We start from the raw sequence: 72,089 nt of genomic DNA on the forward strand, positions 1-72,089 counted from the left end.
GGGCAGGACACTTTCAATGGTGCCCTGGTAAAAATTGGTTAGAATGGGAGGGGGTGGGGTGTGGGGAAGACTTGTTCATCTCAGTCTCCTCAGGAGCTGGCCATAAGATGCTTTTTTACTTCCTGGTACAGATATTTTTTAAATGCCAAATGATTGGGTGAGGCTTCATATTGGATTTCCATCACTCTAAATGTAATTTGCAGCTAAAAGAAACAAGTCTGTATAAATTAAGTCTGCTTCTTATCAATCTCTTCTGACATTAGATACAATCACATAGTGGTTAAGTTAGTAGCAAAGGGTTCAATGGTCTGAACTCAAGATCTGGGAACATGAACTGAAATCATAAAATGGAAGCCTGGGAGGTTAACTTGTGTCAAGCTGGGATTCAAGACTAGTTTCACCATAAACACAGGTTCTGCAGATGCTGGAAATCCACAGCAACATACAGAATACTGGAAGAACTCAGCAGATCAGGCAGCATCTATGAATGGACAGCTGATGTTTTGGGCCGAGATCCTTCTTCAGCACTGGAAAGGAAGGGGTAAGATGCCAAAATAGGAAGATAGGGGGAGGGGAAGAAGGCCAAGCTAGAAAGTGATATGTGGAAAAGGTAAAGGGCTGAAGAAGAGGAATCTGCTAAAGGTGAAAGCATGTCTGCTTTATATGCCTTTTCTGGAAGGAAACCTGCTATTCTTGCCAGTTTTGTTTACATGTAACTTCAGGTTCAAAATGTATGTTGACCTGTAACTGCTCTCTGAAACAAGTCACTCATCTTCAGGGCTGTTGGAAAGATGCAATAAATGTTGATTTTGTCCAGTTATGAATAAAATTATATTAATATGAATAAAATTATATTAGAGAGACTCTCCAAAGATCTTTAGAAACCACGTCCCTCTGAAACCAAAGGCTTTTACAACTGTGAACAAGCACAGAGATGTATTAAAATACTAATGTTCTCTCCAAGTTAACACTATATTGTCTTACAACTATATTCCCATTTTTTTCATCATTCTCTGTGGAAACATCATGGCATTCTCTAATCAACAGCACCCTGTAAGTTCCTTTCACCTTCAGCTGTAGGGGTATTTAAGGGCAGACGAGAAATGTTAGCCTTCCCAGTTATAGCCACATCCCAGCAAAAGATTATCTATCAAAGTCCAATGAAATTCTATTTTGTCACTGACCTTCACTGACAATTTCATGGGCTGAACAGTTCAATTTTTTTGTGTTTTTTGGCATTTTTAAAGCATAACTGGACAGATTTTATTAATACTACTGACTGTTCCAAATAAAGTCAGCATTTATTCATTTAAGTAGCAGAAAGTTAAAGATATCCACAGATGTACTGTCAAATGCAAAAGATACATAATTATACACAGGCTCCAAATGACAAACTTGCTAATTATAGTAGGTCCATACTTGGACTTCACATGGAGAAGAGTGAAGGAACGTGGTCTTGCTAGGACTCTCCAGCACTCAAAGCAGACCTGACACAAGACTCAAAATACTATTGATTCCAATAGGGACAATAGAGCTTTCAGCTTCAGGAGACCATGAATCGTTTGGTCAATTGGTCCAAAATGTGGCAAATTTAACTTAAACCAGAGAAGTACGTTTCAGGCATATGAATATATAACTAATGAGGGAGGAGAGGACTTTAGGAAGAGAGGAAGAAAAGAAGGGGCTTGGATTGAAATGTTCTCAGATCCATAAAGATCATCTGACCGATAGTTGAGGTGGTTAAGAAGGCAGATGGGATGCTATATTTTATAAGCCAAGACATAGAAAACTGGGAGGTTATGTAAAAACTCTGTACAACACTTGGCATACCAAATACAGTTCCCATTATCACATTGCAAGAAGAATGTGATTGCACTGGTGAGTGAGCAGAGTAGATTTACAAAGAAGATGCCATGACTGTAAAATTGTAGCAATGAGGAAAGACTGGATAGGTTTGGGGTGCTTTATTTGCAACAGGGGAAGGTGAGGGAGAGACTGAATGGGTTGTAGTATATTACAAAAGGCCTCCAGGTAGGAAGAATCAATTTTACCTAACAGAAGAGACAACATCCAGAAACATGAATTTAACATGATTGGAAGAATAATAGAGGTATCCTGAGGAATAAATTCACAGCCAGAGCATGTGAAGGCATAGACTCACTGCCTGCAAGGCTGAAAAAAGCAGAAACCCTCATCACATTTACGCAGCACGTGGATGTGACCTGCAAAATTACAGACCTAATGCTTGGAGGTGACAGACTGGCTGAATGGTAATCTGATTTCAAGTTCAAGTTTATTGTTATTTAACCATACAAATGTATATCATCAAATGAAACAATGGTTGTCCAGACCAAGGAGCATAACACAGTGCATATAACTCTTGCACAACACATAAGACAATATTAGCACAAATAAACTAACAAATAATAAGGGGCATTTACAACACAAGTTGAAAATTAAACAGTGTAATTCTACTGGTGCTACATACGTGGTGAGACCTCGGTGTGGCAGGGAGTTCAGTAGTCCCATGGCCTTGGGGAAGAAGCTGTTTCCCATTCTAACAGTTCTTGTTCTAATGCTATGGTACCTCCTGCCTGAGGGTAGAGGGGCAAAGAGGTGGTTGGACAGATGGGAGGGACGCTTGGCAATGCTATGGACCCTGTGTACGCAGTGTTCCTGACAAAGATCTCGAATGAATGGAAGAGAGACCTAATGAGCCTCACAGCTGTCAGAGCAATCTTTTGTAAGGACTTGCGGTCAGATGCCTATTAACATACTGTCTATGATTCCATGGATCTCTGAATCAATATCTTGTCCTACAGTCTCCAGTACTTTTTGTTTTCACTACTTCCTTCTGAGCTGTCGGCTATTTCTAATTATTCTCTCACAAACATAAGCAACACAGCAGTAACTTACAAGTGAAGCAATCATCTAATTATTGCCTTCCAAAACATAATGAGATGGAACAAAAGTGGAAGAGAACAAGCTTGAAAACAAAATACGAAATGCTGGAAAGATAGTTTGCAAAAAAATAACCTATATAGATGCAGAAAAATAGATGAATAAATACAATGAGTAATTCCAAGACAAGCAACATGGTCATCATGGGGTGAAGCATATTTTTCTGCAGTAGATTCAAATCAAAAAAGGCATTAGCAAATGCTAATTAAAACTGGAAAACTAAAACAGACACAAAGCAAAATCTATCCTGTGATTTACATTGTGCAATGGCACAAGTCAGCAACCTCATAATCAATTTTAGCAATGTGGATTGAATAACATATATTGGTCTACAGAAATTGGATATGAACACTTAACATTCTATCACCCGGCAGCTTCAGGTTCCTTCCTCTTCCCCCCACCTACTCATTCTACCCTTTGCCCCCTTCCTTTCCAGACCCCATGATAAGTACAGAAGATAAAATATTGACAGTTTATTTCTCTCCATAGATCCTGCCTGACCTGTTGAATTTATTTGTTGTTTTTTGTGTTTTGCCCAAGATTCCAGCATTTGCAATATCTCTTGTGTCTACATAACATTGTTTCAACTAAACACATCTATTTCAAACTGAATTGGGGAAAAGTTGGGTTTTTGACGATGAGAAATACCTCGGCCTAAGCTCACAATTCAAGATTTATAAATTAAGCAAATCCTATGCAAATCCTGACTTTTCATGAGACTGAGGGCAAAATACAGTTTGCAATTAAAACATTGGAAGATTACATATGGGAGAGAAAGGTTAAATATCAACTGCTTTCAGAGCTATAATACTGCGAGAGAGTTCATAAACAATATTGTGACAGACACTTGAAGAAACAAATTCTTCTTTGATGGTGGGAATGTTTTAAGTGTTCTAATTAGTCTTTTTGACAAGCACTCTGAAAGACTAAAAGTGTAAAGTCGTGAAGGAGAAGTGGGAAACAGGAATGGACTACATCCATCGAAAGCAGGGGTTCCCAACCTTTTTCATACCATGGACCCCTACCATTAACCAAGGGGTCCAAGTTTGGGAAGCCCTGGGGTCCATTCTTTCGAGTCTAAAATACACAGGTATCTGTGTTGTATTGTTCTGAGATTCCACAATTCTGAATCTGTGTCCTAATTTTTATCATATATATTTTTAAAAATGTATGTAAATTGTGTGGATAATTCTTCTGCACATGCCCTGGGAAAGTAACATAAGCTTTGGCATTTGAGTTATAATTAGTTCCAGATATCAAAATTTTAAAGAGCTATGAAATTTGAATAAGATTCTAAAGTAGGCCAATTACTATTAAGGACCATACCCTGAAATTTACAGAACGCTTGGCATTTAATTTTAAAATAATGATTTTTTGTGACTGCTGACTACTCTGTTATTTTGTAGCCAATGAATTCTTTTGAAACATAATCCCTATTCCTAACAGGGAAAATATAAAAGCTAACTGTGCAAAACACGCAGCAGTGTAACAGTTACCAAATAATCTCTTTATTTATTGTTAAATGAGGTATAAAATTGGCCAGGCTATCTTGCTCTTCCTCAAAGGTCAATCATGATAGCGAATCAAATGATATTGGCATGTGGTCGGTTCTCAACCATTGTGAGAAGGCAGCGCGAAGCAAGGGTGAGCTTTGAGAGTGCAGAGGTAGTGAGTGGTAGGGAGGAGCACAGAGACAACGGAATGATCTGAAGTAGAAATGTCCAAGTTTGCGTAGATTCGGCCGAGGGAGAGGTCAGGCTAGTGGCATCGGTGGATCTGAAAGAAAGATACAGCCATCTTCCTTTCAGATCCACCTGATCTCCATCCTACTGGGTTTGCAGTCAGTTCATCATTATCACTCCAGATGATCCTGCTGCTTTTGCACTTGGCCCTGCCGCCCAGCACGCTCACCCTCACTTCACTGTCTTCTCCAACCTTTCCCCCTGTACATGGCGCACTCTCTTCCCCTTGCACCATTTCACTTTCCACGGTTGACTTCCAGCTACGCTTCAAAGTTCAAAGTAAGTTTTATTATGAAAGAACATATCTTTAACAGTGACTTCACCAGCCAACTGTTGTGCATCATTTGTCTGGTTGTCTCTTCGCTCTGACATTCCCTGCTTCCAGTTCACCTCACACAGTCCACGTGGGCTCCACCACATCTTGCCCCTTTCAGGTTTGCTTGAGTCCTAGCCAAACAGGTTCACACCTAGTTTGCCATTTCCACTTTCCTCTTGGTACAATGGCACTTTACTCTGCTTCGCTTCACCCCACAGCTATTTACTGATGTACATTTTGTTGCTGAATTACTCTCTCATTGTGCCTATCCCTGCTCCTGGTTTGTCCTATATGGTACACCAGACCACCACCCTTTCATTCCCTGCTTCACTCTGGTCCAGCACCCACATTCGCCCGACACAATCTGTTTGAGCTCTAGGTCACCATCTTCCATTCAACTCTGCCTAAGCCACAACCTGACTTCTCCATTTTAAATCTGCTTGAGCTCCACCTGCCTTCTGCCTTCCATGTTGGCTTGAGCTCTCACCAACTGACTTCCTTTCAGATCCACCTAAGCCACACCCTGACGTGATGTTGGCTTAGCAGACCACGTTGGGTGACCAGAGTGGGTAGGCAACTAATCAAAGGTGAGCACAGCGATCAGCCGCGGGGTGATTGAAAGTGGACTGGGCAACATGAAAAGAGTGCGGATTGAACGGGCTGGAGTACAAATCGATGCAGATAAATAAGATTAGTATAGAGAACTACAAGGACAGGATATACATATTAGGCCGAAGGATGTGTCTCTGCGTTGTATGATGCTAGACACTATACTAAGTGTGATGGGAGATGAGATCGATGGATTTTTCGATACCAGAGAAATTGAGGGATTTGTGAATGGAACTTGAAAGTAAACGTTTGGTGGAGAGTCAATCATGATCTCACCAAATTAGACTAAAGAGGACATATTCCTTTTATTGTATCTCTTTATATTGCCAGTGGGGACACATGTTCGTTGTTAACCATTTTCAAAAGATAACCCTTCTAACATTGTAGATAGGTTGTCATTACTGTAATGCTGTGATTCAGGTAGATGGAGCTCATCAGCCTGGGAAGGCAGTCTTTCTAAAAGAGGGAAAACTCTGATTTCAATCCCCCGCTGCCTTGCAGCCATACCCACTCATGGGAAAGGCTTCGGGAGTAAACCCTGAGGACAAATCCAGAGCTGGAGTCCCTGAGGCAATCCGACATTGCCTTCAACCTCGATCTGGCAACTCCTACAACGGCACTGGTGCCAAGCTGTACCGGCCCTTGCCCTTCCTTTAGACAACATCGGTGGCATGGAGAGGGGAGACTCACTGCATGGGCAACTGCCTGTCTTCCATACAACCTTTCCCAGGCCTGCAGCTGGAGATCCAGGTGCAGATCCATGGACTCACGAGACTAACGGATGCCACACACAATGTTGTGATGATGTGGATGTCCAAGCTTACTGTCTCTCCAGTAGAGCTTGAACTGAATTCTTTTGAGTTAGTGGGGAAAAAAAGGATTCATTTATCTCAGCTGAAACTACCTGTGTAGCTGTAAAAAATGTTTCAGTTGGAAGACAGGTCTCTAGTTTATAGATTAATTTCATCACAGAACTTTCTTTTAATTGAATAACAATCAGAAGCATTTATTGCTATTTAAATTAGAAATGTGCACCTTTGTTTCAAATTTATTGCAGTGTTTACAAAGCATTTTATTTTGATTAGTTCAAGTTTGAGATTTTCTGCTGTGATCGTAGTTGCACCACTGCTGAACTTTTCAAAGTTCAAAGAAAATTTTATTATCAAAGTACATATGTGTCACAATGTCAAAATCTGAAATTCAATTTCTTGTGGGTATACTCAATAAATCTATAGAATAACAACCATAAAAGAATCAATAAAAGACCATCCAATTTGGGTGCTTGACCGGAGCACAGAATAAGCAATAAAACCCAACAACATGAGATGACAAATCCTTGAAAGTGAGTTCATTGGTCATGGGGATATTTCAGTGATGGGTAAGTGAAGCTGAGTGAAGTTATCCCCTTTGATTTGACAGCCTGCTGGTTGAGGGGTAGTAACTGTTCCTAAACTTGGCAGTGTGAGTCATGAGGCTCCTGTACCTTCTTCCTGACGAACAGTGAAAAGAGAGCATGCCTGAGTGGTGGGGATCTCTGATGATGGATGCTACTTTCCTGCAACAACGTTTCATTTAGACATGATCAATGTTTGTGAGTGCTTTACTGTGATGGACTGGGCCATATCCACCACTTTATGTAGGACTTTCCATTCAAGTGAATTGGTGTTTCCATACCAGGTTGTGATGCAGCCAATCAATATACTCTCCACAGGACATCTATAGAAGTTTGTCAAAGTTTTAGATGTCATGTCAAATCTCTGCTAGCTCCTCAAACTTTTCTAGGGTCACAAGGAATATGGGCTACACTTGGTTGGAACTTTTACATCCAAAGCTGAAGAGTCTGAGATGAAGACTCATCCCAGAAGTATTATCAAAAAATCTACATTGTCTCTTAAATACTGGCAACTGAAGAAATGTTGCATAGACTGAGGTTTTAATCTTTGGTAGGATGTTAAAGTAAGAAGCTATCTGTTTACTTGAGTGGATTTAAAAACAACAAGATTGTTTAATATCAGCTCCTTTATAAGAGGACCCTAAATAACATTATTATTATTTATGCTGCAATGCAAAAGATAAATAATACAATTCAAAGTTCAAAAGTTCAAAGTAAAAGTTATTGTCAGCGTATATACATGGTACCACATACAACCCCCTGAGATTATTTTGTCTGTTGGGTTACTTACCATATCTATAGAATAGTAACTGTAAACAGAATCAATGAACAACAAATTGTGTAAATGCAAATGCAAATGCAAATATAAATATATAGCAATAAGTAATGAGAGCATGAAATAGCAAGATAAAGAGTCCTTAAAGTGAGACGATTGGTTGTGGGAACCAGAAAGAGAATGAGTGTAGTCATCCCCTTTTGTTCAAGAGCCTGATGGTTGAGGGGTAGTAACAGCTCTTGAACCTGGTGGAGTGAGTCATGAAGCTCCTGTATCTTATACCTGATGGCAGCAGCAAAAAAAGACCATGGCCTGGGTGGTGAGGATCTTTGATATGGGTGCTACGTATCCATAGCAGTGTTTCATGTAACTGTGCCCAATGGTTGGGAGAGATTTACCGCCTCCCCCCATGATGTACTGGGCCGAATTAACTACATTTTGCAGGATTTTCCATTCAAAGGCATTGGTGCTCCCATACCAGGTCATAATGCAGCCAATCAGCACACTTTCCACCACTCATCTATAGAAGCTTGCCAAGGTTTTTGATGTCACATCGAATCTCTGCAGACCTGAGGAAGTAGAGGCGCTGTTGTGCTTTCTTTGCAATGATATTTATATGAGGGGTCCAGGACAGGTCCACTGAGGTAGTGACACCCAGGAAATTTAAAGTTACTGAACCACTCCACCTCTGATTCTTCGATGACTCCTGGCTCATGGACCTCAAGTTTCCCTCTTCTGATGTTGTCTGAGGGTGACCAGTACTGATCCTAATTAGGGCTGCTCAGTCACCTGCGATATGCCAAACTCCTCTGCTGTCCAGCGTGAGTGGCTGGTGAGGATGAGCTTTCTCGAGCGGGAGCGCAACCAGCCCTTTCACCAGAGGTGTTACCCCCCCCCCCCCCCCCCCGTGCACTCCATACACCTCTCTAAGGAGTATAGATATGGTCAAAGCGAGCAGGCTTTTTTCCACTGAGGTTGTAAGACTAGGATTAGAGGTCATGGGTTAAAAGTGAAAGATGAAATGTGAAAGACTCTTCCAGGTGAAGGTCAATGGGAGTAGGCAGAATCATATTTTAGCAGAGCCTAGGTGGGCCAAAGGGCCTGCTCCTGTACTGTAGTGTTCTATGACTATCTGAATCTATCATCTATAGCATGGCTGCTAATGAACATAAGCCACAATTAAAACTTTGAATTATGACTTTATTAAACTAATAGAGATTCATTGATCAAACTGCATCAGAATGAATCAATTATGTTTTGTTGTGTATCAGCCCAGTTCCACTTCTTGCTCTTCTTAAAGGGTTGATGCCCGGCAGTGGGGTCATCAGCAGCAGCAACAATAATAATATTAATGAAACACACAATTGTTATATTGTCGGTCCTGAAGAAGGGTCTCGGCCTGAAACCTCAACTATTTATTCATTTCCATAGATGCTGCCGGACCTGCTGAGTTCCTTGTGTGTGTTGCTTTGAATTTTCAGCATTTGCAGAGTTTCTCGTGTTTATAAATATAAATATTTATACTTATACTTAATACTTAAATAAACTTACATTTAAATATAAGCATAAATATAAATACTTAAATATAAGTATTTCTATGTAAGATAGCTTATATACATAGATTGATTGTATATCCATAAAGAGATTCTAGATTGTACATAAGATGACTGATGGAAAATAACAAAGCAGTGATGGAGTTAGTGGGTGGAGGTGTTCATTAGTTTTACTGCTTGAGGAAAATAACTGTTTTTGAGTCCGGTGGTCCTGACGTGATGGGAGAGAGACAAACAGTCCATGATCCTTTGTTGTAATTTCAAAGCAGGGGAGTTATAGTCTGGTTCAGTGGTTTATCTTTAACTCGTCATCACTAAAAAACAGTCATTATCACATTGCATTTGTTGGAGACTGAAATAGCCAAACAGTCTGCCACATTTCTATAGCAGTGAAAATATCTAGTAAGTAAAAATATTAATTTGATATGTTTGTACGTAATTAAAAATTAACAACCAAAACAAGGTAAGTTAGAAATTAACAAGTGCAGCCTTACTATTAGTCATAACTTTACATCTCTGTCTGTACCATCACTTTAGTATCACTGGCCGTGTTAACCTATTTGACAAGAGGAACTCTCAAAATATTCCTAGAACAGGGTTTCCCAAGCTGCGGTAGTAGACGCCTTGCTTAATGGTATTGGTCCATGGGAAAAAAAGCTGGAATCCTTTCCATAGACCAACCCTTGACGCAGATGTTCGCTTTGTTATTTCCATCCCCCTTTGACTCCTCAACAACTTATTTGTTTCTTTCTCAGTTCTGATGAAGGAGCATTGACTTGAAACATTAAACTTGTTTCCGTCTTCAGAAATGATGTTTGATCTGCCAAGCATTTCCAGCATTCACTGTTTTTATCTTAGATTTCCATCTTCTGCAGAAATTTTATACTTTCAAAGAAGTAATACAATTCTTTTATTCCAAAATGTAGGCTTTACTGACAAGTGCAGGGTTTAACCCTGTGAAATATTCGGTTATTCTGTCATCTTGAATTGCTCTAGTCTTGGTAAGGAAGATTACCAAGACTCCTTGATGTCTTTTGTAAGTAAAGGTTTGCAGATACTGGAAGTAGAAGCAGAAACAAATACAAAAAATACCTGGTAGATTGGTTAGCATCTTTGCAAGCAAAAAAACAATTAGTGCTTTGGGTTGATAACCTTTCATCATACCAATCTGATGGAACAGCTGCTGACCTGAATCATTAATTCAGGTGACACGTGGGCCTAGTAGTCAGCAGAACATGATACCAGAACCAAAGACCTGGGTTCAATTCCCACCACTGTTGGTAAGGAGTTTGTATGTTCTCCCCGTGACTATGTGGGCTTCCTCTGGGTGCTCTAGTTTCCTCCTACATTTCAAAGATGTACCAGTTAGTAGGGTAATTGGTCACAAGGGTGTAATTGGGCTCATTGTCTGGAAGGGACTGTTACCATCTCTAAATTGGGAAAAAACAGAAAAACTCTCTTTCCCTCTTTTCAGTTGCTGTCTAGTCTTAAGCATTTGATGTTTTATTTTAACCTGGCTGGGGAGCTGAAGGACTTTAATAGTGATGTTGAAGGAACAGTAATGTATTAAGATGGCATGTGACATACAGAGCAGTTGCAATTGCTGGACTATACTTCTTCCCAGCCTGTCACTTGTAAAAATTCCATTCCTTTCTCTCAGTTCCTCTGTCTCCACCACATCTGCTTTCAGGATGAGGCTCTTCAATCCAGAACTAATGAGATATCCTCCTTTTTGAACGAAAAGGGCTTTCCTTCCTCCACAATCAACACTGCCCTCACCCGCATCTCTTCCATTTCACACATGTCTGCCCTCACCCCATCCTCCCACCACCCCTCCAGGAATAGGGTTCCTCTTGCCCTCACCTACCACCCCACCAGATTCCACATCCAGCACCTAATTTCATCAGCTTCTGCCATTTTCAACGGGATCCCAGCACCAAGCTGATCTCCCTCTTGTACTTATTCTTGCAAGCTGAACTAGTGCTACACCTACATTTCCTCCCTCACTACCATTCATTACTCCAAACAGTCCATCCATGTGAGGCAACACTTATTTTAGGGTTATCTGCTGTATCCGGTGTGCTTGGTGTGGTCTCCTCTATATCGATGAGACACGACATAGATTGGGAAACTGCTTCACTGAGCATCTACACTCTGTCTAGCAGAAAAAGCTGGATCTCCCAGTGGCCACCATTTCAATTCTTCCCATTCTTATTCCAACATGACAGTCTATGGCCTCCTCTACTGTCATGATGAGGCCACACTCAGTTTGGAGGAGCAACACCTTATGTGCCTTCTCGGTAACCTACACCTCAATGGCATGAACATTGATTCCTCAAACTTCTGGTAATTACCCCCACTCACTCTCCTTCACTATTCCCCATTCCAATTTCCCTCTCCTACCTTATCTCCTTACATGACCATCAACTCCCCTGATGCTCCTCCCCCTTCCCTTTCTTCCATGGCCTCTGTCCTCTCCTATCAAGATTCCCCCTTCTTCAGCCCTTCATCTCTTTCACCAATCATCTTCCCAGCTCTCAACTTCACCACTCCCTCTCTCCTGGTTTCACTTGTCACCTACCACCTTATACTTCCTCCTCTCCTCTCCTCACCTTCTTACTCTGACTTCTCATCTTTTTTTTTCCAGCACTGACGATGGGTCTCAGTCCAAAATGTCAAATGTTCACTCTTTTCCATAGATGCTGGCTGGCCCGCTAAGTTCCTTTAGCAACACGAGTAAGAACAGTTCAGAATTCCAACATTCTGTCTTAGGTTCCAAATCTCAGATGTCAACGAAAACCACATTCTTTGTTAGAGGCAGTGAGATTCATTTGAATAGCCTTTATTACTCTAATTTCTCTAACTAATAAGATCTAGTGTTGTTCCCTATGTTTACAGACTAACCTTTCATTTTTATTTATCTCTAGTTAGTTAATAAACTAATTGAATTCCTATTCTTAAGTATTATGGTAAACTTCAGTTTCATTTCCAGTCAATATGTATACAAATTCAAATTCAAATATTATATATATCCAGCTTAACTCCTTTCATTACAATTCTCCAACATCACAACTTTTAAACAAAGTAAATCTCATTCAGTAACTTATCAAAGTCTTTGCAAAAATAAACAGTTCTTGCAGAAAATCAAATTCTTATCCTTCAAATGAAAAATAAACTTATGCATCCAAATGTATTAAATCTTCTTCATCATTAAACATTTCATTCCCACGCTGGTTCTTCGACCTTGGGTGGCTCACCATCTTGTTTCTTGGTTTGTTGGATGAAATAGTTTATCATGCATGGAAAATCGATTCACAATACTTACACAAAAAAAACCTGACCTGTCTACAACAAGGTTACAATCCATAAGTTTTTATACACATTCTATTTTCTATTTCAAAATAACTCAATATCACATTGTCGTTTCCAAACATTTCTCTGTTACGACACTACTGAAATATATTTCACACACAAATTATACACTCGGAACAGTAAAGGTGTTTGAACTCACCAATTCCCTTGGTATGATTTAACAGAACTAATTTCTGGCTACACTGTAGAGATCGTGGACACTTGTCTCTGCCGATGTTCTTTCATTACAGCTGCTGCTTGTTTTAGTCGTATCTTCAATAAATCTTTAATTGCCATCATCTCTCCTCCAGGAGTTTCACCCTGAGGTTTTCAAGTAAATAGGGTAGAGATACTCACTATAATTCCACTTCTAACAGTTTATATCTTTAGTATCTAATAGGTTGCTGAGTTTCTCTCATTTTCCCACACTGATGTCAGCCACGCCTCGTTCTCACATAGCTTTATTCCCCCCCCAAGTTCCCTTTTTTAAAAATTCAGTAAACCTCGTTTTCATCCCTCCATAGGCTGACCTTTCTAAAATTACATCTTTTGGGTTTTATTAAGCTGGGTTACACTTGGATTTCCAGCATCTGCAGATTTTCTCCTGTTTGTAATTGTAGATTTTCTTATTCACAAACTCTTTTTGGCTTTGTCTCTCCAGGAAAGTGAATTGATGTGTTTGGGAGGGGTTGCTGAATAATAACATCTTAATTTCCATTTAATACACAATTGGTATTTGGCATTAATCTTCATTTGGACTATGTTTATCGGCTTGCATCTGGAATACATCTGTATTTGCTCCACAGTCACTACAGCAGTAACCAGGATATCTATGTCTACAAGAAAATTGTGCTCTGTCTACCTATATCAGTTTGTGGATCAGAAGTAACATCTCCACCTTGCTGATAACCAGCACTGGAGCACATTAAGGACGTGTGCTTAGCCCACTGCTCTATTCTCTTTACACCCATGACCTTGTGGCTAGGCAGAGCTCAAACGCCATCCATAAGTTTACTGATGACACAATTGTTGGCAGAATCTCAGATGGTGATAAGGAGGTGTACAGGAATGAGATAGATCAGCTGGTTGAGTGGTGCCATAGAAACAACATTGCACTCATCGTCAGTAAGACCAAGGAATTGGTTGTGGATATCAGAAAGGGTAAGACAAGGGAACACACACCAGTCCTCATGTAGGGATCAGTAGAGTAGTGAAAAGGGAGAGCAATTTCAAGTTCCTGATTGTTAACATCTTTAAGGATCTATCTTAGGCCCGGCATATTGATACAAGTACGAAGAAGGCATGACAGCCGCTATATTTCATTATGAGTTTGACATTTGGTGTGTCACCAAAGATACTCACAAATCTCTACAGATGTACCAGGGAGATTGTTACATCACCAACCGGAATGCAGGATCCAAAGAAGCTGCAGAAAGTTGTGAACTCAGTCATCTCCATCATGGGCACTAGCCACCCCAGCAGCCAGGAAGTCATTTTCAAGGAGTGATGCCTCACAAAGGTGGCATCCATTATTAAAGACCCCCATCACCCAGGACATGCCCTCTTCTCATTGCTACCATCAGGGAGGAGATCCAGGAGCCTAAAGGCACACACTCAACGATTCAGGAACAACCTCTTCCCCTCTGCCATCAGATTTCTGAATCGGCATTGAACCCATGAACACTACCTCGCTACTTTTCTCTTTTTCTCTTTTTGCACTATTTATTTAATTTAACCTTTAAAATAAATAAATTATATATATATATATATATATATATATACACACACACACACACACATACACGATATATATTTTATATATATATTTTATATATATATATATATATATATATATAATATATACACATTTACAGTATATATTTACCGTAATTTACAGCTTTTTTATTATTATGTATTACAATGTACTGCTGCTGATAACAACAAATTTCACAACATATGCCGGTGATATTAAACCTGATTTAGAGACCAATACAGTTTGGCACTCAGCTTGTCACCGGAGCTGACAATGTTAAACTCAACGTAGGACTGCTTTAGGGACGCCAGCTCCAGCTTTTTCCCCAGAGTTTATTCCAAAGGCTTTCCCATGTGTCCGTATAGCCACAAGGCAGTGGAGATTTGAGATGAGAGTTTTCCTTCTCCTAGATGAGCTGACAACCACAGCTCATGAACCCCATCTGCCCGAAGTGACTGGTTTTAAGGTGCCAAGAATTCACCTTTGCCCTTTCTCTTGTCAGTAGATATGGTTCTTCTGGGTTTTATAATCAAGCTACATCTGAATGCCAGGAGCTGGACTTGGTTGTCAGCTGCTATTTGAGACTCACACCCATGGGAGCTTATCCCCACTACCTTCCACAGCTATGACAACCTTAACGAACCTCATCCACCTACAGGAAAAATATCAATAAGATTGAAAGATCACGAAGAAAGTTTACAAGGGTGTTGCCAGGACTTGAGGACCTGAGTTATAGGGAAAGGTTGAATAGGTTAGGACTTTATTCCCTTGAGGGCAGGAGAATAAGGGGAAATTTGATAGTGGTAAACAAAATTATGAGGAATGTGTTGGTTGTCCATCAATTTTGACAATGACGATTGTGTTTGTGCAGCTCATCTGATGTGTGTTTGGAGGTGACTGTGACTGTAGAGGTCAATTCTTCAATGGTGTAGGAGTTCACAGTGGGGACAAGGGAGATGTCCTGATTCCGTAGAGATGGCTGTTCCTGCTGCTTTCCTTTTCTGTTGGGCAGTCTCCAGGTCCATGTGATAGAAACATAGAACACCTGCAGCACGATATAGGCCATTCGGTCCACAATGCTGTGCCGAACATGTACTTACTTTAGAAATTACCTAGGGTTACCCATAGCCCTCTATTTTTCTAACCTCCATGTACCTGTCCAGGAGCCTCTTAGAAGACCCTATTGTATTTTTTCAGACAAATTTACTAACATTTGTTTCATTTGAATTCTAGCAGTTGAAATCAAAAACAATTAGAGAGAGAAATTTGGCAGTGCTATAAAATGGACTCAGACCTCACTCCTAGAAACACGCCAAAATAATAATTCCCTCCATAGATGCTACCTGCCCCTTTTTGTTTGTAGCTCCTAGAAACTCAACTGGTTCCATAAGGTTTAATACAGATTTTTGTTTTGGAGTGCAACATGATAACAACTTTTTCCGGGTTGTTTCATGTCATTCCAGAAACTAGACCAGGCACCGCTAGGAGAGAGCCCCAAATGTGCCCCACAATCTCTACATTAGGACGAATGTGATATATATCATTCTCTGTGCACAGCTCCTTTTTGCAGAAATGCAAGATAATGCACACAATACAGCTCCTAAATGGGACCCCCATAAGGTAAGTTTATATTTATCTTTCATTTCACCAACTCCTCCCTAACTAACGTCAATCAGTTCTGCAGTCTCCTGATATCCAAGTCCTGACTTTCCAGTCCCGTTGTCGATCTACCTCTCTACCAGAGGACTTTAGGTTCAGACCCAGGGAAAAACTGTCAAACAGAGTTTACTTCAAAGTACATACCATTTATTAGCAAGCTTACATTGTCAGTTGACAACACAGAGTCTCTGCCCACCGAGCTTGAGAAAATCTGCAGCTAAGTGAGCCCTGAATACTGCGTGGAGCCACATTATACATTGTTATCACATACAGATAAGAGTAGACTGAGAAGCATTCCCATGGCAAAAAGATTTCTTTGTTCACACATTATTCTCACAGCACGACTTGTCAAGCTGCCAATAAGTCAGTTAGGTTCTAGCCTTTTTAATTCTGCATATAATTGCATATATTCTGTATAGACTGGGATTATCAATGTTGGGGTTGTTGTACATCTTAATTTTCATATTTGTGTAAGAAGGGTGGATAGTAACCCTTGGGATAGGGCAAAGGGATTTCCACGTCATCGTAGTCTCCATCCTCATCATTTGATGCCTAAGCTGCTGTGAGCAAGTTTAACCAAGGCATGCCAACCAGTTCTATCTTGTGCTCCATATTCCAGATGCCGTGGAACAAGCCCACTATAAGCATTGCCGGCTTTCACACAGTCTTTTTATTTTTGACAAGGTCTACCACGGTTTCTGCTTCCCCGGGAGAACTGGCCACAGAGCAGCTGCTTAGCGAGTCTGGAATCCTTCATACATATAACATGTCCGGTCCAACAAAGTAGTGCTTTCAGGATCATGGCTTCAATGCTAGCAGTCTTTGCCCTGTTGAGAACTTCCAGGTTTATAACACTATCGTGCCTGCAGATACCCACACTGGCTCTCAGGATGCGCAGGTACAATCACTCCAATTGTTTGAGTTGCATTTTGTATATGGTCCATGTTTCATAACCATACAGGAAGCTAGTGAGGACACAGACTTCTATAAGTTGATCCTAGTGGACATCTGGACATTGTGCTGGTTTAGCACAGGTGATCGTATGTGGCCCAGACTCTGACTAGTCTTTCAGATCTTGGCATTGATTTCTTTACCCAGAGAACCGTCACTGGAGATGACTCTACGGAGGTATTTGAATTTCTTTACTACCCTCAATTATATGCCTTTGATGGTGATGGAAGGCAGCACAGCAGTGGATCCAGGAGCAAGCTGAAATAAGGCCTCTATTTTGTCCAGTCTGATGGTGAGGCCAAACAGACATGAGGCTTCTGCAAACCTGTGAATGACCAGATGCAAATCAGATTCTCTGTGGGTCATTAGAGTGCTGTTATCCCCATAGAGTGCTTTGAGGATGACTCTTTCAACTGTCTTAAGCTTTAACTGACTTTAGGCAACGCAAATCAAACAATGAACCATCAAGTCATTGAGTGTCCTCAAATGGGAATAAAATGATCCTTTTCTGGTTGGCTGCCAGTGACTAGTGGCATTCTGCAGGGATTGGTGTTGGGACCACTTCTTTTTATGCTCTATATAAATGATTTAGATAATGGAATAGATGGCTTTGTTGCCAAGTTTGCAGAAGATAGGAAGATTAGTGCAGGGGCAGGTAATATTGAGGAAACAGGTAAGATGCAGAAGGACATAGGAGAACCGGCAAGAAAGTGTCAAATGAAATACAATGTTGGAAAATACATGGTCTTGCACTTTGGTAGTAGAAATAAATGTTTGGACTATTTTTTTTAAACAGGAAGAAGATCCAAAAATGTGAAATACAAAGGGTACAGATAGAGAGTCCTTGTGCAGAACACCCTAAAGGTTAACTTGCAGGCTGAGTCAGTGGTGAGGAAGGCAAATGCCATGTTGGTATTCATTTCAAGGGGTCTAGAATACAGGAGCAGGGATGTAATGCTGGGGCTTTATAAGGCACTGGTGAATTGAATTGAATTGACTTTATTACTTACATCCTTTATATACATGAGGAGTAAAAATCTTTATGTTACATCTCTGTCTAAGTGTGCAATGTGCAATTATAGTAATTTATAATAAATATTATGTATTATGTACAGCAGGACAGTCAATATAACATAGAAATACAGCAGTCTGCAGTTGAACACAATATGACTTACCTTCAGCCAAGTGAACACTGGGGAGTAGCACGGACCCCAGTTTGCATGCTGTACCACACTGTCCCCAGCACTCCGGTGGAGCACCCGACTCCAATGCCTCTCACGTGGTTGACCGCAGACAGGAAACACTGTGGCCTAAGGTCCAGTCCTCTCCATGACCGAGACCATACAGTTCTCCCTGCTGCATACTCCCGCCACCTGCCAGTTAATCCGTGAACTGGGCGTGCAGCATTCCACATCAACAATTTCCAACAGGCTCTTTTGTAAACTGGAGGTGTTTACAAAAGACAATAACACCTCCGGTCGGTCCCTCGGATGCCACTGCTCCTGAGCGGCTCGCCATCTTACTGGAAATGCCATCAGGTAGCGCACCTGATGAGGAAGGACTGGTGTCCCACGAAGGGAAGCGCAGCACAGAAGTGGGATCAACAAAAGACGCTAGGGATGAAATCAGCCAAGTCAGTCCATGGAACAAAAAAAGAGAGCTGATCAGGATTGGTTTGATGAAAATATAACTCGGATACAGTAAGAGAAGCAGAAGGCAATTCTCGCACAGCAAAAATAAGATATTTTCAATCAAGGAAAGCGATTGCTTCAGACATCTTCAGAGCACAGACTGCACTATGCAGAATGCAAACTGAATGGTGGGGTAGAAAGGAGGAGGAATTCCAGGGCTATGCTGACAGCAAAAACTTTAAGCTGCTCATCAAAGCAATCTACGGACCACACAAGCCACACTCCACACCCCTTCTGGCAGCGGATGGCACGTCCTGCTCAGAGAGAGAAAGAACATGAACATCATGTGGAGAGAGCCCTTGGGCAACTTGTTCAACAGGCCTCTACTGTGGACCAGGCAGCACTCGATCTGAAACCCGCTGCTGAACGCCTCAAACTCCCTCCTACAATGGTTGAGATCCATTGTGTGTTTAAATTCTGGAAAAGCCTCTGGAAACCCTACCAAGATCTTCAAGTCCATGGGTCCAGTTATACTGAGGGCCTACCATGACGTTCTGGGAAGATGAAGGTGCGCACAATGAATTCAAAAATGCTTTGATTGATTCTCTTTTTAAAAGCAAAGGAAACAAACCTGACTGCAGCAGCTACCATGGCATCTCACTACTGTCAATTGAGAAGAGACCCTAGCCCATGTCATTCTCAGCTGCCTAAACACCACCATATCAGAGAACAACCTGCCCGAGACACATTGTGGGTTCTGCTCTGGAAGAAGCACCATCGATATGATGTTTGGTGTTCATCAGGTTCAGGAATAATGTTTCAAGCAGAACCTGGATAGGTACATTGTCTTCATAGATTTAATCAAGGCCTTTGACATGACTTAACAGATAAGTGCTTTGGACAATCTTGTCAGAGTTGGGATATTCATGTAAGCTCATCAATCCTACTCGCCTCTTCCACGATGATATGAATGGCCTTGTCCTATCAAATGGAGAAGCCTCAGAACTGTTCAATATCCCAGGTTGAGTGAAGCAAGAGTGTGCACTGGCCCCATGCTGTTCAACCTCCATAAGATCATAAGACATAGGAGCAGAATTAGGCCATCTGGCCCATTGAGTCTGCTCTGCTGTTCAATCATGGCTAATCCTTTTTTTTCTCCTCCTCAGCCCCAGATCCCAGCCTTCTCCCCATTACCTTTGATGCCATGTCCAATCAAGAACCGATCAATCTCTGCCTGAAATACACCCAGCAACCTGGAATCCACAGCTGCATGTAGCAACAAATTCCACAAATTCACCACCCTTTGGCTAAAGAAATTTCTCCTCATCTCTTTTTTGAAAGGGCACCCCTCTATCCTGTGGCGATGCCCTCTTGTCCTAAGCTCTCCTACCATGGGAAACATCCTTTCCACGTATACTCTGTCTAGGCCTTTCAACGTTTATATTGACTGTCCTGTTGTACATACTATTTATTATAAATTACTATAAATTGCACACTGCACATTTAGACAGAGACTTAACATAAAGATTTTTACTCCTTATGTATATAGAGGATGTAATAAATAAAGTCAATTTGATTTGATTTCGAATCTGCTCCATGCATGGCTCTAGTGATCTTGAAACACAAGTGTCCTATCTACGACAAATGATGTAATCGATCAAGCTATGTTACTTGGGTCTGGGGTGCATCTATGTCATTTTCTATTTGTCTAAAGAGACTGTTAGTGATAGTCAAATCATTTTTGGCACTGTAACTGAACAACAGTAAGCCATTGGTGTTGAGTTTACCAACACTGTGGTGTCCTAGTACCCCTTTCCAGCTGTTGGGGGTCATTGCCTACCTTGGCATTGAAGACACCTACCAGGATAAAGCTTATCCCTTGGAGAAGTTGCTTTCACAATTTGGCCAAGGTCGGCATAGAAGCTCTCTTTGGTTTCATCACTGCATGTAGGTGCTTAAGCACTGATAACCGTGATGTGATGAGAATGGTTGAGCAGAAAGTGAAGTGTGATTAGTTGCTCATCGACGCAGGTCAGCAGTGTTGGTAGCTGAGGCAGGAGTGAAGTCTCGATGGCTAATCCTACTCCATGTATTCCGTCCTCGTTTTCTAGTTAGCCTTTCCCGAAGAAGGTGTAACCACCCTTAGGCTCAAAAACAGAATCTTCATCTGTGAGTTTGGTCTCACTTAACATGGCAAAGACAATGTTGTAATGTGCTTCATTCAGGCCTAACACTATTATCATTGTCCAACAGAGTTTGGATATTCCAAGCTCCAAAAACAATTTTTGTTTTCATGAGTTTTTGACAGATGTATGGGGTATAACTGCCAGCCACACCACATTGACCAATTATTTTGGGACAAGCAATGTTTGGGACACCTTTTCTAATCCACTCCCTCAGTTGAGGGTGAGCAATGCTGATCCTGAATAGGGCTGTTCAGTCACCTAGGATGTGCTAAATTCCCGTGCTGTCCGGGGGTCAGAGTTGAGTAACCTGAGCCCACAGGTCACCTACGTGCAGGTTTTGAACTACAACTGCCAGTGATTGCCTCCACAGGTCGCTTTGATTCTCCCCCCCCCCCCCCCCCCGCCATAGTACTTAGTAAGTTTGAGTAATGATGAACTGCACAAAAGAACCTGTGTGGGAAAGCTTTTGAAGTGGAAAAAACCATTGCACTGGGGTAGTTCCACTCTTTCGACCTCAGAAGCCCTATTCCAGCAGTACAGGTGATCGCTGTAGCTGGAGACCCCTTTGGATGGTATGATATACCTCACCATGCCCTTTGCTCTCCACAGAGGGCTGCTGAACCACCTTCCTGCCGAGTGTATCACACAGGTGATCTCAACTGTCCCATTCACCAGAACTGATTTCTCGTGCTAGGATAGGCATATCCCTACCTCTCCAGCGTTTAGGCCATCCTGCTTCCCTCACTTGGCTTATGCTGCCTGGCGAAGTTGTGTACCAGGGGTGTGGCCACTGTCGCATGCAAACAGCTGTTTGGAGCCACAGGTGAGAGCTGAGTGTCCAGTGCGGACCAAAGGTGAGTGAGCTGTCCCGAGGGGGACACCACAAACCCTTTCACCCTGGATACCATACATACCCCTATGAGGGGTAAATATAGGGTAAACACAAGCAGACTTTCTCCTCTGAAGTTGTAAGACTAAAGCTAGAGGTAATGGGTTTAAGGTGAAAGGCAAAATGTTTAAGGAAGATTTTCTTCACTCAGAGAATGGTGAGAGCGTGAAATGAGCTCCCAGCAGAAGTGATGGATGTGGGTTTAACTTCAGCTTTTAGATGAAGATTAAATAAGCACTTGGATTGGAGGAGGATGGAGGGCTGTGGTCCAGGTGAAGGTCAATGGGATGAGGCAGAACAAATTTTCAGCATGGTCTAGGTGGGCCAAAGGGCTCGTTTCTGTGCTGTACTTCTCTGTGACTCTATGAATCTATCATCCATAACGTGGCCCCTGACGAACAAGAGCCACAACTAAAACTTTGCTTTAATAGTTTATTAAATTAATAGAGACTCATTGATCAAACTGAACCAGAATGAATCAATTATTTTTCTTGTGTGCTATCCCAATTCCATTTCTAGCTTCTCTTAAAGGGTTGGTGCAGCAGTTTTCACATCTTTGCTTCACTGGGCAAAAAAATGGAATGTTATTAAATTTTTCCCAACTAGGACTGAAGCTTTGCAACATTTCCTGCATGTTTGGAACTTCTGAGAGCATCAACTTTGTCTTTGAAAAGTTCCGGCCGGTTAATCTCTATCTACGGATGGGACATACCACCTCTGGCACCTGTTATCATCAATATTCGATATGGTGAATAGTTGGTCATCTTAAATACAGGCAATAGTTACCAATATACCTGCAAAATGTTGTTTCTCATGGACTGAAGTATATTTTTGGTGGGAGATTTGATTCCTTAACAGACCATTGTGTAGGAATACAACAGATTATGTGTTTTGATTGTGAGGTACCTCAGACTGTCCATATCTATCTCCGACTGATGTAACATTTCAAGTTTAATGGGGGATTAAAAACTGGATCTTTTTACTTTTATACCAGATAATGGGAAGTTAGCTAAGTCTATGATTTGGCTGTTTGATTTGAAGCCAAATCCGCTTTGTGGGCACTGTACTGTTTTTACAGATGAAAAATATATTATTTATATATATATATATATATTATATATATTATATATTATTTTAAAATATATTATATATATTTTAGAGATCTTTTTGTTCCATCCCTGAACCGAGGAAATGGTTGAGAATAAACTAGATGAATGAATCCAGAATCATAGAAGAACAACAGAGTTCTGATCCTGAGACTTTATTGGATGTTAGTGAATCATATGCATTTGTTAACAACAATTCTGTGATTTCATTCAGTTACCATTATTAAAATTGACTTGATTTAATTACTTAAGATTTATTCCATTACCTAAAATTAAATTCACCAGCCATTGCAGTAGGATTTGAAGACAGGTTCAATGTTCCAAAATGTTGGTAGTTTGATCAACATTTAATCATTACTTAACTTCTTGAACATCCCAATTGGTTAAGCGTAGAAGGAATTAGATTTTGACTACTGTAGTTTGAGCCAATTTAATCCAAAATTTTATTTTATAAATGTTTTGTGTAGTCTTGCTTGGACACCATTGTAAAACTTGGCTTTAATTTACTCTCTGAGGGAGACTTCCTACATTGGAAGGACCACATGCTGTTTCTGAAAGTACTTCATCACCTCCTTTTCAATTAGGGATGGGTAATAAAAGGACAGTGATACCCATCTTCAAGAGCAGTAATAAATATATCTTGGAGACATAACAGACTGGAGACAAGAGTTGGGAGAAAAAGACGAACTACTAACAAAACCCAACAGGTCAGGCAGCATCTGTGGAGGGAAATAGACAGTCAATATTTTAGGTAAAGACATTTCATGTGGTCAGTCTAAATAACAGATCTCAACTTGGCACGTCAACTGCTCATTTCATTCTATGGACGCTGCCAGACACTTTGAGTTCATCCTGCAGCTTGATTTGTGCGCTGTCTCCTTGCATGCTCAATTGGCTGTTTCCTCTGAGGAGTGGATGCTGTTTGCTTTTATTTTCCCTGTTCCATGAATAAACATCTCCTTGTGCAGCCACGAGCTGTAAGGCTAAGCTGATTACTTGCATTGAAGCAACTTTTGTAATCCTGGTCTGCATTTGTCAAACCCATCTGCTGGACCATACTACTGCCAAGCATAGTTCTAATATTTTCTGGTCAAGTAAGCAATATAATCAGGAGAAATCCATTCATTCACTCACACATGCACTGCCAACTCAATCAGATCATGACTGATGTTTTTTGCTTCAATGCAGCATTCCTGCACTAACCATACACTCAGTGGCCACTTTATTAAGTATCTCCTGTACCTAATAAAGTAGCCATTGAGTGTATGTTCATGAACTTCTGCTGCTGTAGCACACCTGCTTCAGGATTTGACATGCTGTGCATTCAGAGATATTCTTCTGCTCAGCACTGTTTTAACGTGTGGTTTTTTGAGTTACTGTCGCCTTCCTCTCAGCTTGAATATGTCTGGCTGTTTTCCCCTGACCTCTTCAATTAACAAGGCATTTTTTTGCACCATTCTGTGTAAACTCTAGACACTGTTGTGTGTGAAAATCCCAGGAGATCAGCAGTTTCTGAGATACTCAAACCACCCCATCTTCCTTGGTCAAAGTCACTTAGATCACACTTATTCTCCATTCTGATGTTTGTTCAGAAAAACAACTGAAGCTCTTCACCCTGTCTACATGAATTTATGCATTGAGTTGCTGCAACATAATTGTCTGCTTAGATATTTGCATTAATAAGCAGCCGTATTGATGTACTAATAAGGTGGCCACTGAGCATATATCTCTTCTGTTCTCTTGTCTCTGAATATCTAAATATGCTGGGCAACAAAAATTTTTCTTCCTGGATACTTTTGGGGTATCTTATGGATTTTGACTGCTGATCACGAAAATCACCGTGAAATTTCACAATCACACATTTTTTTAAAAATCACTTTTATCTGTTATTTCAATTCACAATTCAAGTCAGAATAACCAGACCAAAGAATAACCTTTTAAGGAAGGCACGTTGTTGTTTCACAAGCCAAGTAGGTCATCGATGACAGGCAACCATAAGAACCTCCAGTGCAACGAGGGAAATCACATGGAAGGCATTCAAGAATGTTGTTGAAAATTTTCTTGGCAACTACAGAGCACCAAATTACATGCAGCTGGTTGATAACATACTTCAAACACACAAACATGAAGTGCAACATGTCACTGAAATCCCATTTTCCTTAGGCTGCGTAGTTCTAGGGAATCCACACTCCGGTCCTGTCAAATCCGTGAGACTGGGATCCCAAACCCAAATTTGTGTGGATGCTGTCTGGTACCCTGTTACAACTCAGTGCCACAAAATAACAGACAGCACACCTGCATCGTACGATTAAAGGAGTTATATTTATGAATGTCAATTTTACTAAAGGGTTAGTAAATATTAGAAAGGGAAAAAACCAAAAAGGATTATAATTGAACAGTCAAATGTGCACAAGTTGGAGTTCAACTCTTCCAAAGGTCATATTCACCGCTGCTCAGTAGACCACTGCACCTTGCTCCATCAAATCACAGTCCGCCATCCAGTTGAATCCTGTGACCGGTTCTCTCCAGCATCTCCTCCCATTATCTCCCACCGAACAAAGATCCCAGCTCACACTGCTGTCAGGCACACAACACAGAAACCTGATTGGATAACTCCCATTCCAAAGCACCCGTTATCTCTAACCATAACCCAAACACTGCTTCTACAGAAAGACCATTACATTAGCAGTGAAACTTTTTCCAGAGTGTTACATCACTAAAGAATCCTTTTCTTCATTCCCATTTAGACTATAAGACCATAAGACAAAAGAGCAGAAGTCGGCCATTCAGCCCATCAAGTCTGCTCGGCCATTTCATGAGCTGATCCAATCTCCCCTTTAGTCCCATTCCCCCGCCTTCTCACCATAATCTTTGATGCCCTGGCTACTCAGATACTTATCAATCTCCACCTTAAATACACCCAATGATTTGGCCTCCACTGCTGCCCATGGCAACAAATTCCACAGATTCACCACCCTCTGGCTAAAAATTTTTTTTTGCATCTCTGTTCTGAATGGGCGCCCTGCAATCCTCAAGTCATGTCCTCTCATACTATACTCCCCCACCATGGGAAACAACTTTGCCACATCCACTCTGTCCATGCCTTTCAACATTCAAAATATTTCTGAGGTCCCCCCTCATTCTTCTAAACTCCAAGGAGTACAGTCCAAGAGCGGTCAAATGTTCCCCATATGTTAACCCTCTCATTCCCTGAATCATTCTACTGAATCTTCTCTGAACCCTCTCCAACGTCAGCACATCCTTTCTTAAATAAGGAGCCCAAAACTGCACACAGTATTCCAAGTCAGGTCTTACCAGTGCCTTATAGAGCCTCAACATCACATCCCTGCTCCTATACTCTATTCCTCTAGAAATGAATGCCAACATTGCATTCGCCTTCTTCACCACCGACTCAACCTGGAGGTTAACCTTAAGGGTATCCTGCACAAGGACTCCCAAGTCCCGTTGCATCTCAGAACTTTGAATTCTCTCCCTATTTAAATAATAGTCTGCCCATTTATTTATTCTACCAAAGTGCATGACCGTACATTTTCTGACATTGTAATTCATTTGCCACTTCTTTGCCCATTCCCCCAATCTATCCAAGTCTCTCTGCAGACTCTCTGTTTCCTCAGCACTACTGGCCCCTCCACCTATCTTTGTATCATCATCAAACTCAACCACAAAGCCATCTATTCCATAATCCAGATCGTTGATATACAACGTAAAAGAATTTAGACTTCTTCCCTGCAAAGCTTGGCACTGTTGTGATGAGCTTTGAAAAGTTACACCAAGACATTGCAGTCATGGAGAAATGGTATCAGGGCAACTGGAATCTATCCATGCTGGCTGATTATTGTTGAACACTTCAGCAAGAAGCCTCTGACACGGAGAACAAATAAAAATCATCAACAAAACATTTTTCACTTAATTCAGCTATTGCAAAGCATCAGACCATTATGAAATTAAATGCATTACATTCAATAAAAATTCATTTCTTGCTTCTCCAAATTCCTACATGATATAAGTAGTCTGAAATTATGTTTGCACTCTGTTTGAAGTGGTCCTTCATAAAGAAAAACAAATTCTGAGGAAGGAACACTTTTGAAAAATGTTCTTGTCCAGTGATATCTTGAATCCACTGAGAAAATTCAGCAATTAATTTTACTTCATTTCATGTAAAGTCTTATGTCATGTTATTTGTAGTGTTTTTATTCACATTATTTCATTTCTGTCACTTGCTAAATTTAATAACCTTTTGAAAAGAGTCTGGGTTGTGTGCTATGAGACCTTGACTAGTTTTAGCCCATGACGGTTTCAGGATGAACACAAAGGAACGCAAAAGAGAAAACTACTTATGGCTTCTAACCTTTTATCCAGATGAGTCAGAGGCTAAAGGACAAGCATTGTTCATTCCCGTATGCATTTAATTTGACTTCCACCCACTAGCTTTTAATGAAAGAAGTTCCCCTCCAAATTATTATAAAGGTTCTTGAGTGGTGATACTGCCTAATGCCCCTTTGCATGTTAAATTATTGCTCATCTATTTGCTCCAAATTCAATACTCAGAAGGGATAAAGAAATGCAACTGTGAGGTTTGAATACTTTATTGTTTGGAATGAGTTTATATTTCCATTCAATTCTGCTCTTCCCTGGCATTCAATGCTTTTGCAGACACGCTGTGGGTAATAAAATAATTCATGGTTCAATGCCATCAGTTTTTTTTTGCTGAGCTGGAGTTCAAAGTTCAAAGCAAATTTATTACCAATCTATGTATAAGTTACCATATGCTAACTTCAGATTCATTTTGTTGCGGCCACTTATAGCCAAAAAAAGAAACACAATAAAATTTTACGAGAAACAATACATAAGGAGATAAAGATTGACAAACACCAAATTGAAAAAAGAAGACAAACTGTGTAAAGAAAAATAATACCGAGAACACAAGTTGTAAAGAATCCTTGAAAGTGAGCCTGGAGATCTTAGAATCAGAGTAGTGGTGAATGAAGTCATCCACACTGGTCAGGAGCTTGTTGGTTGTAAGGTAATAACTGTTTGTGAACCTGGGTGTGTGCGACCCAAGGCTTCTGTACTTCCTACCTGATGGTAGTAATGAGAAGAGATGATGGTGGCGGGGGACTTTGTTGATGGATGCTGCTTTCCTGTGGCAATGCTCCATGTAAATGTACTCAGTGGTGGGGAGGGCTTTGCTTGAGATGGACTGGGCTGTATCCACCACTTCCTGTAGCATTTTCCATTTCTGGGCTTTGGTGTTTCCATACCAGGCTGTGATGCCAGCAGTTACGATACTCTCCACTGTGCACCTATAAAAGTTTGTCAAAATTTTTAGTGACATATTGGATACTTACAAACTTCTAAGAAAATGGAGCCTTGTTTCCTAGCAAGAAACATAGTCTGGTACAGTAGGGCATTTGCCAGTCAGTCAAAAACAAACTGAAGATGTTAGACTGCTGAACTAAAGGATCTAGAGCAGGAAGCTTGCTGATGCTATTGGAGATTTCTGCCTAGCAATGTCTATTTGAACTATTTTTGAAAGTAGAAGAATGAGGGGAGACTTGATAGAGGTATATAAAATTATGATGGGTATAGATAGAGTGAATGCAAGCAGGCTTTTTCCACTGAGGCTAGGGAAGGAAAAAAAAAACAGAGGACATGGGTTAAGGGTGAAGGGGGGAAATGTTTAAAGGGAACATGGGGGGGGGGTGCTTCTTCACACAGAGAGTGGTGGGAGTGTGCAATGAGCTGCCAGATGAAGTTGTAAATGTGGGCTCACTTTTAACATTTAAGAAAAACTTGGACAGGTACATGGATGAGAGGTGTATGGAGGGATATGGGCCAGGTGCAGGTCAGTGGGACTAGGTTTGGCACAGCCAAGAAGGGCCAAAAGGCCTGTTTCTGTGCTGTAATGTACTATGATTCTATGGTTCTACTTTTCACTGGTGGTACCATTCCAATATTAAACTTCCTACAATGTTTCTATAAGCATGTGACACAGCTTGCATTTTCCTTCATATTAAATCTTTGTCTCAGAGGATACGTCATCAAGCTACTGTATGCTTCAGTTGATGGATGTGATGACACTGTGTTAGGTATAGATTTTACTGGTGAATTCAAATTAGAATTAGAATCAGAATCAGGTTTAATTTCATGAAACCATAAAACCATGATATGTAGGAGCAGAACTAGGCCACTTGGCCTATTGAATGTGTTTGATTTATTATCCCTCTCAATTCTATTCTCATGTCCCCATAACCTCTGATGCCCTTAATAATCAAGAACCTATCAAACTCTGCTTTAAATATACCCAAAGATTTGGCCTCCACAGATTCACAACCCTCTAGCTAAAGATATTCCTCCTCCTCTCCATTTTAACAGGACATCCTTCTATTCTGAGTCTGTGCCCTCTGGCCCTTGACTCTCACACTCTTGGAAACATCCTCTGCACTTCCACTCTACCTAGGCTTTTCAATATTCAATAGGTTCAATGAGATCCCCCCCTCATTCTTCTATACTCCAATGTACAGACCTAGAGCTATCAAATACTCCTACAATTGACATAATGTAATGAAATGTGTTGTTTTGTTGCAGCAGTACAGTTAAAAAGTATTATGTTTCAATACCTCCAATAGGACCACAACCTTGTCTTTTTTTGTTGGCTTGCATGCCGGAGAGCTATGTTGGCTGAAGTCAGGGCTTTCTGCTTTGTCTCTTGGTAGGGTCACGCATGCCTAACAGGTCAAAGGGTAGAGAACAGAATAAGAGTGAACAACCTTTCCTCCAGGCTTGGGGGTTCAGTTCAGAGCTAATAACCCTGACTGGTAAAACAAAATTGTTACGGAAACAGCAATGAAGAGTCCTTCTGCACCTGAGTGCAATGGTATGACTGACAGTCGTGAAAACCAAGGGGATGCTACTGACACGATGAAGGAGGCCCTGAACACTGCCAGAAATGGAGGACCTTCATTGCTGCCTAAAGCGCCAGCCGCATAACAAGCAGTAAGTATATTACAATAATTAATAAGTAAATAGTGCAAAAGAGCAAGGGTGAATTAGTGTTCATGGATCATTGACAAATGCATGCTTCAACCTGCATCCTCCTCTGCTACCAGTTTGAATCTAAACATTAAGTATTAATGCTCTCCACCACCTTCATCTATGGTGCTCTCGTAATAAATTTAATTGAAATGTGGCTAAATAGTTATATCCATTTGCAATAGTATTTTCTACAGTGCACATTGAGACTTAAAACTTCTTTAGTGGAGGTCTGTCCAATGAAAAGATTTACAGCAGAGAGGTATGTAAAAATATTGTATCCCAGACAGCTTCCACACAGTATGCATGAGTGTTCTGGGAGCTAAGACAAAATATTATTCATCCGATTTCAAATTAATGGATTCAGAGAGATCATTATGTAAAGTACTTAATGGAATAGAAAAATTAGTCCTAGTCAGTACTTCCAGATATGGCAAGATGGTAGGACAATAGGTTTATGTTCAAGATGGTGGATGATAAGCTCAGAATAATTGCAAAGATTCTTTGTACTCAACAGCTGACAAGATTACATCCGAAAAGCGTTTGTAATCAGAATGTAAAAGTCATTGAAGATAGTTAGATGAACCAATAGAAAAATTGTAAGACTAGCTTTCTAGAGGATCAAATCAATTAGCTAAAAGACCAGCTTGTAAATACCAATATTAATCAATGTCTATATTTAATGGTTTCTTTTATTACTTCAATGACACAACTTCCACTGGACACATTTGTAAAATTTAATTAGAAAGGAAAATCATTCAATCATTAATTCCAAAAAAAAAACAATTTCTAATTTACACCATAATGCAACTCAGGAGTGCAGTATTATAATGTTGATTAATGTATCTGAGATATGAAAGGAGGAAATAAGCATAATATGGGCAATTTGTCTTTTCTGCAGTGGGATTTGAACAATATTAATTTGATCACCAGTCCACAAATTGGAGGTCATTAAATAAAGCATCAGCAGTTATAAAAATCTATTCAAAACAAAGATAACTGATCGTATGTCTTCATGTAGCAGTGAAACAACTAAATATGTAAAACGTAAAAAGGTGAGAAACCACCCCAAAAGAATCAAATACAGAAGCATAATTTCTAGAGAGAAACAGAGTTAATACTTCACATTGATAACCTTTTGGCAGAACTGCTGAAAGTTGCAATAATTGTTCTGATAACCCAATGTTGGTAAAATCTCAGGTGACAACAAGGAGGGGTACAGGAGTGAGATAAACCATCTGGTTGTTGCCGTCACAACAACCTCACTCTCAATATCAGCACGGCCAAAAACCTGATTTTGAACTTCAGGAAGTAGAAGTCGGGAGAACATTCACAGTGCTTACTGAAGAGTCAGCAGTGGAAATGAGAAGAGGGCACGTCCTGGATGTAGAGATCTTTAATGATGGATCCAATTACCTTGAGGCACTGTATTTTGAAGATTTCCTCAGTGATGTGATGGGTTGAGCCTGTGATGGAGTTGAATGAGTCTACACACCTTCACAGCCTCTTGTGACCCTGGGCATTGGAGCTCCTTAGCTGTCAGAATGCTCTCCATTATACACCTACAGAAACTTGCATGTCTTTGCTGATATTACCAAATGTTCTTAAACTCCTAATGAAGTAGAAACACTGGTGTGCCTTCTTCATGATATTATCAATTGGTTGGACCCACAGTTCACAGTGGGGACATAGGGCTGGACTTTGAGAGATAGGACACATAGGACAGTTAAAAAGCCTTGAATATACTCCAAAGCTATTACATACAGTACTCACATTGGAAGAAATAGCAGATTGCAAAATTGACTTGCCAATTGGCTATCAGAGGTACACCTTATGCTAATAGCCCATCCCTGGAAATGGAGAATTATAGAACTGTCACCTTCTTAGACAGTAATTTCTGGCGAGACTTGTTAGAACATAAGAACTACTGGCGAAGCAACCTGATAATAATTCTGTCCAGCTTCACGTTACACTGAAGGAGCACCTTCACTTCAAGTGACAGCCGTCGGTTCTAATACCAGATGTCCCCTAATACCAGTTGTTGTTAATGTGCATTTTACCTTGGGAAATGTTTAGTCATACTTTGGCTACTAATGCTAATATTGTCATCTCAAAGACCCGTGAATGTTCCAACGTATCAAAATAATCTTCAGCCTCCACCACACATTTCCTAATGAGAATCACACTTTATGTTGGATTAACAAAAATGGGAGAGAGCTTCAGGAAGCTTTGGTCAATTCAACCAATTTTCTGTGCTCTCTTTTGATCAGGCAATTTGCCACGGATTGTATGCCAGAGGAACTCAGTTTATACACATTGGCAGTCCTGAAACACAAATGTTGTTCAAGGTGAATTCATGGTGTGCTGAAAACAGCTCAGTGTTTTATTTCAGTAGCAGAGGCAACATGTGGGTTGCTGCTGGGTGGTAAAGATACTTACAGTACCACAACCAACGGCTCATCAAATCTGTCCCAGAACATAGCAATAGCTCACAAGATTCAAAGCCAAACAATCGGGATTTTGAAAGGAAAGTTAAAATTACAATGAAAAAGCTTGGGGGAGAGAGCAATTGGCATTTGGTTAATCAATATGGATACATGTGTTTACTTTTCCATTTTTTTTCTCAAATTCTTATCATCCATGAGTTTTGGGGTTTAAGTGATGAGCTGAGAATATTAAGTGTATGTACAGTGTAGTTTTCTGGCCAGGAGGGTCTGGGTTGTTCTCTTTAGGTCTAGCAATCAAATGTCTTCACAGACCCAAGATTAGCCAATACTTGCAATATTCCTTATTCTACCATAATATCCTTGGCCATCTCCTCAAAGCACACCTGTTTTCCATAGTTACACTTGCATGGCTTCTGTAACCCATCCTCTAACCTCTACAACTTATCTCCAAGCACCACACTCTATCCACAGGCTTCGAACGAAACCCCGAACTAAACCCCAGTTACAATCTGGCCCAATTTCCATTGACCACTCTGCCTATGACCTCTCCTCTATTTGGTCACAATCACTACCCCTCAGTAGGAAAATCTCCTCACATGATAACAGGCTTCTATCTGCTTCCATCTGAGATCCTGTGGTTTAGATGTTCTGGTCAGACAACAAGCCTCTCAGCAGCTTGCACAAAATTTATAAAAGGAATCCCACTGTTAATTATAAACACAAGAGATTCTAGAGATGCTGGAGAAAGAGGCAAGGGTAACAGGATTAGGAACACTTGGTTTTTGAAAGATATTGAGGCCCTGGTTAAGTAAAAGGAGGAGGATAATAGCAGGCATAGGTGTATAGGAACACATAAGGCTTCTGAGGAGTGTAAGAAATGCAGGAGAACACTTTAGGAGGAAATCATGAGGGATAAAAGAAGACATGAGGTTGCTCTAGCAGACGAGGTGCAGGAGAATGCTAAAGGCTTCTACAGATATATTATGAGCAAAGGCAAGGGAAAGAATTGGTCCCCGGGAAGATCAGTGTGGTAATCTATGCACAGATCTGAAAGAGATGGGGAAAGTCTTAAATGGGTTTTGATTATCTGTGTTTGCTCAGGAGATGGACACAGACTCTAAGTGAGACAATGCTACAGCGGTCATCGACCCTATACAGATTACAGAGGAGGAAATGCTTGCTATCTTGAGGCAAGTTAGGGTGGATAAATCCTCAGGACCTGACAATATGTTCCTTTTGACCTGTGGGAGGCTAGTGCAAAAATTGCAGTGCCTTGAGCAGAGACATTTAAAACACAAGAAATTCTGCATATGCTGGAAGTGCAAAGTAACACATGCAAAGTGCTGGAACTCAGCAGATCAGGCAGCATCTATAGAAATGAACAAAACAATCGACATTTGAGGCTGATATTTAAAACGTCCATAGCCATGGGTGAGTTGCCGGAGGATTGGATGATAGCCAATATCATTCCATTGTTAAAGAAAGACTCTAAGTTATAGGCCAACAAGCCTGACATCAGTAATGGGAAAGTTATTGGAAGGTATTCTAAGGGACTAGATACATAAATATTTGTATAAACAGAGACTGATTAGGGATAATCAACATGGTTTTGTGAGTGGTAGGTTGTGTCTAATTAATCTTATAATGTTTTTTGAGGAAGTTACCAGGAAAATTGAAGGCAAGACAGTCTACATGGACTTTAGCAAGGCATTTGATAAGATCCCGTGTGGGAGGTTGATCAAGAAGGTTCAGTCGCTTGGCATTCAACATGAGGTAGTAAATTTGATGAGATATTAGCTTTGTGGAAGAAGCTAGAGTGTGGTTGTTGATGGTTGCCTCCCTGACTGGAGGCTGGTGACTAGTGGTGTGCCACAGGGATCGGTGCTGGGTCCATTGGTATCTTTCAACTATATCAACGATCTGTACCATAATGTGTAAACCAGATCAGCAAACTTGCAAATAACACCAAGACTGGCTGTATAGCGGACAGTGAAGAAGACTCACAGATCTGTACCAGCTGGTAAAATAGGCCGAAATATGGCAGGTGGAAAATAAAACAGACAAGTATGAGGTGTTGAACTGAGGAGTGTGGTAGAACAGAGGGATCTGCAAATACAGATGCATAATTCCTAGAAAGTGGTACAACAAGTAGATAGGGTAATAAAGAGAGCTTTTCGCACATTGGATTTCATAAATCGGAGTGTTGAGTACAGGAGTTGGGATGTTATGTTGAAGTTGTAGAAGACTTTCGTGAGGCCTAATCTGGAGTTTTCTGTGCATTTTTGGTCATCTGCCTACAGGAAAGATGTAAATAAGATTGAAAACTTACAAGGATATTGTTGGGACTTGAGGATCTAAGTCATAGGGAAAGGTTGAATAGGTCAGTCCTGCCAAAGGGTCTTGTACCGAATCATCGACTCTACTCTGTTCCATATATGCAGCCTGGCTTGTTGATTTCCTCCAGCATTTTGTGTGTGTTGAATAGGTTAGGACTTTATTTTGAGAATGAGGATTTTTGAAAGGAGATTTGATAGGAGTATACAAAATTATGAATAGTATAGATATAGAACATAGAATAGTACAGCACATTACAGGCCCTTCGGCCCACAATGTTGTGCCGACCCTCAAACCCTGCTTCCCACATAACCCCCCACCTTAAATTCCTCCATATACCTGTCTAGTAGTCTCTTAAACTTCACTAGTGTATCTGCCTCCACCACTGACTCAGGCAGTGCATTCACCAACCACTCTCTGAGTGAAAAACCTTCCTTTAATATCCCCCTTGAACTTCCCTCCCCTTACCTTAAAGCCATCTCCTCTTGTACTGAGCAGTGGTGCCCTGGGGAAGAGACACTAGCTATCCACTCTTGTGGTAAATGCAAGCCATCTTTTTCCACTGAGGTTGGGTGGGACTATAACTAGAGGTCACAGGTTAAGGGTGAAAGGTGAAGGATTTAAGGGAAATATGAGGGACAACATCTTCACTCATAGTGTGGTGGGTGTGGAAGAGGCTGCCAGCACAAGTGGTGGATGTGGGGTTGATTTCAACATTTAAGAGAATTTTGGATAGATACATGGATGGTAGGGGTATGGTGGGTTCTGGTCCAGGTGCAGGTCAATGGTTCAGCACAGACCAGATGGGCCAATGGGCCTATTTCTTTGCTCTTGCATTCTATAACTCTAAGAGACTTTGACTCTTCAGCTATCACCTGCCCTACTTTGTGTTTGTAGCACGCCTTTTTAATTAAAATGAAATAATCTATTAATAGAAGAAATTAAAAGGTCATTTAGGGATGGGTTCATAAAGATTGGATCATGATGATGAGAGGAGAAACAAGCTGTATAGTAATGGAAGGCCATTAACAATGAAGACAAGACAAAGCTTGTGGTTTTCAATGATTAACAAGCACTGCTTTGATAGTGATCGGGCATTTGCAGACAGATGTAACCATTATTAAACAATAAAGTAAATTGCATGGCAAAGCTGCTGCCTCAAGTCTACAATAATGTGGGTTCAGTTCTAGTCTCAAGTCCTTTGTGTAGTGTTTATATATTCTCTTTTGGATAATTTGGTTTCTCACCATGTCCTCATGTTTCTCCTACAGGTTCAGGCCATCCCTTCCAAAGTTGTAACAATGTACCCTATCCAAGCCTTTAGGTGTACTATCACCTTTTGTTGGTGAATCTTTCCTGCTTTTTGCAGCATGAGATCTTCTGCCTTCTTTTCTCTTTCCCACCTCTCCATCTCTTCTTCTGGAGACCTGTGCATTTTATACACCCATTTATGATGCCAGTCACTGATCTGAATGCAAATATTGCCTAACTTGCTGAATTGGAGAATCATTGCGTCATTTAGCACTGAAGCAAGTTATTCATCAGTTAAACATCAGTAACTCATCTATAATAATTCCATATTCCGGTACCTGACCTCCTACTTTCTGTCCTGTAGTGGTTGAAGTGCACATCAAGATACTTCATAAATTTCCCAAGAATCTCTGTCTTCACTCCCCCCAAGGCAAAGCAAACTGGATTCCAACCTCTGCATGAAAAACATCCCTTCATCAGTGTTATGATTTGTAACTTCAAAAAATTAAACTCATTCAAAGGAAGGCACAGGAGCCTGAAAATACGGGTCTAACTTTAAGCAAGGTGTGCACACGTCATGTGGTAACATAATGACATATGCAATTCATGTTTTATTTATACAGATAACCCGTAACGAATTATTTAAACAGACAAGACTGCTTAATCAAGCAAATTATATACAAGATTACTCAAATATTCCTGAAGTATTAGTTACACAACAATCAGTTCCTCAAAAATCCCCACAACTGACCTTAAACCCATGACCTATATTTCTAGACACTACTGCAGTAGAGAAAAGTTTCTTACTAACCACCTCACCTCTTTTGACCATTTATAGGTTTCAGACATTCAGCATCTGCAGTACTTTAATTCCATCACTGTACAATCAATTTTGAGGAAAACGAACATTACTTTATCCTAGGTACAGTGCAGCATGCATTTTGAGCTATGCTTCTGTAAGCTCTAATCTTCTTAGGTCAGGCTTCGGATGATAAAAATGGAATTTGGCAAAAAGATAGAGAACACTATTTCTTAATGCCCTGGCAGTACAAAAGATAAAATACTTACAGAAGCTCAGGGGAGTTTAGGTAGCAGCTAGGATTGGCTGTTGAATTTGCCAACTATCTATCTTCTAAATTTTATCAGTACTTAACTTGGCTGCCAACCACAATGCATCACTGTAAGTGAAGCAAAGCTGACAAATCATCCATCTCAATTCTGTGGCACCAAGCCGAGAAGTATGAGAAATAGTACAAAGGTGTTTCAGAAGTTACGGGAGGACACTGGTACCATCACGTAACTCTGTCTTGTTCAGAGAAGGGAAAAATCAGGTGGGAATCTGGGAATAAAGGAGAAACAGAGATTTGACTGTTTGAATACACAAAGGATTAAAAACAAGTGTGTGGTTAGAAAAAGTAATCAATAGAGTAACAAAAAGTTAGCTTTCCTAAACTGGAATATACAAAGGCAAGAAAATTGTTTCTTTTATGTAAAGACTTTTTTGAGTTTGATCCAGAGAATTGTACTGATTTTTGTACAATGTTCCACAGAAAGAATAGCTGGGGGATAGTGAAGGTGGCTTGCAATTGTGGGAAGTTGAGAGGCTTACGATGAGACACATTGCATAAGCCATAGCTTGTATTAAGTATGCACAATTGAATGGAGATAGCAATCAAGACAATAAGATGGATTCAATTAGGTAAAGAAGGAGAACATATTTCACCTTGTCTCCTGCATTAACCCAGAAACTGAGACTATGGTCATCATCATTAAATGCCATGTCATATGACGTGGGCAATCATGGTCCCATGACCACAATTGTTTATGACAATTTTTGCTGCAGAAGTGATTTGCCATTTCCTCCTTCTGGGCAGTGTCTTTACAAAGATGGGTCACCCCCAGCCATTATCACCACTCTTCAGGGATTGCCTGCTTGACATCAGTGGTCACATATCCAGGAATTATTGTGACATGCACTGGCTGCTCATACGACCATCCACCACCTACTCCCTTGGCTTCACGAGACCCTAATCAGGGAGGGGTGGGGGAAGGCTAAACAGGTGCTACACCTTTTCCAAAGGTGACCTGCAGGCCAGCGGAGAGAAGCAGTGCCTTGCATCTCCTTTGGTAGAGACATATCTGCAAGCCCGACACCCAATCTGCACCCCGACTCCATAATTAGTGTTATGAGAGCATGATACTAATATTAAAGCAAAGCTATTCAAAAATAATGATACATCATTAATTTTGTGGTTGTAGAAATTGGGAACTTTGACCCAGAAAGCTGGAAGATCCATTGCAAATATCAGTTCTAAAAGCAGTGGGCTTTTGTGAACTAACTTTACTGAAGGTTATGGGGCAAAGGTAGTGATTGTGGTTCAGAAGAACTGTGAACTAACCTGATTGATGAAAAAGTCTTGAGAGTTTAGATGTCTTTCTCCTTTTGCCATGGTCCTGTGCTATCATGGCCTTTGCTGAGCTTTGCAAAAATGCTCTCGTTAGCCTTGTGAATTTTAGCTTGCATAAATCCTTTTGCCCCGCGCTGATATCATGGTATCAGAAATTAGCTGGTTTCTCACATCCCACCAAATCCTTTTCAAAATCAGTTTCCCTATAAGGTTCTGCAAAGTCTTACTCCACCCTAACCATGTATTTTAAATAGGCATTACAGTTTACATCATTTTTTAAATTGTAGGAAAATGAGTCAGGTAAATGATGACGCTGCATTACAATTCCAGAGATAAGGAATGATAATGAACAGCCTTTCAGCTGGGGTGGTGAGGCTGGGATTCCAAATCACTTCTGAGGTCTCCACAGATGAAACCTGTTTTACTTAGACATTGATAATTAGTTACATTTTTCAATCATATGTTTGTAATAGAACAGAAACAAAAATGTATTAATAGCATAGTTCCTGTTCAGTACGCAATAAAAACAAGACAAACATTAAAAAGTAGAGAATTGTTTGCAATGTTTGAAATTGTTTGTAATGAGGTTCTGTTAAAGGGGTTTCAGCCTAATATATTAACCTTGCTTTTCTTTCCATGGATATTGATGGCCCACTGAGTGTTTTCAACACATTCTACTTTTATTCGTGAAAACGTATAATCTCTCTTCGCAAAGAAAGATTGTGGATCGCTAATAGGGTTTGCATTTTTATTGGCAATACATAGGAAACATTTCTTTTCAGAGCAATAGGGACAAAGTCCAAGCTCAGGAAATCCCAGTTTTTTGGATGGCATCACTGATTAAACAAATTCAAGCCAGAAAGGAATTCCTATGCGTTGCAGATGCTGAATTGGATTCATATTAGATAAATCAGTAGTTACAAAGAATAGGAGACCAAAAATTAGCTAAGGCTAGGAACAAGCCTGTAATTGAATGAGATCAGATGAACTCTCAAAACATTATAACATTCGCCGGGTTTTTTCGAGTAACTTGTGTTTTATGTTTTTGCTTTACCTACCTCAAAAATGTAAAAAAAAATTATTTCTATCAAACTGGTGATTTCTTTTTCCATGATTACATGCCATACAACGTCATAGTCAAGTTTAACAGTACTTCCACGTTATATCCACTGCCCCTACAGATGAAACACAGGATACCGTTTGAATTGTATTAACTTTTTCTTTTATTTGCACTCTTCCTTTAAGGATCTTAATACTTGTACTCTTGGAATACTCTGCCACTTCACCACATTAACAAGTCTTAAGAACAATAATTTAGATGATTATGTGATCCTCAACAGAGTGTAAGAATGTTAGGATGTGACATAGGTTCATTCACCAGACTGTGAGCCTGCTGAACACCCTGCCGTCACCCAGGACTCACCACATGAAGTGCCAGTAGCATTACAGCATTTGCTTTTTAACTTGTGTCTTAAATGCATTTTAATTGCTAATGTATTTGTGGTAATATTACTGTGTTGTGTTTAAGTTATATGCACTGTGTTGAGCAATTTAGTCTGCAGGTGTCAATACCTCCAGTTGAACTTTGTCTTTTTGTATGTTTTCCCCCTAGCCATCAGTTTGGGGTTTTGTATTGCCATGTGCTCTTGTTTGTTTTCATGCCCCATATGGTCCTGTCCCTGTTCCTGTTCTACTCCGGCCCCTGTATTATTGAGTACCCCGCCTCTCACCTGTTTCTCATTATTACCTGTTTTGCTGCCACTTCCGTCTCATTGTGCTCCACCTTTCATCTGCCTCTCTGTTTATTGCTCAGTGTATCTCAGTCCTGTGTTTTCACCTCTTTGTTGCCGGATTGTGCCAGTGAATTTTCCTGAGCCTTTCCAGCATTTGTATCTGAACTCTGTCCGTCTGAATATTGACTCTGACTGTTTCCCGATTCTGGTTTTTAGATTTCTTTGGATGTTTTGGTCTCTGCCTGAACTTTGACGCTGACTTTGTTTGCACCTCGGGATTTGTTACTCAATTAATATCACTGTGCACAGTCCTGGGTCTGCGATTGGATCCCTGCTCCAGTGTCCTGACAGCCAGAACTCTGTGTCACTTGGCAGTTGACATGTACAGGATATGATTGAAATGACAATAAACTTGAGCTTGAGGATCCAAGCACTTCTTTTCAATGTATTTTGTTTCTGCATTGAACTTCACAACTTCAGTCTCTCCCTTCATAAGACTTTCAGTATTTCCCCTGTATTACATTGAACCAAAAATCTTCATTTCATTGTTCTGTTATTTAGGAGAATGATAGATGACCTAATGAAATGTACAAAATGCTATATTCTGACTAAAGAGTCTAATTATTGGTGACAATCTAAAAACCAATGGCAATGCATTTAGGATGAACTTAGGGGGAAATGGATGCCAGAAGCTTTACGGAGGCTCAGTGAGTGATTTCATTCTGAAGAAAGACCCATAGAATATCCATAGATTTACTGTATATCCGGAAATCGTAAGCTGGGGCTACGTCACGATGGTGCTAAATTGCGACTCCTTTGCGTTCATCTACGAAAGCAACAATTTCTACCTTTGTTGTCTCTCCTTTTCCCTTTCAGGGTGGATGGGGTTCTGTTGAAGACCCTGCCTTAGAGTTACACTCAAACTTTGGTTCTTTGCGGTGCTGGGACCCACTTTCTGAGTTTCATGACTGGCTGCTTTTTGATACCCTAAGGATGAGTGATGCCCTAAGGATGGAATGGCAGAGCAGATTCGATAGGCTAGATAGCATAATCATTCTCCTATGTCTTATGGTCTAAGGTGCCTCCAAGATACAACAGGAAAGTCAAAAAGGAAAAGCTGCATCTGTAATAAAAACAGAAAATGCTGGAAATATTCAAGGGGTCAAGCAGCATCTGTGAAAAGCGAACTTGAAATATTAGCACTGTTGATTTTCCACAGATGTTGCCTGATGCTGTGTGTATCCTTCACTTACTGGTTTTAATTCTGTAATTACAATATTTTTAACTTTATTTTGAATTCAATAAAAGGGTTTGTTGTTGTCTGCACTGATAATGCGATTAATCATCTTGGAAAGATAACTCTTACCATAAAATATCTTCTTGATGGCCTTTGTCCTCTCTTTCCAAACACTGCAGGATGGACTGCTGTCTGAGAAACAACTCTAGGGCCAACATCTATAACAACTGAAACGTATCTGCCATCAAAAGAATGTCTTCCTCTTTAATTAAAAAACATTGTTTTTTTTAATTTCAGATTTGCAATTGTTTATTTGCTTTTTATATCATTTCATTTCCAACGTAGCAACATAGGTTTTTGTCGCCTCATTGAGTTTGCCACCAGTTTAAGACCAGGCCCAGGAGTGAATAAAGATTAGATTTGATTGCAGAATTGACTCATATATCAGATTATATTAGCACCTTCAGTAATAATTACCTATTAAAATCCAAATAAGTTACTGAGTGAATTAATTAAATCTTTCTTGTTGGCTATCAAAAAGTCAGGCAATAGAATTACTGCGAGCATAATTAAATTTAAAAATTAATTATAGAAAAATATAATGGATGGGATTAATTGGTGAAGTAAATAAGATGTTCAATCACATCATGGCAATTCAAGATTAAAAGCTTGCTGATATTGAAGCAGATCTTGTGGTGAAGAGCAAGGGCTACGGCTTACTGCTGACATCCAAAAGAAATAAGGACTTTCCCTTTACAGTCTTCTCAGCAGGTGAGTTGGAATGGGATCACTTGAAGTGACCAAAACAATTCCCACCCACAAGAGAGGAAAAGAACTGCCAGCCAGCCAAGTCAGATATACAAAAACATTCAAGCATACTGGAAAGCCTTAGAATGACAAAGAACATACGGTAAATAACTGAAAAGAGTTCTTTAAAAAAAAAGCTAGATCAATGTTAAAACATCTACAGATTAATTCTATCTACATCAAAGTATATTTTCCATGAAATGTTTGAAACCTGTTACATATCAACTGAGGAGCCACTGTGATTTAGAGGATTCCTTTGAGATTTTGATCTTATCTTTACTGAGTCACTGTTACTGATTTTCATACTTCGGCCTTTCGAACAGAAGCATCATTGGGGGAAAAAAAATATGCATTTTCAGTGCTCTGTGTATCTTGGCTTCCGATGTTCTAACCTCTGGCCTCAGTGATTTCATCACAACATGGGCTTCAAAGTGTGGGACTATCATTGGCTTCTTACACCAGTCCACTGCATCCTAATGTAAACTTGAGGAGCAGCATTTCAGCTTTATCGTCCTCAGGATTCATCAATGAATTTAACAAATATGCAGCCTAACCTCAAAGTTCAAAGTACATTTAGTATCAAAAGATGTATACATTATATAACCTTGAGATTCGTCTCTTAATAGGGGAGCACAAAACAAAGAAACCCAAAAGAACCCATAAAAAACAAAGACCCTCAAACACCCAATGTGCAGAGAAAAACAAACGAATCTGGCAAACAATAAACACAAGCAAATAGTGTTCTGAACTCTTATCTACAGACCCTTCATTCAGTGCAGCACCGAGTAAGCCTTGCGGAGCAACAAGCTGAACTGGTCCGTTCCTCACCTCGGGTACCAACACCCTAACCTATTCATTCTAGCCCAGCACATAAATCATTGCCCCCTCAGTTCTACCACATCAAATTGCCTCCAAGTCCAAAGGGAAGTTCCAGGCTACTGCTTGAGATTATTGTTTATCAGAAAAAAAAGATTAACAAAGTATTTAGTTATTTTCCTTGCTTCATTGGCCACTAGCAAGAAGTCACTGAGAGTCACCAGTGTCATTTTCAATTGGATGCTCAGTAACCTTGATGTAACAGAATTGGACAGTCCTAGTAAAAGGTTATGTTGTGTATGTGACCTGGCTACACAACAATGCTATTAATAAAAATGCTGGAGACGGTCCTTTACTGGCAGAATCTGAACTTTTAAAACACAAACACCTACAGATCAATACACGCCTAACATCACATGCTCAATATGCACCTAATAGAGCATTCAATGACGTGTTACTAAAACATACAGTAGTCCCTTATTATACTGTAGGCTATAAGGTAAACTCCTCCACTTTTATTTTAATAGTGTATCAATTGTTTTTTTCAACTGGGGCACTATGCCAAACATATGTTTACCCTTAACATAAAAACACCTACCATTTGTTTAATTAGTAACTTAATAATATCAAATTATAACCAAGTAACATAATAATATCAAATTATAACAAGCCTTTATTTTACTTTTGGTCTAAAATCCATTTATAACTCAAGTCTCTGGAGGGGTCTTCTCTGCCTCTCCGGGTAACATCTGTCAACAAACTTGTTTGTTTTAATACAGATTTCCATATAAAAGTCATGAAAAGTTGACCTCTGAGCACAGGGAATTAAGAAGATGTGCACCTCCAACTTGCTAAGAGTCCTAGGCAGTAGATCACCTTTGTATAATGAAGACTCCTCTGTACAGCTGTCCTAGATATATACACATCTTTGTGCTGTCACTTGTCTTCCTTACCCATATCTCATTCGATCCAACTGAGCTAATTACACAACCAATCTTTGTATTCTCCTTAGATTCCAAATAGAGAGCCTGACCTTTATCATACCATCTCTTATCGTAATATAACTTTCCATCTTCTATTCGTGCTTCATATCTTTGTGCTGGTGATCCAGCAGGAGTGCTGGGAAGATGCTCAGGAGAAGACGGAGATGCTGGTCTTTTCAGAGGTTTGAGCTTATTGAGAGTTCACAGATCTCCCATTATCTGTTCATCTGTTAACAAGTATTTTAAGTGCACAGGTGCAGGTTTCCGTCTTTTGTCTGTAATTGGAACAGGGCCATTAGGTCTCCTCCTTAGTTTCCTAGTCATTATTGGCTTTACCTTCATTGAATCTCCTGTGAGTTCCATTGTTAGTCTCTGATTTTCAATCATCTTTTTCTTTTCTTCTAACTCAATCTTTTTATCTTCAAATTCCTTCACTGCTGCTTTCTTCTCGTTAATATAATTTCTTTCCACTTGTTCTGTCTCCAGTTGCAGAAAAAGCTCTGCATTTCGTATTCCTTCCTTGAATTGATCTAGTTTCTTCATCTTTTTCTGATACTCCTGCAAAATGCCTTCCTATAACTGCTGTAGTTGTCTTTTGAGAGATGTCAATTCTTCCTGGTACATCTGCTCTTTTACTTCCAGGTATCTTCATCATCCTGCTTATTGGCAATATCTGCCTCCCTTGCATCTTCTGTATCTTCATGCGTTCATCCTCATCGTCGACACTATCTAGCTCCTCCTCATCGTTGCAATGGTCGACAATGAGTGAAAGGAGAGCTGTGGACATCTTCCCTGCCGAACTGCCCTCCTTTGTTGACACACCTAGTGCCTTGATGGTGTGCCAATCCACTGGATTTTCCTGAGCCATTCACGTCCCAACAACGGTGGTCCTCCATTTCTCAGTACAAAGAGGTTCAGCTGCTGAGTTTTGTCTCTGTAGGTCACTGTCATTTTAATTTTACCTTTGGACGCACTTTCTGTCCTCTGTTAGTCTTCAGCAGTAATTTAGTTTGTTTCAGAGGTATGTGAGAAAACAGTCATTTGTAGTCGTGTACAGAGATCACTGTTAAAGCTGAGCCTGTGTCCAACTCCATTTTCAGTCTCACGCCTGCCACTTGTGGAGAGTGCTGATGCACCATCAATAACTCTCTCTGAGACGTGAAGGTGAGATATTGGCTTTTATTGACTGGAAGAAAGAACAAGCAGTGGTTGATCACCATACTACATCCTGGAGACAGAGAGGCCAGGCTCAGGCCTCAATCGCCTTTATACCGGGGTCTGTGGGAGGAGCCACAGGAGCAGTCGGCAGGGGGCGTGTCCAGACAGGTATACGTAGTTCACCACATTCACCCCCTCTTTGTTTTAAAAGAGAGTCCCCATGTGATGAAGTTTCTTACAAGTATATTTACAGGTTAAGTCTATCAGGTGGTGGAATCTGTCGCTGCGATCTACGTAGCACCGGCTGTGATTGCACAGGTGCCGGTGGTGATTGCACTGGAGACGGTGGTTGTGCTGGTTCCGGCCTAACTGGAGGTGTCAGCCCACTAGGCGTCAGTGATCCCTCACGCGTGTGCGAGGCGCCTGGTATATGCGCGTACGAGACGCCTGGTATAGAAGTGTCGTGAGGAGTCTGTGTAGGGCTCGGTGTGCGCGGTGTCACCTCGGGTACAGGGTTCATAGTTACCGTGGAGTGTTCGGGGTAGTGGTCTGCTGCTCCTGCGGGCGCCAGGTCGCGGACGGAGACCGTGTCCTCCCGCCCATCGTGTAAGACCACGTAAGCATACTGGGGGTTCGCATGTAGAAGGTGAACCCTCTCGACCAGCGGGGAGTATTTATTGCTCCTCACATGTTTCTGGAGCAGCACTGGCCCTGGGGACGTCAGCCAAGCCGGTAGGATGATCCCAGTGGCAGACTTCCTGGGAAAAGAGAATAGGCACTCGTGGAGGGGTGGCATTGGTGGATGTACATAACAGGGAGCGGATAGAGTGGAGTGCCTCAGGGAGGACCTCCTGCCATCGAGAGACCGGCAACCCTTTTGACTTAAGGGCTAAAAGTGTGGCCTTCCACACTGTGGCATTCTCCCTCTCCACCTGTCCATTTCCCCGGGGATTATAACTCTTGGTCCGACTAGCAGCAATGCCCCTAGCTAACAGGTACCGGCGCAGCTCGTCACTCATAAAGGAGGACCCTCTATCACTGTGGATATAGCAGGGATATCCGAACAGAGTGAAGAGCTGGCGCAGGGCTTTTATGACGGACGTGGTAGTGGTGTCGGGGCAGGGGATGGCAAAGGGGAACCGCGAGTACTCGTCGATAATATTGAGAAAGTAGACATTGTGGTCGGTGGAGGGAAGGGGGCCCTTAAAGTCAACACTCAGTTGCTCAAAGGGGCAGGTGGCCTTGATAAGTTGCACCTGTTCAGGACGGTAGAAGTGCGATTTGCACTCAGTGCAGACTTGGCAGTCCCTGGTCATCGTCCTGATGTCCTCAAGGGAGTATGGCAGGTTCCGGGCTTTCACGAAATGGTAAAATCGGGTGACCACCGGATGGCAAAGATGTGCATGGAGGGCGTATAGCTGGTCGAGCTGTGCACTGGCACATGCTCCCCGGGATAGGGCATCAGGGGGCTCATTGCGCCTTCCAGGCTGGTTCAGGATATCATAGTTGTAGGTGGAGAGTTCTATTCTCCACCGCAAAATTTTATCATTTTTGATTTTGCCCCGCTCTTGGTTGCTGAACATGAACGCAACTGAGCGCTGGTCGGTCAGCAAGGTGAACCTTTTGCCGGCGAGATAGTGCCTCCAGTGCCTAATAGCTTCCACTATGGCCTGGGCTTCTTTCTCCACCATGGAGTGCCGAATTTCAGAGCCTTGAAGGGTACGAGAAAAGAATGCTACTGGTCTGCCTGCCTGATTGAGGGTAGCAGCAAGCGCGAAATCGGAGGCGTCACTCTCTACTTGGAAGGGAATGGTCTCGTCCACCGCATGCATCGTTGCTTTGGCAATGTCCCCTTTAATGCAGCTGAAGGCCGCGCAGGCCTCGGCAGAGAGGGGAAAAGTGGTAGACTTGACCAGGGGGCGGGCCTTGTCTGCGTAATGGGGGACCCTTTGGGTGTAATAGGAAAAGAAGCCCAGGCACTGTCTGAGGGCTTTGAGAGCAGTGGGAAGAGGGAGTTCTAACAGGGGGCGCATACGGTCGGGATCAGGGCCAATGACCCCATTTTCCACGACATACCCAAGGATAGCGAGTCGGGTGGTTCCGAACACACACTTGTCCCTATTATAAGTAAGGTTCAGGGCTTTGGCCACTTGGAAAAATCATTGGAGGTTGGCGTTGTGATCCGGCCAGTCGTGACCACAGATGGTGATGTTATCCAGATAGGGAAATGTGGCCTTCAGTTGGCACTGGTCCACCATCCGGTCCATTTCCCTCTGGAAGACAGAGACACCATTTGTGACACCGAAGGGGACGCGCAGGAAGTGATAGAGCCTGCCGCCCGCCTCGAAGGCGGTGTAGGGGCGGTCCTCTGGCCTCTGATAAGTGAGTAAACTTTTGGGGTGACCCTCGAGAGGAGAATTCGGTGCATAACAGCGGGTTCAGTTGCACTAACCTCCTCCAAGTATGATTGGAAGCATGCAAGCCAGAGTTCAAAGGCAAGAGCTGCTTCAGGGTCTTGGGGGTCCAAATCCAATCTTTCCGGACGTAAAACGCTTTCCATGTTTTAAAACTTCCAGTCAATAAAATTGATGCACCATCAATAACTCTCTGAGACATAAAGGCGAGATATCGGCTTTTATTGACTGGAAGAAGGAACAAGCAGTGTAGAACCACCATACTACATCCTGGAGACAGAAAGGCCGGGCTCAGGCCTCAATCGCCTTTATACCGGGGTCTGTGGGAGGAGCCACAGGAGCAGTCAGCAGGGGGCGTGTCCAGACAGGTATATGTAGTTCACCACAAATGCCTTATTACTCTTCGATCATCTGTCTCTTTCATGCTGTGAAGTTGCAGACAAGACAATTCACTTTCGTCTGAGTCGTTTTCATCAGAACTGCTTTCCTCCATTTTGTGTACATTGTTTTGTTTTCCTTTCTGGGATTTCTTGTTTCTCTGTATTTTGTCCTTTTTCTGCTGTTTACTAGCTTTGCACTCTCTGCCATTGTGGTTCTGTTTGCCACATTTTCTGCATTCCTTGTCTTTAAACCAACAGTCATCAGGGTCATGTGACATGTTCCCACAATGGTAACATTTCTTTCCTTCATTTCTGCTCAGTGACATTTTATTTGTAGCATATTCCAGAGATTTTTGTTGTATCTCTGAACCACCCTGTGCTGCTGTTTCCATTGATATTACAATGTTCAGCACCTTCTCTAATGTAAGGTCTTTTTCACCCAGGAGCTTCTTCAGTGTGGTTTCACAGTGCATGCCACACACTAACCTATCTCTCAATGCGTTCAATAGGCCAGCTCCAAATTGACAATATTCTGATAATTTGTGCAATTCAGCACAATATTCAGAAATGCCTTCATTTTGCTCTGATTCCGTTTGTGAAATTTAAATCTTTCAGCAATGACCAGTGGTTTGGGGTTTAAATGCTGTTGGGGAGTGTCTACTATTTGCTTGAATGGTTGTCAGCTGACTTTTCAGGGGTTAACAAGCTCCGTAGCAACCCGTATGTTTTTGTTCCCATAATACTGAGTAAGACGCCAGCTTTCTTTTCATCATAAACACCTTTAGCCTCGCAATATAACTCCACTCTCTCAATGTAAGTTGCCCAGTCTTCAATGCTGTAATAGTTCCAATCATCGTCGTTTTTGTTATGTTAATTTAGCCCCGTTTTCCTCTTGTTTTCTTTTTGACTCACATGTCCTTTTTGCTAGTGTCATGAGTGCACTCCATCTAGATGTGTGTGTCACTCCTTCTTATCCCCCTTCTGGGGCAGGCAGATCCTCAGCCCCTGGGGTCAGCGCCGGCTGTGGTCTCGCCTGAACGTGCCGCGGCTCTGACTGTCTCTTGGTCTCCCGATGTTCCCGAACATGGCTGCGCTCCCGCTTCCTTTCAGACTCGCAGCCTCGCTCTGCCTCCTTCTCCTGCTCCTTGGCTCATTCCTTGCGGTCTTCCTCCCAGTGTCGTTATCAATTAAACCGCAGCATTCCAATATGATGTAGGTTCATTAACCTCATCGCCAATTTGTTGTGTGTGTGGCCTGGCTAAATAATAATGCTATTAATAAAAATGCTGGAGACAGGAGCTAAGTTTCATGGTTCTTTACTGGCAGAATCCGAACTTTAATACTCTCATGTACAGATCAATACGCGCCTAATAGTGCATTCAACAATGTGTTACTAAAGCATAAAATAGTTCCTTATTATACTGTAGGCTATTCTGTTCTTTACTCTCCATGAATGCCACTGACCTTTTCAAGAATTCTCTATTTTTTTCCAGATTTTCTGCATTGCCTTTTGCCTTCTCTCTTTGTTTTTATTCATTCGTTCATTTTAAATCACCACCAGAGCAATCATACGTGGTCAGTAAGACTTCCTTTAGCTGGGACCACCACCTCATGTTTCATTCAGTTTCTCCTGAAAGATGTTTTGATTTATTATTGTTACAAGTTTTGAAACACTGTGAAGAGTTTCTGTTTCCATACATATGGTCATCAAGGTAGTACGAAGAAAGTGCAGGGGTCATGAAGAGGTAGACTAAGATATTAAGAGTTCATCTTTATACAATATGAGGCCATTCATGTGTCTAATAATGCTGGGACAGAAGTAGCTCTTTGCTTCTGGGTCTATTCCACAATTAGGTGACTGACACTCCAAGCATTGAGGACACTAAACCCATCATCCTGTATCAATATGCAGAGAGCAGCCCCTCCACATCTCTGTCATTCACAGCATATCTCTTTTCTAATATTTCTCAGTTCTGATGAGAGTCATCCTGAAATGTTAAACTTCATTACCCTTCCCCACAGATGCTGCCCAATCAGCTGGGCATTTTCAGTATCTTTTGCTTTCATCCTTTGAATATGAAAATAAGAGGAGGAAGATTCTTCAGCTCTTTTTAGTCTACTCTTCCTTTTAATATATTCCTGGCTGATTCTCTGTTCCAATACTATCTCTCTGCACCTCCTTGATATCTTGGGTGTCAGGAATTCTAGCTACCCCTTTTTTAATATCTGCAGCAATTAGGTATTCACTGTCTTCTGTGATGTACCATCCTCTGAGTGAAGGAATTTCTGCTCATCCTTGCCCTAAATATCTAACCTCTCTCCTCGGACTATGACCCTGTTGCTCTAGATGTCATGGTGCTCACTGACAGGACTGGACCCAGTTGCCAAGGAATGACAAGCTCTGTCACGGTGAGTACTGGCAATGACTCATCCCAGGAGAGGAGGAATGGCAGACTCCCATGCAGAGAAGGAAACAAGAGGTTATACTTAAGAATATCAACAGAGCATCAGAAGCAAGACTGAGCGACACAAATCATTCTCCACAAGGACTTTGCTCCAAGTGCTAACTGAGAGTCCCCTTTATATAACCATAGAATGTAGAAAGCCCATGCCAGTCACAATTAACTTGATAAGATTAAACAGAAAGCACAAGGGCTTAATGACTAATTAATACAACAATGAGTAAATACAGGTGCTCGAGAAGCCTAGAAGCCCCCCACTCTACGGCAAGTTGCAGAGGCCTGCAAGGCTCATGACACCAGAACTCACAACTAATGAAAATGACTTCCTGCCCTATCTGTCACATTTTGTATATTCACCTTCTTGGAAGTTAGGACATCAGCCTCCAAGACAAGAGATCACAGGGTCATAGGTGCTGCTGAGATTCACGTGGGTGTAGTGTTAGTCCCCCTTTCAAAGTATGCATAAAGGGCATTGAGCTCACTCGGGAGTGAAGTGTATCTACCATTTATTGCACCAGGAATGCTGAATCCCTTGCTCATCTTATCAATTATAGTTTTTATTTGACAATATCAGCTCTGTATCTGACAATAACTCCTTGTGACTGTCATCTCGTCAATTCAGTTTCTAAGTCTTGAGGTGAAAGCGGGGGGGGGGGGGTGCATTTTATTTACTGCTCTATGAAGGACCACGTTGTATTATCCACAGAACAGAATGATTATGCGTACCATGGATATCACCTGATCACTCTGTACTGTTTTTAACAATACCACTGTCACGGCGAGCGCTGGCAATGACTGAACCGAGTTGTGGAGGAATGACAGACTCCCGTACAAAGACAGAAACAAGAGTTTATTCATAAAGAATCCAATAGTACATCAGTGGCTCAACCAAGCAACACGACGAGGCAAATCATACTCAAAACAACAACCCCATGGTACGCGCTGATCAGGAGTCCACTTTAAATAATCACAGTACACAGAAAATCCATGCCAGTCAAAATAACCCTGACAAGATTAAAAAGAAAGCACAAGGGCATAACTGTAATCAAAAGCTTTTCATTTTGCCCACTCTTGAGCCTTATACATTCTAATTAATACAGAGCACATTGTTAATTTAATGTATTTATGGTTAATTGCATTCAATTTCAGGTATGGGGTTGATTATTTATTATTTCAATAATATTTGAATGATCTTCTATATATATGCATAGTATATGTGGTTAATTAAGCATTGGTGTTCATTTAAATAATTCATTATGGTTATTATTCATTGTGTAAAAATACATTAATTGCATACATCATCATGTTACCACATTATACACGTGCCTCACTTAAAGAATACTCAAACTACACCCATACTTTTGGATTCTCGAGAGCTTCTTTGAATTAATGCAACCAGGTGACCACTGAATATCATTTTTAATTTTAAAGTGCACATATTTATTCACCCTGGTAATGCTAAAATAACTGCCTGTGTCTTTATGAGAAAACAGTGACATTATTATGCACGTGTGGAGTAGAAGGAACAGTTGCAAGGTTCTAGAAAGGACATCGAATGCTGATCGTATGGTGAAGAAAGGTGGATAATATCTGATAATATCCATGTAGATTTGTTTGTACTTGTTTGCAAATCTAGAATATTGGTAATTTGACATGTTTTACGAGTGGATGCTTTAGATTTTTTGCGAGCAAGTTGTCGGCACTGGATAGCGTAGTTGTGCAAAGTTTCTTGTTGGCCTAGTAGGTTAACCTTTCTAGTAATTTAACCACAAGGCAATATATTGTAAAAAATTTTGTAAAAGTTTATTTTTGTCTTACTTTATTGTTTCATGACCGTATGTGAATGTGTTAATCTCTGTTCACATAGCGTAAGCAAGGAAAACTTGCTTCAGGGTCTAGCCTACGTGGGTTTGGAAATAAAACAAGTGTGTGCTGAAATGAGTATACATCTTAATGGAGATGAGATATATTTATTCATATTTTTAATGTGTATAAGGTACAGGGTTGGTGGGACTCTAAAGTTGTTTGAATTGTTTTTTTTAGAATTGCCTCTACTGTATTGGTTTTCTATATGTTGTTTTATTTATTTTCATACTGCACACATAACAAGGGTGTGGACTGAAATTAAGCTGAGATTGTAACAGCTGGAACTGTGTTTTTTTTTTAATTCATTTTATCATTTTTATTCTGATACCCTCTTTCTGCATTAAAACATCTAAAGCAGTTAAAGGAACTAAAGATCTGAAAAAGTATTTGATGTCCTTTGTGTGCATTTTTCTCCCAGGCTACAAAATTAATTTAATGCTTTAAAGTAACAAAACATAATATTTACATGCCCATCCTTTTTTTTTAAATTAGCATCTTCAAAATAAAAGTAAAGCTGATAATTAAGATATGGACAAGACATGTTGATTGTTGTCATGATAAAGGTAGTGTATATGTTACGTAGAATGTGTTTTTCATTTCTTTTTATTTACTTTAGCACTTTGTTAGAACTGTCTTGCTGCATTTGTTTTCATTTTGCTCGGGAAAATAAAAACTGCTGAACCACCACTGTTTACGTTCGAAATTCCAAAGCTTTAAATATATTTTTAATATGTCCTTGCTTCAGACTATCAAGGGATGTCAGTTCTGAACAGACATTCTTGTGCCGCGTGTGAAAGCAGCCAGCATTCCTGCAGACCTGTTATTTGCACTACAGGTGATTTGGACTCAGTCATGGCACTTTGCCATTGTTCCTGCTTTTGCCCCGTATTTCACACTTACCTTAGTGTTCAGAACTAGCTGAAACACCTTTTCATTTTCAAAGGCCACTTTCATGGATTTAGTTGTTTTGTATGCAAGATTGAACATTAAAACGTGATTGGATATGCTCATTCATTAGTTGAAACATAATCTTTGCTGCCAGCTCACAATCCTGAAAGGGTGACAGCATGGTGGATCTCAAGCAGACCTGAAAGGATGATGGTCCAGCTTTCAGACTGAAGGAGGAGCAGGAATGAATAAAGTGAAGGAAGGACTAACCAAGAAATAGAACATAGAATATCTCACAGTATAGAACCAGCTCTTGGTCCCACACTGTTGTGCCAACCTCTTAACATACTCTGAGGTCAATCTAACCCTTCCCTCCTATAGCATTCCACTTTTCTATAATCTGTGTACCTATCAAAGAGTTTCTTAAATCTCGCTAATATGTCTGCCTCTCCCACCATCTCCGGCAGTGCATTCCACTTACCCAACACTCTCTGTGTAAGGAAGAGAGTTACCTTACCTCTAACATCCCTCCTATACTTTCCTCCAATTGCCTTAGAACCTCATATTAACCATTTCCACCCTGGGAAAATTATTTGGCTTTTCATTTGATCTAGGCTTCTCATCATTTGCACAGCTCTATCAAATCTCCTATTGTCATCCTTCACTCTGAAGAGAAAAGCTCTAGCTCACACAAACTATAAGAAATGCTCTCCAGTCCAGCCAGCATCCTGTTGAACCTCCTCTGTACTCTCACCAAAGCTTCCACATCCTTCCTATAATCAAGCAACTAGAATGGAGCAGAATATTCTAAGTGAGGTCTAACCAGGGGTTTATAGAGTTCAACAGAACCTTATAGCAGTGTAGCAGTACGCAGCTACTGGGTGATACAGGGAGAGCGGAGTGACTGGAAGTGAATGGCGAAATATAAAGTGGGTGTGGTCCAAGCAAATAGAAGCAGAATCAATCAGCGTAAATAAGGTTGGAGTAGATGTTTTTTTCCTCTCTTTTTTTCTAATTTTATCCTCAATTGGACTGCCCAATCTTTCTTTTTCTTTCCTTTCTTTCTTTCTCTTTTTTTTTGTTTCTGTTTAGTTAGTGGGTTTTTTTTTCTTTATCAATAAATTTTCCAATCTTTTTTTTATGATTGTTATGAGGAGTTGTAGTTTTTTTTGACCATTGTATATATAACAGCATAATATTTTACCTATTTGATTTTGACATTAAATACTTTCTGTTTTTACTATTGCTGTTTATATGTCTTTTATATTATCTACTTGCTAAACTCCTCTTCTGATTTTTATATTCTTTATTTGAAAATCAATAAAAAAGATTGAAAAATGAAAATGAGATAGTACAAGAGTAGTGTGGACATGGGACCAAAGGGCTTGGTTCTGTGCCTTACAACTCCATGACTATGATCCAGAAACAAAATGTTGCGACAGATCTTTCATTGTAATTATATACTGGAGTCACCAAATCTCATGATTTTTGGTTAAGGTATTCCAAACTTATTAGGAGTTCATAATTACTGATGGTGCTGAATTGAAATGATTTTGTGACTCCTGTGTAACTTGCTTTGATGGTGATGCACTATCAATTACTCCAAAATACTGAAAGGCTTTTCTTAACAAAAAAATGGATCAACGTCCATGCTGGATGTCTCTCCTGGACAGTGGGAGAAGCAGTGACACAATTGCCTTTATTCAGGGGTCTGTGGGAGGAGCCACAGGAGCAGTCAGCAGAGAGACGTGTCCAGGCATGTCCAGACAGATATACATGGTTTACCACAGATGGGATATTAAGGAATAAGCTTATCAATGTTGCATGAGCCATTCATGCAGTTTCATTCTGAGCATCATTGACCTTGTGCTTAATTTTCAATGATGTTATTTGTCTGGAAAAAACACTTTCAACTTGTTGGTATTCACAGTGAAGGCTTCCTGGCCTTTGTTACAAATGAGGTTTTCAATGTAACCCAGACGTGGTTTGTCATTGGTGATAACTTCAGCTGTTTCTAGCCTTGACTTCTCATTCACACTCAATTTTGTATGTTTTTTTCTATCCACGTGATAGTGTCCGCACCTCAGACTTGCTGCTGTTTATCACGAACTTTGTCCTAGACAATAGCTTATCGTAACAATAATGCTATAAAGGCAAAATGCAAAAAGGATTTGAAGTATTTGCCAGAGAACTTTGTCAGTATTCTCTAGGTCATTTAGAAAGAGCACTCGAAAGATCCTAGGAGTGTGGGTCAATAAGGAATTGTCTAGTGATCAATAATCATAGTACCTGAAGGTTTAAATGTACTCTGAAAAAGAATAGGTGATCCTGAAGGAGAGAAAAATGTTCGTTCATTGACAGAGTGCCATAGGTTGCCATTAAGGAGTTTTATGTGGCATTTTGGTCAAGTATTAAAAGACGATTGACATCAAAATTGAAGCTTATGAAACACATGGGATGATGGCAGCATGGGTGTGAACTTGGTTTATAACATTGATGGTTATAAGTCTAAAAGACCAAAAAACATAAAATCAGAATTAGGCCACTCAGTCGATCAGGTCTGTTCTGCCATTCCATCATAACTGATTTATTATCCCTCTCAAACCCATTCTCCTGCCTTCTCCCTATGACCTTTGACACCCCAACTAATCAAGAACCCGTCAACCTCTGCTTTAAATATACCCAATGAGTTGTCCTTTAAGAGTTGCTACAAGTGGTAGTCTGTTGGCCTTCATTAGTCAGGGGATCGAGTTCAAGAGCTTGCGAGCTAATGATGCAGATCTATGCAACTGGTTAGACCATATTTGGTATATTATGCTCAGTTCTGGTTACCTTGTGAAAGGAAGGATATGAAAGGATGTGGAAGTTTTAGGGAGGGTACAGAGGAGATTTACAAGGCTGCTGCTTGGATTAGAGAGCATGTCTTATAAGGATAGGCTGAGCAAGCTAGGGCTTTTCTTTCTGGAGCAAAGGTGTACAAATGATGAGGCATAGATCGAATGGATATCAGAGACCTTTTCCAACGGCAGAAATGGCAATACCAGGAGGCGTGACTTTAAGGTGTTTGGAGGACTGAATAGGGGGATGTCAGAGGTAAAGTTTTCACACAGAAAGTGATGAGTGAACGGGAGCCAGGAATGTAAGCCTAACTTCATTTTTACTTTAAGTTGGGCACACACATATGACATGATGGTGTGATGACATATGCCATTTACATCTTTTTGCATGTAACCCATAATGAACTATTTAAATGAACAAGAATGCTTAATCAAATGATATATTTACAATGTTATTCAAATATTCTTCATCATCATTTTGTGCCATGTCGTAAAACATACGTCATCATGGTCTTCCCATGACCATGATTGTTCTTGGCAAATTTTTCTACAGAAGTGGTTTGCCATTGCCCTCTTCTGGGCAGTGTCTTTACAGGACAGGTGACCCTGGCCATTATTAATACTCTTCAGAGATTGTCTCCCTGGTGTCAATGGTTGCTTAAGCAGGACTTGTGATACGCATCAGCTACTCATACGACCATCCACCTCCTGTTCCCATGGCTTCATGTGACCCTGATCGGGGGGTGAGGAGGGGGGCTAATCAGGTGTTACACCTTCCCCAAAGGTGACCTGCAGGCTGGTAGAGGGAAGAACTGCCTTACATTTCCTTTGGTAGAGACACATCTCCACCCCACTGCCCAAATATTCAAGTAAATTATTTTTCCCTCAAGAAGCTGTCCAATTCCTGTTCATCTCTTTCCACCACTTTTCAAACTCAAGCTTTTAAACATCTAACAAATGTCCTTAAAATTTATTTGTTCCAGGAACAACCTTCAGGTTCTCCAGTCCATTCTTGCTGTTACTGTTTATCCTTCAAACTTGAAGCCATCCTCATTAATCTTTTCTGTACCTTCTATATGATCTTCCTAAAAATCACAGGCTAGAAGTTAACACTACTCCAATAATAACTTAATTAGTGACCATAAGAGATTGGAGCAGAATTAGGAAGTTCAGCCCATCAAGTCTGCTCTGCTATATCACCATGGCTGATCCATTTTCCCTCTCAACCCTGTTCTCCTGTCTTCTCTCCATAACCCTTCATGCACTGACTAATCAAGAACCTATTAACTTCCACTTTAACTACCTCCAATAACCTGGCCTCCACAGCTGCCTGTGGGAACAAATTCCACAGATTTACCACCTACTGGTTAAAGAAATTTCTCTTCATCTCCATTCTAAGTAGATGACCCTCTGTCCTGAGGCTATGCCCTCTGAACTCCCCCATGATAGAAAACATCCTTTCCACATCAACTCTACCTTGGCCTTTCAGCATTCGATAGGTTTCAATGAGATCACTCCCCCTCATTCTTCTAAATTCCAGCAATTACAGACACACAGCTGTCAAATGCTTTTCATACAATAACCATTTCATTCCTGGAATCATTCTCATGAACCTACTCTGAACCCTCCCAATATTGGCACATCCTTTCTTAGATAAGGAGCCCAAAACTGCTCACAATCCTACAACTGAGGTCTCACCAGTACCTTATAAAGCCTCAGCATTACATCCTTGCTTTTATATTCTAGTCCTCTTGAAACGAATGCTAAAATTGCATTTACCTTCCATACCGCTGACTAAATCTGCAAGTTCACCTTTTGGGAATCCTGAGTGTTCTGTCTGTTTAGAAATAGTCTACTCTTTTGTTCCTTCCACCAAAGTACATGGCCATACACTTTCCAACACTGTATTCCATCTGCCACTTCTCAGTGCATTCTCTCAGTGCAATCTGTCTAAGTCCATTTGCAGTCTCCCTGCTTCCTCAAACCTACCTGCCCCTCCACCTATCTTCATATCGTTAACAAACTTGACCACAATGCCATGAATTCCATCATCCAAATCACTGATATATAATGGAAAAGAAGCGTTCCTAACACTGACCCCTGTAGAACCCCATTATTTCTACTCTTTATTACCTGCCAATCAGCAAATATCTTTCTTGTAATACAATGGGTTCTTATTATGTTAAGCAGCATCATGTGCGACACCTTGTCAAAGGCCTGCAGAAAATCCAATTACACAACATTCACTGATTATCTTTTGTCTGTCCTGCTTGTTATTTCCTCAAAGAATTCGAACAGATTAGTCAGGCAAGATATTCCAGTCTTCAGGAACCATGCCAGAAACGATTAATTCTTGAAAGATCATTAGTAATGCCTCCACAATTTCTCCAGCTATGTCTTTCATAAACCTGGGGTGTAGTCAATCTGGTCCAGGTGACTTATCTATCTTCAGACCTTTCAGCTTTCCAAGCACCTCCTCCCTAGTAATAGCAACAACACTCACTTCTGTTCCCTGATACTCAAACTTCCAGCATACTGCTAGTGTCTCCCACAGTGAAGACAGATGCAAAATACTTATTTAATTCATCCGTCATTTTCTTGTCCCCCATTACTATCTCTCCAGCGTCATTTTCTAGTGGTCAGTATGTACTTCTGTCCCTCTTTTACTCTTTATGTAACTAAAAAAAAAACATTTGGTATCCTCTTTGATTTAATTGGCCAGCTTACCTTTCTATTTCATTTTTTCCCCTCCGTTAGTTTTTAAAAGCTTCATAATCCTCTATCTTCCCATTAATTTTTGCCCTATTTTATGCACTCTCTTTTGCTCTTATATGGGTTTTTACTTCCCTTGTCAGCCACAGCTGTGCCATTCTGCCATTAAAATAATTCTTGTTTTGGATTTATTGATCCAATATTCCCAGAAACTCCAACTATTGCTTTTCTGCCTTCGTTCCTTTTAGTGTCCCCTTCCAATAAACTTTGGCTAGCTCCTCTCTCATGCCTCTAAATTCCCATTACTCTACTGTAATAGTGAAACATCTGACTTTAACTTCTCCCTCTCAAATTCCAGGGTCTCTTAGGTGTTCCTTTACCCTAAGCTCCCTAATTAAATCTGGCTCAATACAGACCACCCAGTCCAGAATAGCTTTTCCCCTAGTGGGCTCAATGACGAGCTGCTCTAAAAAGCCATTCTACAAAATCTCTCTCTTGAGACCCAGCACCAATCTGATTTTCCCAATCTACATGTATATTGAAATACCCCTTGACGATCATAACATTGTTCTTTTGACATGCGTTTTCTATTTCCCATTGTAATATATAGCCCACACCCTCGCTGCTGTTTGGAAGCCTGTATATAACTCCCATTGGGGTTTTTTATACTTGCAGTTCCTTAACTCTTCCCACACGGACTGTACATCTTCCAATCCTATGCCACCTCTTTCTAAGGATATGATTTCATTTTTTACCAGCAGTGCAGAGGACTCAGTCTCTGCAACTCCCCCTGGCAGGTCATTCACCCCCAATAGTAGCCAAAGTGGTATACTTATTATTGAGGGGAACAGCCACAGGGGTACTCTGTATTGGATGTCCATTTCTCCTCCTTCTCCACACAATTACCCAGGTACCTATTAATGTTATATTTAACATTGATGTTTAGAATCATCATTATGTGCCCTGTCTTATTGACGAGGGTGATCATGTCCATATAATTGTTCTTGGCAAATTTTTCTACAGAAGTGGTTGGCCATCACTTTCTTCTGAGCTGTGTCTTTACAAGCCGAAGGTCATCAACAAGCAACTCCAGCTGCTTAACATGTTCTCAATGGAGCTACAGCTCAGTGCTCCTGCAGCTGATGTTGTTAACAGGGAGGATGGAGGTCTCCCTGTGTTCCTACTTCTCACACAAAGAACAGAACACAGCCACTAGTGCACTAACTGACAAAAATGCAGGAGAAACTTACCAGAAACTTACCTCATCCAAGCCTGCTTACCCAAAGCCTTACACTCTAACACTTGTCCACTCTAACAATGCTTGTCTCTGCTTGTCCTTACCTTATTTTTCTTTGCCCTTGCTAATGAATCACAATTCAGTTGGGCCATCGCAAAAAGCTAAAAGCCCACGAACATTCCTTTTTATATCTTTCATCCGGACTTGTGCATAGCCTCATCTCTTGACTTGATTGGGCTGCCTATATATATATATATATTCTATAAATAAATAATAAAAAATATGTTCTAATAAAAACTCACTGTAACTTCCTAATGTAGGATCTCAACTTGAAAGACCAATGAATGAACAAACTTTCAAACCCGCAGATAAGGGGGTGCTTAGTAGTCTGGCAGACTATCATCAACCTTGGCAGACTATCATCAACCTTGCTGAGGCCAGGCAACAACTTTCAGACACTTCCTCTTAACTACCCCTTGACGAGGTCACCACTAAGGAGCACCAGGCCATTGTCTCCTGCACTATCACCAACCTTATCAAGTATAGGAACCTCCCATCCACTGTAACTAACCCCATAGTTCCCTTACCCTTCAACTCCTGCTTCTACCTCCTGCCCAAGATCCACAAATCTGCCTGTCCAGGTAGACTTATTGCTTCTGCTTGCTCCTTCCCCATTGAACTGATAATTGCATATCTTGACTCGTTTAATCCCCCCCCCGGTTCAGTTCCTTCCAACCTACATCCATGACACTTCACATGCTTTTGATCTTTTCAATGCCTTCAAGTTCCCTGGCCCAGTTGCCTCATTTTCACTATGGATGTCCAGACCTGATACAACCCCATCCCCCATCAGGAGGGCCTTAAAGCTCTCCACTTCTTTCTGGAGAATAGATCCAACCAGTTCCCCTCCACCACTACATTCCTCCGTCAGGCGGTACTGTTCCTCACTCTTAATAATTCTCCCTCGGCTCCTCTCACTTCCTTCAAACAAAAGGTGTATCCATGGGCACTCATGTGGAACCCAGCTATGCCCACCTTTTTGTCGGCTACATGGAACAGTCCATGTTCCAAGCCTACTCCGGTACCGTTTACTAAGTCTTCCTACACTATACTGACAACTGCATTGGTGGTGCTTCCAGCATCCATACTGAGCTTGCCAACTTCATCAGTTTTGCCCCAACTTCCACCCTGTCCTTAAATTTACTTGTTCCATTTCCAACATGTCCCCCACTTTTATCGATCTCTCTGTCTCCATCTCTGGAGACAGTCTATCTACTGATAATTTTTACAAACCTACTGATTCTTACAGCTATCTGACTATATCTCTTTCCACCATATCAGTTGCAAAAATGTCATCCCTTTCTCTCAATTCCTCTGTCTCCACTGCATCTGCTCTCAGGATGAGACTTTTCATACCAGAACGAATGAAGAGTCCTCCTTTTTCAAAGAAAAGGCCTTTCCTTCCTCCATCATCAACACCGCCCTCATCAGAATCTCTTCCATTTTGTGCGTGTCCGTCCTCATCTCATCCTCCCACTGTAACACCAAGGGTAGGGTTCCTTTTGTCCTCACCTACCACTCCACTAGCCTCTGCATTCAGCACATAATTCTCCATAACTTCTGCCATCTCCAATGGGATCCCACCACCAAGCACTTCTTTCCCTCCCTCCCCCACTTTTCACTTTCAGCAGGGAACACTCCCTTCATGACTCCCTTGTCCACTGGTCCCCCCTCACTGATCTCCCTCCTGGTACTTAAGCAGAGCAATTGCCTCACATGTCCCTACATCTCCTCCCTTACTATCATTTAGGGCCCTGAGCAATCCTTCCAGGTGAGATGACACTTCACCTGTGAGTCTGTTGGGGTCATCTACTATATCCAGTACTCCCGGTGTGGCCTCCTGTATATCAATGGGACACAATGTAGATTGGGAGAATGCTTCACTGAGCACCTACCAGAGAAAGTGGGATCTCCCTGTAGCCACCCATTCAATTCCAATTCCCATTCCCAATCAGACATGTCAGTCCATTGCCTTGTCTACTGCCGCGATGAGGCCACACTCAGATTGGAGGAGCAACACCTTATATTCTGTCTGAGTAGCCTCCAACTTGATGGCATGAACATCAATTCCTTGAACTTTTGGTAATGCCCCCCCCCCCCCACGTTCACCATTCTCCATTCCTGTTTCCCTTTCTCAACTTATCTCATTACCTGCCCATCACCTCCCTCTGATGCTCTTCCCTCTTCCCTTTCTTCCATGGTCTTCTATCCTCTCCTATCAGATTCCCCCTCCTCCAGCCCTTTATCTCTTTCACCTATCAGCTTCGAAGCTCCTTACTTCACCCCCTTCCAGTTTCATCTGTCACCTGCCACAATGTGCTTCTTCCTCCCCTCCTCCCCCCTTCTTACTTCGATTTCTCCCCTTCCTTTCCAGTCCTGATGAAGGGTCTTGGCTTGAAACATTGAGTGTTTACTCTTCTCCATAGATGCTGCCTGACCTGCTGAGTTCCTCCAACGTTTTGTATGCATGTGTTGCTTGGATTTCTAGCATCTGCAGATTTTCTTATATTTGTGAAATCTTCATTTCTGCCATTTTTTTTATCACATCTTCAGGAAGCCCTGAGCACTTCGCAGCTAATAAAATAGATTGTGATGGAAAGTAACTATTCTTTTTCTTACAATTCAGACATCAACTTGCCCTAGAAGATGGCAAAAAAAAAGAATAACCAGTGGCAATAACCTGAATTTTAGACTGGAGAACAATATGGGAAAATTTGACATCATGAGAGAATCACAAGAGCTGGTCATAACAATACAGAGTAGAAAGCAGTGAGAAGCAGAATCCTTTTGCTCTGTTATTCAAAAGAAAATTGTCTGGTGATTGAGAGGGGTAATTTCTTGATTATGGGGAGAATGACATTGAGAAGGATAATATATCACCATGACAGAATGATGATATATTCTGTCATATCATATGGCCTGAATGTCTGAATACTGTTCTTAGGTCTTATGGTCTTATGGATAGTGACTTGGATCTAACAACTTTGGCCATATTTATATGCTAATCATTTACAGAACACACTGATGTGATTGTCTGTTCCTTAGCTAGAAAGTTAATGCAGCCTATAGGCAGCACAGTAGCATGGTGGTTAGCATAGCATTTTATAGTACATGTGACTCAAGTTCATTTCCTGCTGCAGCCTGTAAGGAGTTTCTACATTCTCCCCGTGACCATGTGGTTTTCCTTCGGGTGGTCCGGTTTCCTCCCACAGTCAAAGGACATAGAGATTGGTAGGTAAATTGTCACATGATTAGACTAGGATTAAATCAGGGGATTGCAGAGCAGCGTGGCTGGAAGGGTCAGAAAGGCCTATTCTGTGATGTATCTCAGTAAATAAATAAATATATTTTTTAATCCACTGAGGCCTTCTCCCAGCATTGGATGTATTCTTTTGTCTGGCAATACTTCCAATATTTTTTGCAATGTTACCAAGAAAGCAAATCAATCAAAAGAGCCTGCAAATCCTGACTCAGATCCTTTCCCTAAGTCAGCAATATTTAAGCCAAGATAAAATTGTACACGATGGAGGTGCAAAGAAAATATTTAAAATTTGTCTTCTGAATGTCTGACCTAAAGTGCTTCCTTGCCAATTGTGTATTAAGAGAAGCACCTGAATAAGTTGTGCTTCTTTTCTTGGAGTGAAGAAGGCTGAGAGTCACCTGGTAAAAAAATTATGTAGGGTATAGATAGGGTAGGTAACAGTGAACTTCTCCCAATAGCTTTTCCCCTGTGTTATAACCAGAGGTGGGTCACAAACTAAATACTGGTAAATGGGATTGTCATAAATATATACTTGATGGTCAGCATGGAGAGGGTGTGCAGAATGGCCTGTTTCTATGCTATACAACACCATGTTTATGACTTAAATTAAGGAATAAAACTTATACCTCTAAAAATTAAATAAAGTTCAATGGGACAAGGATTTGCCACAGTCCACTGTGGTGCCATACGTCGTAAGAGATGATAGGAAAATCAGAATCAGGTTTATTATCACCGGCATATGTCCTGAAATTTGTTAACTTAGTGGCAGCAGTTCAATGCAATATAGAAGAAGAAAATAATAATTAATAAATAAATAAATAAATAAAGTGCAAGCAGGAAAATGACACGTGATGTAAATCAAACATCAGGTGGATGACAAGGTCTGTACATTTAAGGCCTCTGTATTGATTGAGAACACAGTTAAAAGCATTCATTTTGATAGTGTGGCAAGTTTGTCTGCTGCAGGCTTGAACATGAATGGGAAATAATTGAAATAACCTTCATTAAAATAACCATTAGCAAAATGGGATTGGGCTTCAATGGAGAAAGGAACACTTATGGGAGTGAACTGTGTTATCAGGGCAGACAGGTGATCCCAGATCCCAATTCTACTTCTGTTTGAGGAGTTGTATCATCAATAATCGACACAAATTGGATTGGATTGGCTCACTCAAACAGAAGGAGTGTTTATTTGAGAGGGTCACAGCTTTGGCCAATTAAGCGATCCTGGAGTCAGCTGTCTATAGAATTATTGAACATCCTAAACCACATGCACAGTGGCAAGTCAGGTGAGATATCTGCAGAAGTTAGAGAGTGGAAATTGGAATTAAGTTGGTTTGAAAGAAAACACTCAAACTGAGAGCTGTAAAAATAATCAAAGTAGAAATTGTGATTAAGTTCATGACATCGAGTAATGCATCAAACGGTGTACAATTTTTGTGGATATCACTGGAAATGCAAGAATTCATTCCCCATCGCTAATTGCCCTAAATCTGAAGATACTGTTGTGACTCATTTACATCAGTGGCTGTAGAGTCAGCCTGGACAGCTATGGCTAATTTCCTTTCCTGAGGATAGTAATGAAGCAGATTGCTTTTCATAGCTATCCAGTAATTTCATGATTACTAATATTGAGATATGCTATTTAACTCTCGCTTTATTTCATTAACCTGGATTGAAATTCCCCATCTCCCATTGGACAGTAAAGATTGATTTCAAGCCTTTGCTTATATTAACATTACATTCAGCACTAGTGTTTAGAGTCATCCTCTCATCATCATCAATATTATGTGCCATGTTGTATGACGTGGGTGATCATTGTCTTTCTATCACCATGATTGCTCTTGGCAAAGTTTTCTACAGAAGCAGTTTGCCATTCCCTTCTTCTGGGCAGTGTCTTTACAAGACAGGTGACCCCAGCCATTATCAATATTCTTCAGAAATTGTCTGCCCAGCGTCAGTGGTCACAAAACCAAGACTTGTGATATGTGCTTGCTGCTCATACAACCATCCACCACTTGCTCCCATGGCTTCACGTGTCCCTAATTGGGAGGGCGAAGCTGGTGTTGCACCTTGCCCAAGGCTGACCTGCAGACTAGTGGAGGAAAGGAGTGCCTTACACCTTCTTTGGTAGAGTTATATCTCCACCCTGTGATAAGACCATAAGACATAGGAGCAGAGTTAGGTCACTTACCCCATTGAGTCTGCTCTGCCATTCCATCACAGCTGATCCCGGATTCCATTCAACCCTATACACCTGCCTTCTCACCATATCCTTTGATGCCCTGAGCAGTCAGGAAAAGATAACTTCTGCCTTAAATATACACATGGACTTGGCTTGCCACAATCTGTGGCAGAGCATTCCATACCACTGGAATGGGCTGCATGGCCTAATTCTGCACCTATGTCATATAATCTTTTGGTCTATAGATAATGTAAGGATGTGATAAAACATGAAAATTCTTAGCACCTAAATGCGCACATAATCAAAATTAGTAAGCTAACAGCATGCAAATAAATGGATGTAAAACAATAATGATTGTGAAGGTATTGTTCAATGAGATTGAAGCTAGGAACTCCGTGCTCATCATTACTTAATTTTTAGGAAGGACAGCCAGGAAGGGAAATGTTGAGGAATGCTGTACTAATAATGAAAATATAATTTGGAGTGATCAAAGTTCAAAGTACATTTATTATCAAAGAATGCTTACATTATACAACCTTGAGATTTGTCTCCTTACAGGCAGCCACAGAACAAAGGAATCCATTAAAAAAGTTCATCAGACACCAGAGAGAAAAATGAGATTGTGCAAACAATAACAGCAAGCAAATAGCATTCAGAGCTGAAGATCACAAAAGCAAGCAAGTAGTATTCAGAGGCGTCCACAACAGAAAATCCATCCTCAGCCATGAAACAACAGACCCTCGGTTCAGCACCGAGCCAAGCAAATGTCACGGAGTAGCGAGTTCATTTAACCCGTCCCTTGCCTCAGGCCCTGACACCCTAACCCCTTCAATCTAGACTCACATGATTTAAAGAAGTAAAATTGGATGGATGTTATAGACTAATTGGCCCTGATGTAGGTGGGTGATAGGAGAATAACTGGAGTACTGGACAGTTAATGGGGATACAAAATGAATGATGGGATTAGTCTAGAGGTGTGAGTGATGGTTGTTGAGAACACAATGAATCAAAGAGCCTTGTTGCGTGCTGTATGATTCTATGATTCCGTGATGCTAACAAACAGCAGAAGAACAAAGAAAACAATAGAAGTAGTGTATAAACCCCAAAACAGCAGCACACTGTAGGAAAAAGTATAAACCAAATTCAATGGTGGGTAAATTAATCATTGGCATTAATCATTGATAACTTCAATGTTCATTTATGGGGATAATCAAATTGGAAATGGAGATCATGAAAATAATTCCTAGACTGCCGTGGGTATAATTTCCCAATGCACTCTGTCAGACCATAGAACGGTACAGCACAATATGGGCTCTTGGACCACAATGTTATGCCAACTTACATAAACGTACTCCATGATCAATCTAACCCTTCCCTTTTACACAGCTGATAACTCTCAATTTTTCTTACACCAATGTTTCTTACACATCCCACCATTCATCTTGTATCCCCATTAACTGTCCCTGTTGTATCAGCCTCCAACACCAACCCCAGCAGTGCGTTCCAGGCATTTACTGAACTCCATGTAAAAGAAACCTGCCCCTGACATCTCCCTAATCGTTTCTCTACTCACCTTAAATCAGTGTCCACTGGCATTGGCCTTGTGCTTTCAGGCTTTGTATCTTCTGCCCATTTGGAAGGTGGGGAAAAGAGAAGGTCTGGACTGGATAGTGTCTTTGATAATATTGTCTCATTTATCGGGGCAGCAAGAAGTGTAAACAGAAGCCATGGAGGGGAGGTTGGTTTCCATGATGTACTGAGCTGTACCTCAAAGGACTTGTAAGCTTTATACTAAAGTCCATGTAGACAACATTCACTGCCCTATCTTCATTAATAATCTTTGTCCCCTACTCAAGAAACTCAATCAGTTTTGTGAGACATAATCTCACCTACTCAAAGCCATGCTGACTGTCTTCAGCAGGTTTATGCTTTTCTAGAGTGTAATTAGTTCCTATCGCTTCAATAATCTTCTGACCACTGATATAAATTTCCTGATTTGTCTCTGTTACCCCTCTTAAGCAGAAATACAACACTGGCTATTCTTGAGTACTCTGGGACCTCAGCTATATCTAAGATCTCTGTGAAGACCCCAGCAATCTCCTTCTTCCTTTATCCATAATCCAGGACAGAATTCATCAGGTCTAGGGGACTTATCCACATTAAAGATCCTCCTTCTTGATATCAATATGGCCTAAAATATCAGGATTGCTCTCCTCTATTGTCCAATTCACTGCTGGCATTTAGGGCAGCAAAGAAGGTCCTCCATCTCTGGTGAGATTCAGGGCTTCCTTCATCATGACGGTAGCTTGGTTTTCACTACCATCAGTCATACAAGTCCCGGATGGAGACTCAGGAATTCTATCGCACTCAGATGTAGAAAGATTCTTCTTTGCTGTTCCCATAACAATTTTGTTTTACTGACCAGCAAAATGAATAACAACTGAATGTCACACCAGTGTGTTTGGATTAATCTCTGCAAGTGTTTTGTCCTTTTTTTCTCAAATATCCACTCATAGAGAGGAATCTGTATTACCTCGAGCTCTTTTGTATGGCATAATGATCGTATAATGATTACTACAAATACTTTTAGCTTCCACTCATCGATTTTTTTTCCCCCAGTGGCCACATGGCAAATTTATCACCTGGACTATTCTTAGCTTATTAGTATTGTAAACCATAGATACAGGAAATTCTGTAGGTGCTGGAAATCTAGAGTCACACCAGAACACAAAATGCTGGAGGAACTCAGCAGGCCAGACAACATCTGTGGAAATGCATAAACAGTCAACATTTTGTGCCGAGCTAAGCTTCTGCAGTCCTGATCACCACAGTTTACCAACTCTGTGAGTATCTTAATCACTTTACAGTGACATTGACTTTCTGTTCTTTTCTGGTCTAATTGTGTTCTAATACAGATGCATTATTCTAGAAGGCTTTAGCATCACTATATAATAGTTCTAATGTTTCAGTACATCCTTCCCAGATTTGCATGTTTCTGAAATTTCCTTGATTGTTGCTGCCAATGTCAAACTATTAATATGGATATAAACTTAAGGTATGGAGGGGCATGGATGTAAGTCACCAGGATCAATCCCCAGATATTTATTAATCAACCAGTAAATGTGAAACAACAACCCTGGGTCCCCTCCTCCTTCCTTTTCTCCTATGTCCTACTTTCCTCTCTATCACATTCATTCTCCTCCAGCCTATTCTGTTTCCTACCCACCTATCACCTTCTAGCTATACTACTTCCACTTCCCCACCTTTTTATTCTGGCATCTTCTCCCTTCCTTTCCAGTCCTGAAGAAGGCTCTTGGTCTAACTCATTGACTGTTTATTCATTTCCATTGATGCTGCCTGACTTGCTGAGTTCCTCCAGTATTTTGTGTGTCTGACCACCCTAAACCAATTAGACTTGCAGTAATGCATTCTTATTCCATACTTCTTGCCACAATGGCTGTTCATAATATTAGGCTACTTTCAGCTCTTTTCAGATGGAAAATACCACAGGAGCATTCTTTCAAGTATACATCCAAGTTCTGTACAGTTCTGTACAGGTCTCAGTTAAGTACATTTGAATTGGAAACAAAATAAAGAGGGTTTGAACGGTTGATTTATGAAGGAAAATGAAGCTGTAAGGGATGATTACTGAGTTGAGAAGAACAAGAAGTAACTTTAGACCATAAGACATAGGAGCAGAAATTAGGCCATTTGGCCCATCATGTCTGCTCCACCATTCAACATGACTAATCCTTTTATCCCCTCCTCAGCCCCACTCCCAAGCCTTCTCCCCGTAATCTTTGATGTCATGTCCAATCAAGAAACAGACAGGCCTGCCTTAAATATACCCACTGACCTTGCCTCCACAGCTGCCTGTGGTAATAAATTTCACAAATTCACCACCCTCTGGCTAAAGGAATTTCTCTGCGTCTCTCTTTTAAATGGATGCCCCTCTATCCTGAAGCTGTGTCCTCTAGTCCTTGACTCCCCCACTATGAGAAACATCCTTTCCATGTCTACTCTGTCTAGGCCTTTCAACATTCAAAATTGAAAGGCCAGTTTCCTTGGGCTGCGTAAGTCTAAGGAATACATAAGATTGGGATAGCTGCCCCACCCCAAACCCTGCTTTGTGTGAATGCTGTGTGATTTGCAACCCTGTTACAACTCGGTGCCAAGAATCAACAGACAGCACATGGCATACGATTAAAGGGATTATATTTATGAATCTTAAGAGTTAGTAAAGAAAAGAAAGAAAAAAAACAAGAAGAGCCCATTATAATTAAACAGTCAAATAGGCACAAGAACTCTCCCAAAAGTCATATTCACCGATCCTCAGTAGACCACTGCACCTTGCTCCATTGAATCACGATCTCCCATCGGGTCGAATCCTGTGACCAGTTCCCTCCAATGTCTTCTCTCTTTGTCTCCCGCCAAACAAAGACCCCAGCTCACACTGCTGTCAGGCGCACAACACAGAAACCCGCTCCCCTGATTGGACGGCTCCCATTCCAAAGCACCCGTTATCTCTAACCACAACCCAAACACTGCTTCTACAGAAAGACCATTACATTAGCAGTGAAACCTCTCCCAGGACATTACACTCTCTTCTCCCTTACCAAAATTAGTCATGTCCTCATGGCTTTGAGATAATTTATCACCCCTTCACAGAAATTTCACGATATTGGGACCTCCAACCCAGGTGTAAATGGCAGTGACATATCTCACTAATGGGATAGGTGCCACACACTGTTCCCCAGGTGCAACATACGCTAGTCTGTCTGGACGTTTCCTGACTCTTTGAGACTTCCTTACCCTATCATCTACTTCTTCAGCTTTAGACACTCTCTGGGCTCTTTCCTGTTTACCTGGAGAGGCCCCTCCCTGTCCACTACTCGTGCCTTCTGACAACTCAGGTTCCCTCGTCGCTTGGCTAAACTCACCTTCAAGCCCAGTTACTTTAGAATTCAGCCACCTTCATTTTCTAATCACAAACCTGCCTGTTCATTGCTAGTTCCCCCCATTTCACCGTCTCAGCATGAGAAGCATTGGGAATCTTTTCGTCAATTATTGGGGAGTTCATGAAGGGCAGCATATACCACCCCACATTTCTTCATCCTCTCAGTCCGTATCACATTCAGTGGTGATGTCTGGTCTAGTCCTTTCTGCTGCTTGTTCTTCAGTTTCACCATGTCGCCACAGAAGTCCTCAGACTAGCTGTAGGGTCCAGGCCAGGCTCTGGGTCAACATGCACCCCTCTTGCCCCAGAGGGAGCAGTTGGTTCTGACAGAGAATCTTGACGGGCCCATTCCTATCCTCTGGTTTCACCCGGAATACTGGTACCTTTGGCGTCTGACCCCCCACCACATAGGAGGTAGCCGCCCAGTGGTCAGCCAACTTATGTTTCCCCGAAAGCCTCAAATTCTTTATGAGAACTCAGTCTCCAGGCATTAGTTTGGAGAAACTAACCTTTGGATCATACCTTGCTTGGTAGCTGAACCTCAGCTAGTTCATGTCTTTTTCAGCTCCCTTCTCATATCAGACACATACTTCAGATAAGCCTCCTATGGTAGATCTTCCTCACCAGCCCCAAAACAGAGGTCAAGGGGCAACCTCGCTTCACACCCAAACATCAGATAATACAGCAAGTACCTAGTAGCTTTATTCTGTGTAAAGTTGTAGCAGTGGACCAGATGTCCAATATGTTAACTCCACTTGTTCTTTTTACTGATCTCCTAGGTTCCGAACATGTCTAGCAAGGTCCAATTGAACCTCTTGGGCTGGGGCGTAGTTCCTCGACTTCTCAACTCCAAGCAAGCTCAGTAACTCATGCATGAACTTACTCTCACAATCCCATCTCTAATTGTTACGTATCCACCCAGGGAGGCCATGATAAACAAAATATTTCTCCCATAACACTTTGGCCACAATGGATGCCCTCTGACCCTTGGTAGGGAAGGTCTGTGCATATCTGGTGTAGTGATCCATAATAACCAAGACATTTGCCATGTTGCTGGCATCAGGCTCGATTGACAGGAAATCCATACACACCAGATCCAGTGGCCCTGCACTCTGCAAATGACATAATGGAGCAGCCTTCACAGACAGTGTCTTCCTACATACATATCAAATACAGGACTTGCAGTACTCTTTGACCTCCGGTTTCATTCAGAGCCAGTAGAACCAATCTGTGGCCAATCCATAAGTCTTCTCATCCTTCGAGTGACTGGAATCATCATGAAGTGACTTCAACACAATCCTCCGATACTTCTCAGGCAGACTCAGTTGGAAATGCCGAGGACTGTCTGAAGGCGAGTTGACCCGGAATGGAATCTGGTTCCTCAACCCCAATCTGAGCCATTTCTCCAGTCATAAAGACACTGCAGAGTGTTTCATCTTGTCTGTTTAGCCCATGTCCCCTTTTGCCAAATAGTACCAATGCACAGGTCATCTTACTGAGTGGCTGCCACTTCCCCAGGACTCAATTCCAACAACTGCTTTGTCAGGTTGCAGTAAGCTTGTGGAATGGTACCATCAGAAGCTCTCAAATGATCTACTGCTCGATTCTGCCCTTGCCTTTCCTGTGCCTTCCCCATGATCGAAATCTGGCACATTACTTTGACATCAGGGGCAGGAACGCTCTCCCACTCTCCATCCCTGTCCAGCCCTTGTCGGGACAAAGTACCA

At 41.1% G+C, this 72,089-nt stretch overlaps 1 long non-coding RNA gene across 1 annotated transcript; it reads right to left on the reverse strand.

The window, feature by feature from the left end:
• Nucleotides 1-27,855: 27,855 nt before the first annotated feature.
• LOC140737622 (uncharacterized) lies at nucleotides 27,856-36,894 on the reverse strand. The gene is made up of 4 exons (XR_012101201.1): nucleotides 36,780-36,894; nucleotides 36,304-36,414; nucleotides 29,517-29,624; nucleotides 27,856-28,199 (listed from the first exon to the last, which is right to left on the reverse strand). It is a non-coding gene; the product is annotated as an uncharacterized lncRNA (long non-coding RNA).
• Between the last annotated feature and the right edge of the window lie 35,195 nt (nucleotides 36,895-72,089).

Source organism: Hemitrygon akajei, chromosome 2, assembly GCF_048418815.1.
Source record: "Hemitrygon akajei chromosome 2, sHemAka1.3, whole genome shotgun sequence".
In the NCBI taxonomy this organism is placed as follows: domain Eukaryota; kingdom Metazoa; phylum Chordata; class Chondrichthyes; order Myliobatiformes; family Dasyatidae; genus Hemitrygon; species Hemitrygon akajei.